The sequence below is a fragment of the Stegodyphus dumicola genome, chromosome 9 (genome assembly GCF_044657685.1).
Source record: "Stegodyphus dumicola isolate Sdum_Otavi_A_Nest chromosome 9, ASM4465768v1".
In the NCBI taxonomy this organism is placed as follows: domain Eukaryota; kingdom Metazoa; phylum Arthropoda; class Arachnida; order Araneae; family Eresidae; genus Stegodyphus; species Stegodyphus dumicola.
The window spans coordinates 108,000,127-108,072,215 of NC_140776.1; the positions used below are offsets into that span (position 1 = coordinate 108,000,127).

General features: G+C 34.7%; 1 protein-coding gene across 1 annotated transcript; it reads right to left on the bottom strand.

The window, feature by feature from the left end:
* Nucleotides 1-26,345: 26,345 nt before the first annotated feature.
* On the bottom strand, nucleotides 26,346-55,267 carry LOC118182380 (mitochondrial ribonuclease P protein 1 homolog). Its single transcript, XM_035351720.2, has 3 exons — nucleotides 54,202-55,267; nucleotides 28,593-28,692; nucleotides 26,346-26,549 (listed from the first exon to the last, which is right to left on the bottom strand). Exons 1-3 carry the CDS (start codon nucleotides 55,154-55,156, stop codon nucleotides 26,402-26,404), a joined length of 1,203 nt encoding a protein of 400 aa, XP_035207611.2. The 5' UTR covers nucleotides 55,157-55,267; the 3' UTR covers nucleotides 26,346-26,401.
* Nucleotides 55,268-72,089: the final 16,822 nt, after the last annotated feature.

Sequence of the window (72,089 nt, forward strand, 5' to 3'; positions counted from 1 at the left end):
ACCCCCAAAGTGATCTACCCAAAGTGATCCAAAGTATCTCCAAAGCTCTGAGTTGCGTCTCTAGATTATCGTATAGGTCATACTTCCTTTTTTGCCAGCTTGAGCCAAAGCCAACTTTAATAATTCGCGAACATAGATTTCTAGCAGTAAATCGTCGCACGCAAATTGAGATTTTAGCTGCTTGATAGCTTCTTTATAATTCGCACCTGAGGGAGGATAACTATCTACAGGCTTTCTCGCTGGAGGATCCAACGACAGTTGCCTGCAATAGTTACTGAAATTTATCATCGTCATCTATATTTACATTTTCCTCGATCTTCTTAAACGGTCCCCAGAATCCTAACCAATTTCTAGTCACCCCATTGATTTTTAAGCTCCAACTTTGGCAATTTAATGTTCCTCTTCGTGGAATTTTTTAATGTTCCAGGTGTAAGCACAGGAGTGAAATTCACCATTTTATTTTCTACTTTTGTTCTTAAACTGATATATTAATCACGATACGTTTCCTTCGTGTCAAAATTAGCCAAATATTCCCTTTCGTTTTCACTTTCCAACAAAAGTTCGGAAATTTGTGATCGAACTTCATGTAATCTGTTGAATTTACCTTCTAATTGCGAGCTTAATACTTGGAGTTGATTAATCTCTTATGTCAGGCTTTAAAATTTCCGCATCTAAAGCATTGGCAGTAATCGTAAACGATTGCCTTAGAGGCTTACGCTTTCGTAATAAAATGTCCATGATTTTAAATTCAATACGTAAAAGAATATAATCAAATAAATCATAAACTCGATAAATTCCAATACGAAATCGAGGTTTCGTTTTCAAACCATTGTTTCGTTTTCTTCAAATAGTCATTCCGTGCTGTCACGGACGCCAGTTGTTTGGAATTAATCAATTTAACTTATTTAATAACTTAGGACGAATGGAAATATATTTTGTAGAGAAAACCTTTTTAATTAACAACGGATCGATTTATTTAGTATTCTAAACATATATATATATATATATATATATATAAATCGCGTGCGTTATCACGCTCAAACCATATGTGAAACAAAACATCACTGTTGCCACAAAGATCTACATTATAATGAACATATTAAATCATAGTGTATGAATTGAGTTCATGCACGTTCCTTAACAATAATAAAAAGTTCCATTGATTTATTATTTACAACACCTGTTTACACGAAATTCCTCGTAGGCTTGGGCTGATGTTACTGTCAGACAAGTGAGCATAAGTAACAACAACAAAAACTATACACATATAATTAAAAAGATTATACGGAGACTTATCTATGCATCTTTCCCACGAGAAATTTACTGTCAGTTAAGAACCTAGATACGCTACGTTTACAAAAAGATATGTAATTGCTATTTGCATTCAGGGTGTGCCTTAAGTCCAGGTGCCTGATTCAAGTGTCTTTTGCACCTAAGTCTTTGGTGTGGGCAACAATTTTAAAAATCGCGCTTAATCCGTACCGTATATTTTTTACCGTACTGTATAGGATTTTACCAATAATTTTAAACAACTAAATTTTTATCGTTGCCAAAAACAGATTTAAAACATAATGCTGTCTCTCCACAAACTTCCTTTAAGAAAGATTAAATTGAAATACTTCACGTTTAACAGGTGAATGTAAATCATATTTCAATAAAAATAACAAATATTATAAAAAGTACTATATATCAAAAAACGAATATTATAAAGCGCACATCTTGTGGAAAATTGTTACCCCGTCCCTACAATACTACTAAGGTAACGTCGAATTATCAAATCACAACGTAATTCATGTTCGAAAATAATTAAGAGTATTTAACGCTCGCTCTTTTAAGACAATGATTAATAAAGCGATTTGGTACTAGATTATTTTTGGGAATTTTAGTAAGTAGCAGAATTTCGCGTTGTAGTAAGTAGCAGAATTTCGCGTTGTTGAATTTCGCGTCTATTATATCTGTGCAAGTATTTTTAATTCGTTGTATTTGATTTAATATAGTATTACTAATAACTTTCTTGGATACGTTGGAAGTCCAATGTATTAATTTGTTAGTACTGAAGTTGAAGTCTTGTCAAACAGTAGAATTTGTTTGTAGTTAATTATTTCAAGATCCAGATAGTCTCGAAGATATTTTGTGAATGATTAGTTTTATTAAGAGTAAGACATTCTAGATAATCTGAGTTTTCAATCTTATTATAACTATTAAATGTAATAAGATCGTCTAAATATCTGTAGGTGTGCGCGTAGTAATTTAAATCTTGCTGTTTCAAATTTTTTGGAAGGTAAATCTTTGATTAATAAAAATATTACAAACGGAAGTACTAGAATGTGCGCCCATTGGGATTCCTCTGAATTAAAAAGTTGATTTTGAAATTTGATGTAGTTATGAAAAATAGCGCATGTGAAGAAGGTTTTTCATTTGTTAATGTTCATAATTGTGAGCATAGCATGAGTGAGTTGAGATATCTAGTAGACTGGTGTACATTTCTTCTAATGGAAGTGAGATATATTAATTCTCAAAGTCATAGCAGTTAATGTTTTGTGTGTCGATAGAGTGAATGGTATTAATGACAGGAGTGTGATTTTGGATGTTCCAGCAATATTTATGATCAGTGTTACAAGCGTTAAATGTAATTTAACAATTTTTTAAGCTGAAGTGAAAAATAATAGTCGATATTTTTCTTGTAGTTATTGGTGCCACTTGCTATGAATCTGAATTTTAATGGCGTTTTATGGAATTTGGGGAGAGCATATAGGTTAATAAATCTGTTATACTTTGTATTTAAAGAGATATTCAGTGTTTCTTTTATGAAAAGTTTTAATTCTGTTAATTTTAGAGATTTTGTTTTCTAATTTATAAGTAGTTGCGTTGTAAGATTCCTGTGTTTTAATCTAAAGTCGAGGAACCTTATGAACTGATAAGCGAATAATCGCTTGAGTTCAGTAGACAGAGAACAAAAACTCGAGGATGGTTAATTATCCTTTATTATTCCAAATAAAGTTTAACAGTCGACTCCTGCTTGGAGTTACAATAAAGCCTCTACTCGGGCTTGAACACAGGAACTACGAAATAAAACTTAACTAATCTTAACTAAAAAGATATAGCCGAAGCTATCAAGATTCTAACAAAATTGGCCCCTTAATGCTAAATAACGGTGAAAGGCCTAAAGTACGCCGAGCGTAATAACAGCTTGAGAGAGAGAGAGTAGCCTAAAATGACGAGCTCGCGCTAGTCAGAATCTCAGGCTCTCTAACGAAGTCAATAGAACTTCAGTTAAATTCTTCTCCTCATTTGCATTCAAACGCTATTCTGAAAATACGTTCTGGCCGGAAGTTGTAAGCTGAAATTCAGGAAGATAGGAAAGTAACATTTAACTAAAAATTAACTGTTAGAAAAATTAAGATAAACCTTACAGCGTTAAAGAGTTCTTTATTAATAATTGTTGTGTAGAAATGTTTTCATATAATGCTAAAGTTATTATTTGCTTTATCAATTCTGGTAATAGTGAAAAGGTGTTTTAAGTTTTTAATATCAGACAGTAGTTGAGACCAATTTAATGTGCTTTGAAATTTTATGCTTTTAAGCGCAATTGAAATGTACCTAAGGATTTCATCTTTTCATTTTTAAAAGGTATCTATAGGTTAATTAAGTTGATAGCTTGCCTTAACTATAAATTCGTTGATGCTGTTTTCTAAATTTTTTAACAGTATTTTTTTTCACGTATCTGACTGGTCTATATTTTACTCCATAACTCATTGGTTTTTTAAGTTGATCGTTCTGAATGATATCTAAGCTACCAGTAATTATGTGCTGGTGATTAGCACCTACGTAAGGATTGAAAAGTAAGACTACGTAAGGAATTTGCAATGTCATTTAGCCGACTCCTCTATTTCATGGCCGTTAGTAAGCAAGCTGTTTAACGTTTTTTGATATTTAACCCTTTACGGCACAGTGTGTCCGGTCTGGACACATCTAAAAATTTCCTTCTGTACGCACAGAAAAATTGAATGAAAAAGGATATATAGGTTACTATAGGTTACTTTGAACCTTCTTTATTTATAGTAGATGGCAGCTCAACACAAACCAGTCCATATATTTTAGCCATGTTTAGTTTTTTAAGACCTTCATTTTTCAAAGAAATTTTCCAGATTTTTTGTAGGGTATAAAAGGAATTGTTTAAAAAAATTTCTATGTTATTTTTTTGGCTGTATACTAATCTTCTTATTCTATATTAGTTTTAAATTTTTACCTTGAAATCTTGCCTAAAATCAAACGGCGAACCCTAAATGTGCCCAGACAGGGCTCACTGATAATCTAGGACAACTGAGAGTCTGTATTCTTTGTCTCTACGCATCTCATCGGTCAGTTCATTGACAACAATGCTCGTTTCATCACTCTTTTCGAAGCTGTATTCAATCAGTGTGCCCTCTTCGGGCACACACACAGAAATAAACGATAAGTGCTGTTTTCACATTTTACTTGTGTACTCCTCTAGGCCAAATTAGACTGCCTATTTTTTTTAATAAAAATTCCGACTTTAAAAGGCAGCGTGCCGGAAAGGTTAATGCAACTACTGGTTTAACTACTGGGAAGAAAACTTTGCATTTGTTGAAGATGCGAGAGAAGCGAATATTGTAAAACTGTGGATGCAGAAAAATGACTTGATATAAATTTTGCATTTAGCTAGACAGTTAGAAAGTCTATATTTACAATAATCAAGAACTAGGTCTTTAATAATTTGTATTTCATTGTATTTTTCAAGAATAAATTTTTACAGTATTAAAAGGAATTTATTAGTACAAGAGTGCAACAGATAAGTAGTTTCTTGGAGAAGTTTGCAGAATCAAAATAATTTTTTAATTGTTTCATCAATTAAATTATATCCAAAAGTTCGTAAATATCTTATATTATTGATTTTACTTCTTCTTTTGCCTCTTTTCATTTTAGTGCTGTAAAGGTTAAATTGGCTGAATACTGATTTATTGGAATGATCTTTGTGACTTTTAATGCAAGTATTAAGTCCATAAGGATAAAGCGAACGTTGCTTTAGTATAAAAAGTGACCGTTGAATAATTCTTTCTATGTCATTGAGTATTATGTCCAATGTCTGAAGTTGAATATTGTTGAAGTCATGGTGTTTAAAATGCTCTATTTCCACTGAATTAAGTTGGCTAGTTGTATTAATTTTAGTGCTGTTCATTTGCGTTGCTTTGACTATCTTAATATGAGCTCCATGGTTATTGATTCTAAAGCTGAAATTGTTTTCAGTCTGCTCTATATATTTAACATTTCAGGTGTTGCAGGTAAGCATGTAAATACAGTTATATGTTTTCATAAAAACTGTTGTTGGAGGTCATCTATAGTAGGCATGGCGTTAAATTTATATGTTTGTCACCTAGTAGAATGACAATTAATAAATTCCATTTGAGAGATACGAGCAGTAGTTAAAAGTAAGGAGTCTGCAAACCTTCAATACAATAAAGTTTTTGTAGTAAAACTTTGTAAACTGAAGTCTAAGAAGTTGAGATAATATATTGGTGGAATGCATAAAATTAGATAAATAGCTGCTGTTAAATTAATTACATATATACAAATAAACTACGAAAAATAAATAACAGTGGCTAAATTACTACATCAAAAAAACATGGTTGATTCATAATTAGCTGTTTAAATATTTTTTAATTCTATGTGGTGATCCACGTTTTGGAAATGGATTTTGAATCAGTTGAGATTCGTGCGCTAACCTAGTGCTTGGCATTAGAGAGTAAGGAACACCCATGTTACAGAAGTATACTTTTATTTACACAGCGAAAGTGCGCAGCAACATGCCTAATGAAAGCTCCTTCTCTTATAACATACTTTTTTTACACTCAGGTAGCGAATGCGCATTGACAATTACCAAAGGAGCTTGGCAGATACTGCCATCTGTTGAATAAACTATTTGCTACATATTCCTCCCCCTCCTGAATTTACTAGGAGGTAAATTCACACATCTGTTGAACATAATATATGCATAATAATACAGTACATAATACTGAAGTATAAAATTATGCCTACCAAGATGTTCTAATTAAATTGAAATACAAATTACCTGGAGATGACATAATTTTCCATAATTTTCTAGACATGCTAAAAGATAATACTAATCCTAGAAAAATAAAAAAATAAATCAAATTATTACAAAGTATTCAAACAAATACAAAACATTTCACAGACGTATCACTGGTTTCACAGTTTTACCACTGCTGCTAGTCGTAGGAATATTTCCAGTCATATCCTTTTGGGCTGGATTATTATAGATTTATTAAGTCTGTACAGTCTTTGTACTGGTCTTAGAAACTCAGTAGTCTCTGTTTTTATGAGAGCAAGTCTTATTTGTCCATCACGACCAGGCATCAGCTTTACCATACGCGCTAGGTTCCAAAATGCACGTTTCTTGTTGCTGTCTTATAGTAGAACAATTTCACCCACCTGGAGAGGTTTTAGCTGTGATCAAACCATCATGATCAACTATAGGTCTGAGGTCTTTAATTTTATCATCGTTCACACCCTGAAACGATTCTCTTTGAATCAATAAAATAAGAGCTATCTCAGCTCTTTCAATTTCCGAAACTTACAAAATTTTGGAGGTTTCGTTTGTAATTCTTCGTAATTTAAAATAAAACCTAAGAATACAACGTAACATGTGTACAATTTTCTTTGTAGATGAAAAGTACCTGTAATACCAATTGTCAGGTTTAGAATCTTTGTTAAGAGTTCTCAATACTGATTTACGCCTTTCTTAATTTATGATCTCTTCGTCTGGCAAATCGGTGCCTTTTGACCATGACGATTCTGGTTCTAACAGCCATGATGGGCCCTCCCACCATTTCGACAGCAAAAACTGTTTAACTGAACAGCCTCTAGAAGCTACATTGGCTGCATTCAGCTCCGAAGGGATGTGAGGCCAATCTTCTATTTTTGAAAGTTTTCTGATTTCTTGGACTAAGTTTCCCATCGTACGTCTCGCTGGATCCAGCACAAAACAGATTCGAGTCAGTCTAGAAGAATGTTCTTGCGCAACTCTAGTGCGTGCTTGCACAAAATTTAGGTAAACCTTATTTTCGGTCTTCACTCTTAAGAAAATACAGGTAGCATAGGCCTGCTTGCTGCCATCGCAGAAAATATGAAGACTCACATCTTCGTTACCCGATCTGTCAATATCAAGCCATCTAGGAATTTTGACATCAGACAGCAGTTCCAGTTCTTTTACCCATTTCATGGACCTAAATCTTTTCTAAATGTTCAGGCAATTTTTGATCCCAATTTAATCGTAATTTCCAGCACTTTTGCAATATCAACTTTGGGAACAGGGTAACAGGAAAAATGAAGCCTACTGGGTCAAATAACTTATGTGCGCAAGAAAGAAGTGTTCGTTTACTCGCGATAACCTCCTCTTTCTTTAGTGACTCAATTTTACAGGAAAGAGTATCATCCTTCAAATCCCAGTTTAACCTTAAAACGCAAACGGGTGTATGTAATTTAGAGTTGGGAATTATTTCGATTTCACAATTCGACTGCCATCCTCTAAGATTAAACTTTGCCAGTGACAATAACATTCTCGATTTTAGTACAAATCTATTCAATTCTTCAACATTCTTAAAACTAGTCAGGCAATTATTAACACAGGACTCCTTCAAAATATTGGCTATAGCTGCAAACTGATCTGCAGCACGATTTAAATGATAGCTCAACGTAGCGGCTAACAAAAACGGACTACAGTTAAGCCCAAGAATCGCACGACAATGTCTATAAATTTTTGTATTCTCTCCTTCTGCACCTTTCCACAAGAAACGTAAATAATCTCTATCCTTCTCTCTTATACCAATCTGCAAGAAGGCTTTCTCAATGTCTGAAATAGGATATTTCCGAAAACGATTCAACAATGTTGGAATTATTTCTATTAGGTTGGGACCTTTCTCAAGACAGTCATTTAAGGACATTGCTCCTTTAGCGTGTGCCGAAGCATCAAAAACCGGCCTAAACTCGCGTAGTGTAGCTAGATTCTTTAAAAACAGGCCTATGAGGCAAATAGTGCTCTCTACCTACTTCGCTTTCTGTTACGTTTTCAATAATTCGTTCTTTCAACCAAGTATCAAATACTTCCTGATAAACTTTAATTTGGTTCGAATCTAATAATTTCCTTCGCGTATTACTCAGGCGTTTTTCTGCCAACTCTTTATTACTAGACAATCGAGAGGGGTCCAGTACCCGAGGTAATGCAGTTTCATATCTCCCGTCTGAATCCAAATTCAAATTTTCCTCAAAATACTGCATGGTCTCCTCATGAATTTCAGCTTTCTTTTTAGCCTCAACTGGGTCACATATACAAATAACGTTTAACTTCCACAAGTTTTCTGTTGATCTTTCGTTTAGCAATAAAGAAACGCATGCAAGAGAATCATTTATACCCGAAGATTCCTTCGCTGGAATTTTACCCATTAAAATCCATCCCAAACGTGTTTTCATTGCAACCGAACCACTTTGTAAATATGTAATAATTCCGGTGAATAATTTTCTAGCAATATCAGAACCTATAAAAAATTTAATGTCACTTTCGTTTTCGGGAGTATTACCCTATTTGTCTCGTACCTGAATATTTAATTTACGAAGTTCTTTCAACCAAGGACCTTTAGGTATTTTCTTTACATCAGAACAGATAACAGATTCACTTAAACAATGCACACTATATATATACATATTTATTATCAAGGCTACTCAAATGAACTAGATATATAGAATGCAATTTTTCTTTTGTTTCTACACCTCCGAATAATTTATGAACTAATTTCATTTCACCAACACTGTGTAAGGATCTTAAATTTTACTAACGTTTATTTTACTTTAAATCTTTACTATCATTTCTTATTTCCCACTTCCGGCCAGAGTTAAATGCGTTAACTTGTTTATGCAAATTGTACTTGCTAACGCTTAAGTATTTAAATTATGGCTTTTTGCCAAGAGTTAGAGAGAGAGAGAGGAAGTGATCCGCCTTACCACTGCATTCTTACGAGTTTTCAATCAGTTGCTGCTTCCCTTTAAGGCCAGAGGTTTAGTCCTCTTGATATTTAAAATGTATTGTAGTTTCAGCAGTTTTCGTACTACATACGTAATCTTTTAAAAGGTCAGTCTTGGTGTTAGGCATTTGTATACTAATTCAAAGTTAGCTTTTAGTTATAGTTAGAAGTTTTATATTTTTACGTTCGGACCACAAGTGGTTGGTCTCTGTATCCTGAAGTACGGGAGCACCTGTAAAGTAATAGAGAATAAAGGGTTCAGTATACCCTTCCTGCTTGTGTCGTCTATTCCACACATACATAGCTCTCTGTTCCTATTCAGGATACGGTATGTTTTCAAAGCAAGTTAAAAGACATACAAGTCCTGACAGCGGCGCCCGAAGAAGCATTACCATGGCCGAGTTTCAAGAAGAATCTGAGGTGCTTGGCTCAGAATCCAGAAATGCCAGCTGCCACCCTAAAAGGATTTGGATACATCGTCCAGACCATGCGCGCATCGATGAAACCAGCAGTAAGCTTTGACGGAAACTCACCGGTGACCAATTTTTTTGGAAAAACTGGATGACCATTTCATGCTATATCCAGTCCATGAGTTCCAGAAAGTCACCTTAGCTACCAGCGCTTTGAGGGGCCAAGCACTTAGCTGGTTCAAATGCATCGTAAAAAATCTCTTGGGTCAAGTAGGAAGTCCACCTACACTTACGAAAATTTCAAGACCGCCTTAGTAAAGGCCTTCTCTGTCGTAAGAAATCGTGCCAAATTGGAGGCAGAACTCTTCAACACATACCAGCAACGAATTGAAAATCTCCTAAGCTTTATTTTAAGAAAAATACACGTCTTTTAAACTTTTGTATGGAAGCCGGCCGGATCCTGAAATAATCCAAGTAATTTTGCCTAGGTTACTTCCCCAAGTACAGGACTTCATTAAATTAAAAGAATCAAAATACCATCGAGAGTAAAGTTATAGAAAGAAATAAAGAAGTTTATATTTATGTACAACTGCGAAAAAAAGGGGGGACAGTTTTATGTCTCCCGTTGTACTAGGCCGATTTTCAGTTTCAGCCGAGAATAATTTGCTTGGCGAACTTCTTAATTTATAGCAACCTATTTTCTATTCTTTTTTTTATTATTATTGTAGACGAGCGGGGAAAAAGCCATCGTTTCTACTTTCAATTACTTTTAACAAAGTGTGTAAAAGGGCTGGCTGCATGGGTGTTTTCGTGGTTTTCCCCATGTGTAACGTGTATACGAGCCAGTTTCCCTTAGAAAGTCCTCCACGAAGGCACCCCTCCCCTTAGGCAGATAGCCCTAGTATGCTTTGCCGTAATTAAATACACCAGACACCAGACAACAAAGTGTGTAAACCACATTTGGCGTTATTATCGCTCAAAAAAAAAAAAAAAGATTAATAGGAATGACACACCTTATGAGCTTAAAAATTTTCATTATCGGATAGTTTCCTTTTCATTAAGCACATTTATTATTCTGCTTTGATTCATTCGGATAAAAATATCCGACTCCTTAATTCCATGAATTCATTCGCATCGAAAGTGCATTCTTACTCCAGTATATGTCCTCCTTTTCTCGAAACATTACAATAATATTCTTTTGCCAACAATCCTACAAGCATTTCCCCCAATACATGTCGTTTCTCTTATTGCTCGTGAATTCAGTATACCATTGTTTTGAAATTCTGGAGAAAATCTTCAAATGAATCATTTCAAAAGATAAGAGCATCGCACATGTATCTTCCAGGATTCTTTTTAAAGAAAAGGGTGCGCGTTACTCGGCGAATATACCTAAAAATTAAAATATGCAGTTTGAAATTAAAGATGCGCGTTATACGCCGGAATATATGATATGTATTTTTATTTATACGTCAAAGGTAAATTTAATAAACAAATGAGACTAAATTGTTATTTATTCCCAAGTTTTGTCCCATTTGGGAAATTTTTGTCTGAAAAACCTAGAAGGTTTTATAATTTGTTTATTTCTAATTTATATTATAGTACGTTATTTAATGATTAATTAAACATGCTACAATTATGTGAAAAAAATTAATCTCGGAATGTAATACAAAGTAACCAAAAATTTCTTGTAAAATCGTATTGATATGACATTGGAAGAGTTAACCCCAAGTTCAAAATAGTCACCAAACCTGGCAATGAAGTGGTTAGGATGGGAGACCGGACATTGATCAAGAGTATAAAAGCGCGTTGCATCGCTATTTCAAACATAACTGTGCACCGTTTTTATAAATAATCAAGTTTAGTGTTTTTATGAAATGTGTTTTTGTGTATCTTCGAACTATGTAATTTAAATATTGCTACGAACGTTGAAATCATTTACTCTCTGAAGTTCAAACAAAAATAATAGCATCTAAATTCCCATTGGATTACGAGTCACACGTGACCGTTTAAGTGCTTATCTACAAAATATAATTATCACGTATATGTGTTAAAGTTTGTACTTCATTTTTCATTTTAAATATCTTAAAAGGGCAAAGTTAAATGTAATCCAATCGTTCTAAATTATTAGAAATTGCAAGATTATTAGAAATCATTCGTTTTCGCGTCTCATCATCATGACCGCACTGCTTAAGGCAAGGACCTATCTAAATTTGACTTTACGATGTACTTGTTTCTCCTACTCTATGAACGCTCACGTAGCTGCTAACTGTGTGCAAAGACTTCAGCCGCACCTACTCGTGTTTTAACGAAGGCATTATAGCTTAAATGGACTAAATTCAGCACGTTTGTTTAAATACTTGAACTGTTACGAAAGACTGACTTTCCTGACTTGCCACCTGTGTTTCTTAGTTTTTTCGTTTCCAGGACGCGGTACACAAGACAGTGTGCCTTTTGAAATAATTTAAAAAATAAAGTGGGAGTCCAAAGCCAAGATATCTACTGGTGGATACACTTTTGAAGTACAGGCCAGATGTGAAACTGACGATCCAGATCCAGATTTCAAACATAACTCACACAGCGACTGATTGAAATGCACTGTGACGATCCTCATTTTTGATGGAACGTCTGTTTTAAATTAGAGGACTTTCTGTTTTCAAGAGAACTAATCTCCAGGCAATTAACAAAGGAAATGCGTTAAGGAAACCCCCTTGTGCGGGTTCTTTTCGAACTATCACCCAGTGTCTGCTAAATGACCGGAAGGTCATTTAACAGAGGAAACTCGTAAGGACACCCCCCCTGTGCTGTTTCCTTGCTAAATTAAAGGAAAGGAAGAAGTTTTTTTTTAGTGGAGAATTATGCCTAGAGAGATGTTGTAGGTCAGTCGTGCCAAGCGACTGTCAGAGCCGCACAAGCAGGAGTTTTGTATGTTATGGCTGCACTGTATTGATGTTTTACTTTTATTGAATCCCGAAATCTTTGTTAAGTTTTAAAATAAATATTTAAAAGACCACTAGTCTGATTATTCATCCATCTCGGATGTTCTACGCTACAGGACGTGTCAAAAGCGCTCGCTCGGAGTTGTTTGTTCTATGATTTTAAAGTGGGCCTGTTAGCAGGAGAATCAAGTCGCCGAATTTACCAGGCCTTTGTGGATGATGCCGTTAACGAACGAACCGCTAAGCAATGGTTCCAGAAGTTCAGGTGAGGGGCAGGCCTGGATTTAAGGCGATTGGAGCTATTAGGCCCCGCATCATCAAAATTAACAAAAAGTTATTTTTCGAAATTTAAAGCAAACTGCTTTTGACGGAAAAGGATAAATTACAAATTATTAAAATAATTAAAAATATATTTAGTTTAAGTTCGCATTGATGGATGAGATTTATTATAATAAATGTAGAAAACGGATACCCATAAGTGTCGTTTTTGATAAACGTTTAATTCATCAGATAGTACTATCTTTTTTCTCAATTTCTATTTTATATGCGTCTTATTCGGCGCACTCATATTCTTTTTTTGGCATTAGTCATTGTTGCGCTGCGCTCGCTATTAAGTAGATGTAGTTACTATCAAATGTCAATTGTTTATTGTATTTGCAGTTTTCTATTCTTCTAATCGTTTTAATTATTAGTGTCGTATTTTGTGACTACAATTACTAATTGTTATTGTTAAAAAGGGTAAAAACTAGTTGTATTACATAGTATTTATTAACAAGAAATTACATTTAAAATTAAAAATGTAAGTACATTTTGTGATTAAAAATGCATTAATTTTTTTTCATTAGATGTCGAATCCACTGAAACAAGATGTGGGAAGATATTATAAAAGTGGTAGTCTAAAAAAGAAATTAAGTGCAAAAAGGAATATCGAAAGTGAAAAACTCAGAAGTGCTTTGAACAAATTTTTAAAAATAAATAATGATAATAAAGGTGAAGAAGAAAGTACTGACAAACGTGAAGAAGAAAATGACAAACATGAAGAAGAAAATGATGATAAAGATGAAGAATAGGTAAAAAAAATAAACAAGAAACACAATTACACAGACCGGAACCGGAAGAAGCAAATATTAGAATGAAAATGGAAAAAACTGAATATAACTGATGATCCCGTTTCTTGACTCGAGATTATTACTCAACAAATAAGAGATTATTTAGTTTAAAAAAGGTCCTACAGAAATTATCTTAAATAAGTTTTCGCGCCATGAGGATGGAACACACTTTTCAAAAATGCATCCGAAAAGAAAGCTTACGAATGGTAAAATAATAAGCCGTCCTTACATAATATATTCAGATGAATGAATGAATGAATCAGATAACAGAATATTTTGTTTTTATTGTCGGCTATTCAGTATGGGTGCCTCAATTGCACTAGCCACTGTAGGATTTAATTACTGGCCAAATATATATAATAGATTAGCCACACATGAAAAATAAAAAAAAAAAAAAATCGTTTGGTAGCTATGTTAAAATGTACAGAGCTTCAAAAAAAACTTTCTGCTGAGCAAACAATAGATAATGTTCAACAGAAGTTGTTGAACCAAGAAAACGTTCGTTTGTATAAAATATTTGAAAGATTATTTTCAATAGTTCAGTTTTTAGCTGAACGAAATATCGCGTTTAGAGGATCCATCGAAAACCTATCGATGCATGAAATGGAAATTTTTTAGGAATACTTGAATTACTTGGAAAATTTGACCCAGTAATGCAAGACCATATACAAAGAATCGCCACAAAACAAATACACCAAAGTTATTTAAGCAAAACAATACAAAGTGAAATAATAATCTGAATAGCCAACAAATTAAATAATAAAATTATTGATAGAATAAAATATGGAAAATATTTTGCTGTGATTCTGGATTGTACTCCAGATGTCATTCATCAAGAACAATGTCTCTAGCATTAGATATGTTTCGGATGGAACATTACCAGGCTCGAATATCGCTATATATGAACAATTTATCAAATTTATACATGTAGAGAGCAGCACAGGAGAAAATCTATTTTTTGTGTTAAAAAGTGAAATTCAAAGTTTAGGGCTTGACATCAAACAACATAAGAGGGCAAAGATATGACAATGGCATAGAATCAGGATGATATTCTTCAAACTTCACTGAATCAGGATGATTCATTCAAACTTCACAGAATCAAGATGATTCATCAACAGTATAGAATCGGGATGATTCTCTTCAAACTTCATAGAATCGGGATGATTCATCACACCACACAGAATCAGAATGATTCTCTTCATACTTCATTGAATGGGGATGATTCACTCTAAACTTTCTGAATCGGCATGATTCTTTTCAAACTTCATTGAATCGGGATGATCCACTCTAAACTTCCTGAATCGGCATGATTCTTTTCAAACTTCATTGAATCGGGATGATTCATTCAACAGCACAGAATCAGAATGATTCTATTTAAACCTTTACTGAATGGGGATGATTTATTCAACAATATAGAATCGGGATAATTCATTCAACAGTACAGAATCAGGATGATTCTCTTTAAACTTTCACTACATGGGGTTGGATCTCCCTCTTCCAAGAAGTTCTCTTGAATTTTTTGCAATAAGCGATTTAGTTGAATACGCCGTTTTGTATGTAGATGTTTACTTTCGTCACTTCGAAGATTCACTAAAGTGAATGTTTCAAAACTTTAGCGTAATTGGAAATTTATGGAATTTTTTGTCTACATGCGTAATTAGTTCTTTGAGTTGAATCACTTTCAAATTATCTGAGACGGGCAGACTCAGGTAGTCCCAAAAATGCCATAGTATACTTTAATGGCCGTTGAAAAGTTCAATATTTGTTTGAAGAAAAATTATATGTTCAGAAATGTTATAAATTTCTTAATTATCCTTAACAATTACATAATATTTGAAAAAGAACATCGAATAAGATCATTAACCTGAAATTACTTGGAAAACGAAACTAACATTTTACAAAGATTGGTACACTTGCAAATGGACAACAAAATACACAAATTTAGTAAACATAAAATCCCAAAAAAAGAATTTAACTTTGATAAACTTCTATTAGTTATGCCTGTGATGTCTACAAAATCCTAAATGCTTTAAGAAATTAATTTTCGACTATAGTTCTCTTTGAAAAACGCAATTAGATATATAAGATGTTCTCAAATTTTACAAAACAATAATTTAAAAATTTGATAAGCACGCAAATGAAAAATGCAGCAAATTTTAGAATGCCTTTTCAGAATAATTGATAACTAAAATATTAATTCAAAAGAAGTATTCTTATTGCATAAAAAAACATTAGTGGCACAGTTTAAATAATATACTAGATAAAATCCTTTTCACTTTTTAATAATTTCTATTCTCTAAGAGGAAATAATATTCGTTAATATTATTCAGAAAATAAAATAAAACAAAACACACAACTCATTCGTAGATAGCAATAGATTCGTAGATAGCAATTTTGTAGACATGCGAAAGCATAAGGTATGGCATCTTGTTCTACTTCCTAAAGACAAGACTCCTAGGTTGCAGGTGGATTTTCAACATTAAACGTGACGAATTTGGAAACATCGTTTGATTTAAAGCTCGTTTAGTGGCTCAGGGTTATCGGCAAATTAAATACAATACCCTATGATGAAACCTACTCACCTGTAGTCAACTTTTCAGTAATAAAGTCTTTTTTTTTTCTCTCTTAGTTGCACACCTTGGATGGGCAAACATACAGTGCGACGTAAAAAGTGCCTATCTCTATGCTCCTTTATCTGAGGAAATTTACATGCCCCAACCTCAGAGTTTTGTAGAGCGAGATAAAGAAACTTTTGTGTGTCGTTTAGATAAAGCCTTGTATGGTCTGCATCAGAGTGGGCGATTATGGTACTACGAGTTGGATAGAACACTATGTAACCTAGGGTTTACCAAGTTTGAGTGGTGCAATTGTGTCTATCGATTCAAAGATTTTACCATTCTATTGGTTTATGTTGATGACATTGTTGTGTTTGGAAAAAGTGAAGTTCAGGCTAAAAGGATATTAAAAGTCCTGAATTCACATTTTGATTTGAAAATTTTGGGTAAAACAAAAAAGCTTTTGGGTGTGGAATTTGAATTTGAGAACAATAGTGTCCTGATTCACCAGCAATTATATATAGAAGACATAGTTGATCAATTCAAGTTTTTTAAAATACAAATTACTTCCCTTCCAATAGTTAAAGGTGTGAAAGTCCCAGTACACAAGAAGAAACGACGATGAATTATCCTTATAGAAATGTTTTGGGATGCCTCTCGTTTCTTTGCAATCGTACTCGTCCGGATATAGCCTATGCTGTTAATATATTTTCTCTTTCAAAGCAATCCTGGTAAGTTTCACTGGGAAGGATTACTCAAACTTTTAGGATACGTTTCCAATACCAGACATCACAAACTTAAACTGGTATGCAAGGAACTGAAGCTCAATATATATTCAGATTCAGATTTTGCTTCAAGCAGGGATGATATGGTGTCTATTGGTGGACAAATAGCTTTGTTGGGAGAATCACCTGTATCTTGGCATACATTTAAAGAAAGGGGAGTGAGTTTGTCTACTATGGAGGCTGAATTTATCTCCAAGACTGAATCAGCAAAAGAATTAGTTTGGTTTAAAAACATTTTGGATGAATGCATTCAGTTTAAGATTGCAAGTAACTATGTTTCAAAACCTGTATTGTTTGCGGATAACATGGCTGCTATATGTTTTACAAAATCACCCATTGAAAACTCAAGGACAAAACATATAGATGTAAAACTATTCTTCATTCATGATCTATTGAACAGGGTTTTTGTGTGCATTTAACTTTAAATTAAGAGTTTTGCTTAGTTGAAAATAATATGTTGTAAGTCATATTACACTGGTGTGCAAAAATGAAGGACGAAGTCGAAAAATAAGCATATCAGCTGAACGAAGAGGCAGAGCGGACAGAAAGACCAATCAGGAGATTAAGTAAGGTGATGTACGGTAGCACATGCGCAGATATGCAGGTAGACGTAATGGGGAAGTGTCTGAGTAGTATAAAGCATGTTGTCGGTGTAAGATCAGTATTTCTGGTAAAGAGATTGCACGCCGTATAGCAGTTAAAATCACACCGAGTTGCTGCCTCAGTGAGAAATGGCGAATAATCAATCTGTTAGACGACATCTGGATGCTTTTACCCGAGGTTGAATCATTGGGAAGTTGGAGGAAGGCCGCAGTGTGACAAGTGTGGCTGCAGAGTTCGGAATTGCTCACAGCATCGTTTCACGACTTTGGAGACAATTTCAAACTACAGAAACAGCTATCCGGGGGTTTAGTAGTGGTCGTCCACGAGGAACCACACCCGCAGATGACCAGTATATTGCCTTACAGGCCAGAAGAAACAGGTGGCAGACAGCGGGAGAAATCGCTAGACACACGTCACAGGCGACTGGACGACCGATATCGCGTTTTACCGTGGCCAGAAGACTTCACGGTGGTGGTCTGTTTGCACGACGCCCTGTACGGTGTGTACCTCTAACGCCTGCCCATCGGAGAAGACGTTCTCTGTGGTGCCAGAAACACCGGAATTGGAGAGACAATGAATGGGGACCAGTACTCTTTACAGATGAGAGCAGATTCAGTCTGAGTAGCGATTCTCATCGCATACTCTTCTGGAGAGAGCGGGGAAGCCGCAATCATCCCTCGAACATCATTGAAAGGGACAGGTATGGAGGTGGCGGTGTTCTCGTTTGGGGAGGCATCATGCTTGGTAGTCGCACAGACCTTCTCATCTTCGACGCAAGTTCAGTCAACGGGACCCGTTATTGTAACGAGATTCTTCTTCCATATGTGCGTCTTTTTAGAGGCGCTATGGGTCCGCAGTTCCTTTTCATGGACGACAATGCACCATGTCATCGCACAGTAGCTGCCGAACAGCTCTTAGAGAGTGAGGATATTGAATGTATGGATTGGCCGGCACGATCTCCGGATCTCAATCCCATCGAGCATGTATGGGATTTTCTAGGCAGACGCTTGGCAGCTCGTACCTTACCACCAGTAACGATTCCGGAGCTTCGATTGGCGCTGCAAGACGAATGGGCAGCAATGCCTCAACAACTCATTGACACCCTCATTCTCAGCATGGGCAGACGCTGTGAACCCTGCCTAGCAGTCAGGGGAGATCATATCCCCTATTAAAGACTGGATGTTTCTTGCTGGACACCCATCACAGGGATGTTTCGGCCTTCAGTCGCATTGCGCTCCATGCTACGGTTTCAATAAAGCTTCTTTTTATCCCTCTGAGTTCTCTTTTAGTAAGTGTTGCTTACATTACTCATGTCCTTACGTATTGGGGATCTTACGGTATTAAATGTTTTGATTTGGAAAGCTTTTCTACAAAGTTATATTGAAAAAAACCATCTCGTCCTTAATTTTTGCACACAAGTGTATGATGAGTATTAGATAATGTAAAATTGTATAGTGTAGAATGTTGTGTGAATGGCCAGGGCCCTGGGTAAATGTATTGAATGTATGATCATATATATGTCTTTGTATTATTTTGTAACTTGTTAAATTTTTTTTGTATTATGGTAAAAATTTTTAAAAATGGCATAAGATGTGCACATTGTCCCCAAAGGAAAATTTTCTTAAAATTTCTGAATTGAATGGAGTTGTGATATTTATTTATTCTTGTTTTGAATTTTGTAAAAATACTGGCGTTCAATTTTATTTCACGTCGGAGATGATGATGTGGGAGGCATTTGTTGGAAAATATGAACTATTGTAACCCTTTTTCTGCATCATCTCTCCTCCTTGAAATATTTCTAACTTTTACATAAGGCTTAGTTCTTATTTTAAAGGGATATAGTAGTTATTTCTACTTTGTTTTCACTGCCACTGTTTGTATTAAGAACGGACTGTTAAAACCTAATTAAGATGCAAAAACGAAGCTTGATGTTACATCATCTGGAAAGCTGAGTCGCGCCGATAGCTGATTGATTGCCGTGAGATGACGTCATGTCTATTTCAGGTATAAGTATCTTGCATCGCTCTGGCTTATTCCTTCCGGTTCCTGTTTCTTTGCTCCTTGGTGTGCCGTTCCAGCCCCCATTGGAAGACGATATTGCGATGTACGCCAGCCAGCGACTAGTGCCATGATTCTGTTCCGAAAGATGACTTTTTCTGGATCCTGAAAAGCGGCAACAATGTGAGCGACTGCCGTGGGCGGCATCCTGTTTTCATGAAGGTGGCAACTTCAACACAAGTGTTTTTCCAGAATTAGTGCCGATGTTTTTCCAAGCTGTGATTTCTCGTGTGTAACTACAGTGAGTGGCTTTTTTTGCCGGTTTAAGTGCTCTTAAGGATTTAGTTTAATTTTTCAGGTGCCTTCTTGACCACAAAGCATAAACTTATTGATAGTGAAGCGAATTTCATTATAACCGCGTAGTTTCTGTTTAGTGATATGTTTTTCGCGTATTGAATGCCGGTGTTTAAAGATCAGGTTGTAAGGATCTTAAGTTTTACTAACGTTTATTTTATTTTAAATCTTTACTATCACTTCTTATTTTCTACTTCCGGCCAGAATTATAAGCGTGAAGGAGTTTATGCAAAGTTGTCTGGCGAACGCCAAGTATTTAAGTGTGGCCTTTTTGCCAAGCAGAAGAGAGGAAGCAGTGAGTTCGAAGCAGGCCGCTTACCTTAGAAGTTACGCAGTTGCTATTTGCCTTCCAGGCCAGAGGTTTTAATCCTCTTGATAAATTAAACGTATTGTAGTGTTCACAGTCTCTGTGCTACATACGCTTCCTGCTATTATAAGGCCAATCTTATTCTAAAGTTAAATTAGAGTTTAGTTTTATTTTGATATCTTTTACGTTAGACCCCGAGTGGAGGGTCATTGTATTCCGAAGTACGGAAGTCATTGTATATAAAGAAAAATAAAGGGTTTTGTATACCCTTCGTCTGTATCCTGTCTACTTACTACAATTAGTGAACATAGCTTTAGTAAGCTCTCTGTTCTAGTCAGGTCATTGTATGTTTCCGAAGAAGGTAAGAAGAAACATTGAACCTGACAGTGGCGCCCGACGAAGAATAACCATGGCCGAGTTTCAGGAAGAACCTGTGCTGCCTGCAGAAACGGCTCAGAATCCAGAAATGCCAGCTGCCGCCCTGGAAGGATTTGGGTACATCGTCCAGACCATGCGCGCTTCGATGAAACCAGAAGCAACGTTTAATGGAAACTCACAGGTAACCAGTTTTTTGGAAAAATTGGATGACCACTTCATGCTCTACCCCGTGCACGAGTTTCAAAAAGTTACCTTAGCTACCAGCGCTTTGAGGGGCCAAGCGCTTAACTGGTTCAAATGCATCGGCAGAAGTCTCTTGGGTCAAGCAGGAAGTCCCACCTATACTTACGAGAATTTCAAGACTGCCCTAGTAAAAGCCTTCCCTGTCGTAAGGGATCGTGCGAAACTAGAAACGGAACTTTTCAGCATATATCAGCAAAGAATGGAAAACCTCTCGAGCTTTATTTTAAGAAAAATTCACGTTTTCAAGCTCTTGTATGGAAACCGTCCGGATCCTGAAATAATTCAAGTGATTTTGCCGAGGTTACTACCCCAAGTGCAAGACTTTATTGAATTACGAAATCCGACTACACTGGAAAAGTTATTTGAGCTAGCAATGCAGTTTGAAAGTAGAAGAACGGCGGACGTCGAAAGAAGACGCCAATATCAACAGCGAAACCAATTTGGTACGCCAAGACTACAGCAAACTCAAGCACATGGCTACGGAGAAAAAGCGAATCAGTGGGCAAGGAAACCCGAGCATTCAAAAACAGCCGGCGAACGTCGACAGTTCAATAGCAACCCAGGAAAAAAGTCTCAAGGCCAGTGGAGAAAGAAGGAAAGCACCGAAAGGAAAAATAATTTAAACTAAAACGGATTTCTGCTGACGAGAGGGTGCGGAAATCCGAAGGCCACGAAAACCCCTCTTCCTACAAGTTAAATACAGTAATGGTGAAAAATTTAACTCTTCCGAAGATTGAAGTCTTGGTAAATAATATTCCGGCCACCGCACTCCTGGATACCGGCGCGCAGTGTTCCTGTGTGGCAGAAGTCTTTTTTAGAAAGTATTTTCGCAAATACCGCATATATAATGCGGATAATACAACAGTATTAGCGGCGCAAGGAGAACAATGTAAGTGCGTAGGTAAAGTACCTTTGTACATCCGTATCAAGGACGAACAAGTAAAGGTGATGTTTTTTATAGTAAAGAATTTGCAAGCAAATTTAATCCTAGGAATAGACTTTCTTTCAGACGCACAAGCTACACTGGATTTTAATGCAGCGTCCCTTAAGCTGACGATGAAACCAGTGCGTGTAGAAAAGGTTGAACCGCCAAGGTTAAATCTTGACCACCTGCCTAATGACGAGCAAGATAGAATCCGACAAGTGGTAAGTGAATTTGCTTCCTTATTTAGTGATATTCCAGGATTTACTCAGGTTACTAACCATAGTATTGACACCGGAGATGCATTGCCGGTTCGTCAAAAACCATACCGGTATGATAAGAATAAGGAAAAAATTATAGAATGGCATATTACTGATATGCTACGTAAAAAGATCATAACGCCTATCTCAAGTAGTTATGCTAGTCCGGTGGTTTTATGTAAGAAAAATAATGATTATCCTTTGGAGCATCCAAAAAGGTGGAGATTCGCTATTGATTACCGTAAATTAAATTCCATAACGAAATATCCGGTATATCCGTTACCGATCATAGAAGAAATTTTAAGGAACATAAAATCAACCAAATTTATGACGACTTTAGACTTAACGAATGGTTATTTTCAAATAGGGGTCAGGCCTGAGGACGTGCCTAAGACTGCTTTTATAACCAAGTCTGGCACTTATGCATTTTGCGAATGCCGTTTGGCCTTTCAGGCGCCCCAGCAACATTTCAGCGATGCATGGACATTGTGTTAAGACCTGTTCTTGGAAAATCCACATTTATCTATTTAGATGATATCATTATTACTAGTGGTAATCTCGACCAACATATACAGGATTTAAGACAGGTGTTTTCTTTATTAAATGAGGCCGGTCTAAAAGTTAATGTCGAAAAGTGCAAATTTGCAGCCCCTGAATTAAAATATTTAGGTTACAAAATATCGCAAAAAGGGATCGAGACAGATGAATCAAAAATAATCGCTGTACAAAAGTATCCGACTCCAAACACGGCAAAGAAGCTCTCTTCTTTTCTAGGACTTTGTTCATATTATAGGTCCTTTATAAAAGATTTTGCGGCTATCGCTGAGCCATTGTTAAAATTAAAAAGGAAAAAAGCAAGATTCTCGTGGACTGCCGAAGCCAATAGTGCTTTCGAAAAATTAAAACAAGCATTAACGCAAGCCCCTGTGTTGAAATTTCCTGAAAAGGATGAAAATTTAGAAATTTCAGCGGATGCTTCGGATTATGCGGTAGGAGCGGTACTTTCGCAAAATCAGCAGCCCGTGGCATTTTTTAGCCGAACTTTAAATCAAACACAAAGAAACTATTCCGCGACCGAGAGAGAGGCACTTGCAGTTCTGTTAGCAGTGCAAAAGTTCCGAGTCTATTTTGGAAAGGCGCCGATAACAGTATATTCTGATCATGCGGCGGTAACTAGATTGTACTCAGGGAAAAATTTATCCCCAAGGTTAATAAGATGGGCACTCAAGCTGCAAGAATATAATCTGGTAATCAAGCATACCCCCGGAAAGGAAAATATCGTAGCAGATGCCCTATCACGAATTAAATTAGACGAACAGGGTAATACCGTAAAAGTTGCAATGCTGACAGCGTGTACAATAAATTCCCGAGAAACTGTAATAACCGAACTGGGTAAGGATCCTGAGTTTGGAAGTATTTATGAGTATTTGAAGGATCCTGAAAATTTTAGCCACCAAGATATTGTGGCGATAAGAAATAGGGCGGCCCATTACGAACTAATAGATGGTCTATTATTCTACACAAAAACTACGAATTCCAACAACGAATTTCGACCTGTTATCCCAGCTAGTCTTAGATTAAATATCCTGCAAGAGCTCCATGACAGCCCTTTAGCTTCTCATGCTGGTATTCGAAAAACTATCCAACGCGTACGCGAGGCAGTCTACTTTCCTGAACTGCAAAAGTTAACAAGGGCGTATGTCCAGTCCTGCCCAACATGTCAAGCCGTTAATTATATTAATTTCCGCCCGGCCGGGTTTCTAAATAGTATTAAATCCGAATTTCCAAATGAAATAATCGGCATCGATTTATTGGGCCCTTTCCCAAAAAGTCAGTTAAATAAAAATCGCTATCTCCTTGTTATGGTTGATCATTTTAGTAAATGGACCGAAATTGTTCCCTTAAAACGAGCCTCCGCGAAATTAGTTACTGATTCTATTTTAAATAAATATATTTTAAAATACGGGGCACCCCTAAAAGTTATATCGGATAATGGTCCTCAATTTGTAAGTAATATATTTGAAGACATGTGTCAAAAACTGGGCATACGTCATTTAAAAATGGTCCCGTATCGGCCGCAATCAAATATAGCGGAACGGGTCAACAGAAATATAGTGAAAATTATCCGTAGTTATGTTAAAAATTTTCATAAAAGCTGGGATAACTATGTCAATGAATTTGCTTTCGCCCTTAGGACCGCAAAACATGATACAACGGGCAAAACTCCTGCTGAGTTATTTCTAGGCAGAAAGGTTATAACACCGTTAGATAAACTATTTTATGTGCAACAAAGAGCCCCAGAATTTAAAATGGGTGATATAGAAAAACTAATAAAAGAAGCAAAAAAGAATACGGAAGTAGCACAAAGAAAACAGAAGTTATACTATGATCTGAAACGACGGGGAGTAACTTATAAAGTAGGGGATGAAGTTTTAAAAATTAAGCATTCACTTTCTTCAGCACCAGAAGATAAAACTGCCAAATTTTTTCCACGCTTTGAAGGACCATATGTTATAGAAAAAATAACTCACGCTGTTGTAGTGTTAAAGGCAAGAAATGGTGAAACCTGTTCCGCAAATATGGATCAAATTAAACCCTACTTCGATCGTAATAAAATGAAAATCTTTTCAGATCTTTTGCAGGATCCGGTACGGCAGACACCGCAGGTATAAAGTTCCAGAGGTGGGAAAACGACAAGTACAAGGGCAAGCCAATGAGAGACAGAAGCAAGTGAAAAGAAAATTGCCCCGCGGAAAAACTGAAGGTAAAAAGAAAAAGAAGCCGTTCCACCGTCCAGAAAACAGAGTTCACGAACATCCCCAGAATGAAGAAGGGAGAAGGACGACGTATGTGGAAAGGACCGGGAGAAAGGACGGCAACTATAACCCGGCTGTGAAACGGAAGATTGACTCATCCGACAGAACTCTCCGCAGCAAAAGTCGCCGAACTGCGGAAGGGCCATCAGCGGCGGAGGAAAAAGTACAAGAAAAATTTGAACGGCCAACAACGAGGTCCAAGCAGGATCACGACAGAAGTTTCCCGGTTCCACCAAGACCAGCTGCCTTCAAACGGCCAAGACCACAAGCAGAGGACAGAAGGAAGATGTTCAAGGGTGGCCGTAGTGGTGAAAAACGGAAGCTTCCAGAGGAAAGCACTGAAGGGCGAGCCCGTACAAGAAGGAGGATCAACCAAGCTACTATCAGCTATACCTTTAAAGACTGGGCCCAGAAAAGGATGTCTGAATATTACAAAGATCTCTGGAAGGAACCAGAATTGAATAAAGCTCCTGTTTAGATGCAGTACAGATGAAAAAGAAAAAAAAAGATTGTTGTATATCCCGGGAGCTACTATTGTAACAAATTTCTTTCTTTTAAATTTTCTAGTTTCTAGCTAAGTTATGATTGTAAAAGGTTGGCCTCGCGTTAGTTTTTAGAGTTAAAAGTTTTCAACAAGGTCGTTTTAGACCTCAGTTTCAAACAAATTAACTCTGGCGGGAAGTATGTAAGGATCTTAAGTTTTACTAACGTTTATTTTATTTTAAATCTTTACTATCACTTCTTATTTTCTACTTCCGGCCAGAATTATAAGCGTGAAGGAGTTTATGCAAAGTTGTCTGGCGAACGCCAAGTATTTAAGTGTGGCCTTTTTGCCAAGCAGAAGAGAGGAAGCAGTGAGTTCGAAGCAGGCCGCTTACCTTAGAAGTTACGCAGTTGCTATTTGCCTTCCAGGCCAGAGGTTTTAATCCTCTTGATAAATAAAACGTATTGTAGTGTTCACAGTCTCTGTGCTACATACGCTTCCTGTTATTATAAGGCCAATCTTATTCTAAAGTTAAATTAGAGTTTAGTTTTATTTTGATATCTTTTACGTTAGACCCCGAGTGGAGGGTCATTGTATTCCGAAGTACGGAAGTCATTGTATATAAAGAAAAATAAAGGGTTTTGTATACCCTTCGTCTGTATCCTGTCTACTTACTACAATTAGTGAACATAGCTTTAGTAAGCTCTCTGTTCTAGTCAGGTCATTGTATGTTTCCAAAGAAGGTAAGAAGAAACATTGAACCTGATAAGGTAAAATATTTATTGTGTCTTTAATAGTGTAATTCTTTAAAGGAAAAACCCTTGGGGTTAATGGATGATCAATTAAGTGTAATTTTTCTGATAATGATTATGTTATACTCTTTAAGTTTCTGATATTGATTAAATTTATTCATTGTGTTTTTATTTTTATATATTGTTAATAAATTGGTTAAGTTTAAAATTTTTTGTCTTCAATGTCTGCACAGTATATAACCTTAGGGAGTTTATATTGCTTCTTCTGCTAAATTTTTTTTTTTTTTTCTTTTCAACTTTAAACTTTGCTTTTGCATCAAATTACATGGCATGGAAAAAATTCAGGATTTCCATGACAAGAAAAATTTTAATTTAAATACTAGTTTCTTTTTATTTATTTATGAATAAAAGTATTTTACAAGATTCTGTACACTTAGAATTCTGAGTACAGATCTAAAGTTCGCACAAGTTTTCTCTGAGGCACATAGCGGAAAGCTTTATGCCAGTCATTGGTGTTTTTCATCTCCAACAATATTTCCAAAATTTGGTTTAAAGGCAGACTCCTGTTGCCTCTCCCCCACCTGTAAAACAAGATATAAAAATTATTTATTATTATAACAAATAAATAATCTGTTAAATAAGATATGGATAAGAAAATACACTCAAAAGTCTTTAATCCGGAATAATCTATAATCCAGACCTCAAAGCTACAAACTTTCTGTGCATGCATAAACGCGCACATGAGCATATGCGTTTACGCATGCACGTAAAGGTTCGTTCACACGGGGGCATAAAGGGCATAAGTGGTTAAAGCCAAGCTCCATTGCCAAGGCAACCAGTCTGTGCTACGTCACAAAATCTGGTTTAAGGCTCGTGGCATAGGGTTCAAAGTTTTCAACTTTACGCCGAGTTTGGGATAAGCGTCGACCAATCAGCGCGAAGCTAAAACGAAGCGGCATTTTCCATACAGAAAATTTCGCCATCACAAAACAAGCAGAGCGAACACGGGAAATTAATCGAGCAGGAGAACAGTGCGGGTAAGTTGTAGACACATCCACGCATGCGCAAATTTAGCTTCTCTCATTGGCCACGGCTTAAACGCCGTTCTCGCAAGTGTGAACGGAATTCTTGTATTTTATGCCCTTATGACTATGCCTCTACGCCCTTAACGCCGCCGTCTGAAGGCAGCCCGATACGTTTATGCATGCACGTTTAATGTATAACGGATGGTATAAGTTAAGCTAAAATTATTTAATTATCTATTTCAGTTAATGTTGCAGATTGCATTGTTCCTTAATTTTCTAATTGGATCCGGCTTATTATTTTTTTCAGACTGTTAGAGCAATTTTATGAAAGTGAGCTTGAACTTTTGATTAGGTCAAAAAGAATTTCCGATTCTGGAGCTGCCAAAGGATCTACAAAGCGAAAGCATATTTCGATGTCCATCAAACAAAAAGTGGAATTGCTGTAAAAACGGATAAAGGCATATCTTTTGTTTCTCTAACCATTCCGAAATCTGTTTATCAATTTCCTGCTGCTCTGCCGGGGGGGGGGGGGGGGGGAGGAACACTATCCTTATGTTCAGAGCAGATGTTTTTATTTTATTCGGCTTATAATTCTTTACTAAAGTAGTATTTCATCTCGATGTACTCTGATATGATTTAAATCAAATTCCTCGTCATTGTAAATATCACGAATACACATGAAACGGTTTTCTGGTTGCAATTTTCTAATTTCGATTATGCGTAATGTATGCTTTAAGCATGCACATGTTGAAAGAAATGTTTAATAAAGTAAACAAATAAATATTAAGCTTTTTTTTTTTTTTTTTTTTGTAAATTTTGATACTTTTTAGATCATAAATGCTCTTTATTTCATAAATTACGGTTTCATATTTTTAATTTTTTAAATTTTATAATTTCTGCATGCCATTTTGCCAGATTTAAACTGATGATCTATAATCCAGAAAAATCGATAATCCGGAATCGCCGAAGTTCCGACGAGTCCGGATTAAAGACTTTTCACTGTACATAACATGTAAAAAGAGTACCCATTAAAAATGTATAATATGTCATGTAATTAATATCTATTAATTACTGTGTATTAAAAAACTCTTTGCTATTAATCTAAAATATGTAACTGTTTTATTTTGAAAAAAAGCCTCAAAAATATTTCTGCAATAGAATGTATTCAAATAACACATTGCAACCCATTCTTACAAATAACATTTCTTACCAAAATTATACTTGCGCTAAATATTAAATACTTTTTTAAACCAGACATTTCCAAACTTTTTCTTGCATCGACCCTTTTAAAAGATTTCTTTATCGTCTCCTCTTACACTTTTTTTAGTATATACAGTATAGAAAAAAATCATAATACAAATAACTTAAAGATAAAAATTACACTAAGAATATGAAGAAAAGTATTGAACAAAAAATGATTAGATTTATATTTATTTAATTTTTGTATTATTTTTAATCTTAAAAATATAAACAGATTTTCAGAAAAAGGGAAACTGGGAGAATCGATAGATATAACATACACAACATCAGTAAGAATTTTATAAGTTCTTACAGATAAAATATTGTTACCAATAAGAAAAAAAATTAATTAAATCTTACATTAAGTATTCGTCAAATGGAAGATGGACGGCACGTATACCCTCACGTTTAGCTTTTGCAAGAACCACGGGTTCTTTAATGCACTTATCCACCAATCCTCCTGTCAGAATATAATAAAATTTAATACAAAATATGGTAGAAATACACACATACAACAGAATTTGCACTTTTTAAAATATAAATGAACACTAAAAAATAATCTGTCAGGTCATTCAATTAATAATGCCATTTTGTGAAGTAGGTTTTGAAAGTAATATAATTTTTTTAAATAGGTTTAGTTAAATAAGTAAGTAATGAAATGAAAGATAAGTACTGTGGTAAAATAAGTAAGCAATGTCATTTTTTGAAGAAAGTTTTGAATGCACTTTGAAACTACAATTAAAGCGATTTTTTTGTTACTTATGCATTAACACTTGGCACAATTTCGTAATCTTTTACAAATGAAAAGGTAAAAGTTACTTATTGGCTGCAAGTTGGTGGTTTCTGCAACTTTTTTAGAAAAGATTCTCAAACTATTCATATTTATAATATGTCGGCAAACAATATTAACAAATGAAAAATCAACATACTTAAGCAATTTAAAATAAAGATTATCTGATATGTTCAAAAAATAAAACACATTTGTCTCAAAATCATTCTGTAATTTTTTTGTGCTTTTCTTCTCCCAAAGACAGCAATTTGTTTTCACTTAAAAAAAGCAGAGAACTGCAGAGACTTAGCACTGCACAAACCTCAACAATACTGCCTATTTAGCAAATGCATCTCCTTATTGTTTGTTTAGGAATAGTTCATGATGTTTTTAATGCAAAGCTTATTTATGAACTGTTTGTTTTCTTTCTGGAAATTCTTTAACCAGTAGTGTATCTATAATCTCAACGTTCGTATGAACATGCTGAAGTAAAATTTTAAATTAAGCTATAAAGCAACCTTAGTTTTTCACAGATGTTTTCATGGATTTCCCCCCCCCCCCCAAGGAAAATGTTCTGCAGATATCCTGAAGAAAAATGATATGTCTGATTGCCCTCAAAATTTATATTCAAAATCTATACAAAACTAGTTTGTTTTACTGTCTAATTTTATGATAGACTGAAATTGAGATCAAGATGTTTGACAATCTTGTCCTCATCAGGTGACGCTTTCCAGCCACTTGGATATTTTTATAGTCTATTCTGATCGTATCTGGTGAATTTATCTTTTATTTGATGCCTTTGGTTTGAAAACTTTATTATATAATATTTTGATCATATTAACCAAATTGTTGATCACAATAAATGGTGTAACTTCAGTGTTTTTTTTTTTGTATACAAAAGGTCGGGGACTTTGGCAAGTCAATAATAATATCTGAATGACATTAACTGTGATCCCTTTAAGTGACGTCTACCATAATGTCATTTCTTGAAGAGGTTTGAAAGAAATGTCATGTTTTGAAGTAACAAAGGTAAGGTAAGTGATGTAAGTATGCAAATTAAGTAATGTAAGTTAATACATTACTTACTTAATGTAACAATATAAGAAAGTATGTAATGTATAATGTCACTTTTTAAAGTAAAAATGAATTTTAATCAATTACATATTTTTCATTTAAATCACTAACATTCTTCCAATACTGTGATAGGTTTTTTCATGCTTAACAATTAATAAATGATTACATGATTCTAGAAGAGAATAGATGAATAGTCTAGAAATTTCTCAATTCTGGACATTTTTCCATATATTGTATTCCACTGTCTGGAAAGCTCGGGAAATGCCAAATCTGGATAGTTAAGCACATAAAAAACAGAATTCATGTTAGAAAAGTTAAATTAGTGGGAAAAAGTTTCTCCCTAAAATTCTAAAAGCAATCACCTTATTTGTTACCAACTTGAATATCAAAAACCTACAGCTGACATTCAGATTTCCATGGCGGAGTGCATATCAATAACTTTGACAAACATGACAGTTGGCAAAGATGTCGTCAATCATTCTGACAGAAGTTTAATTCATTCTTAATTTTAATACGATAATAAAGGGATAAAAATTATGAACACAGCATATAAAAATCATTTATCATAATTTTTTACCTTACATTGTCATTGTTTACCTGTTTTCAAAGCTGCATATGGTGGCTTTTTTGATGCCCCTGTAACTTTGAAAATATTTTATTTCATGCAGTTCCAAATATTAATATTTTTTTCAAAATGTGAGAAAAAATATTATTTATATCCTTCTTTGCAAAAATTAACTGGCTTCTCAAGAATTAATTGAATTTACATTGAACCAAAATGATCTTATGATTGTGCTGTGATATATGCTATTACTAGTGCAGAATAACAGTTTGGCCACAATGTATACATATTAACAGTAACACGAGCAGGAAATCTCTCATTTATTAAACTTTTCCGGAGAAAAAAAGTTACTAAAATTCTAAAATATTCTCATTATTTGAGCCTTCCAGTTAGTTGAATGCCGGATAACTGGGCTTTTACTGTAGGGCATAATTAACACTTAGGCCTTTAGGCCCAAACTTAGGTAAGGCCCCCAAATTTTAGGCAGTTATCATAACATGTATACTATTAAGACATGTCCTTACAATTAACAGGTTTCTTTTGCCATGATAAAGAAATCACCTGTTTGATCAACTCATTCGGAGGTTTTCCTGACGAGAAGCGAAAGTTCCCAAAATGGGAGTTTAGATATCTTCTCCCCCCCTTTTTTAATGAGTAGATATCTCTACTCATTAAAAAATGGGAAAGATAAACAGAAGCGAACAGTTTGAGATATGATTATGAATGGATGCATCCCACATCTCTGAAGTTTTACTGTTAAAAACTGTTTTCCCTGAGATGTTTCAGTCAAATGTTAAGTTTGAGGACCCCCTTCCAAAAAAAAAAATTCTGATCTTTCCATCCAGGAGATTTCAGCAGCAGTAATCACAGAATGAACCTAAAAAGATGGAACTGCTGATGCAACATTACACATCTTATAAGTCCTCATGACCAGAGCAGTGGAATCGGTAGGGAAAATTACCGACTCCGACTCCTGTAATTTTAAAGACTCCGACTCCCTCATATATATACATGTAAACATATACACATGGATTACAGCTTATTTTTTTAAAAATAAATGAAGTAATAGATGCTAAAGAAAAGAAAATTTATGGCATAGCAAATTATTTATATTAATTAGCATTTATTATGAAATGGAAAAACAGGCAGTTATTTCTAAGAAACAGTATAGCTTCGGCAAGATCTTCTTTATTGGAGGACCATAGATCCGATTTGAGAAGAGCTAAGAAGAGTCTTTCTACATTAACCTGAATGGGAGGAAAAGCTGTAACTGTTAGGAGTACTTCTTTTAACTTTTCAGGATAAATTTTTTCTAAGTTCTAAAAGAGATGTCTTGCAAGCGCAATCATATTTCTCTACTTCTTCAAAGGCCGTGTAGAAATCTTGTTTGTATTTTTTCATTTTTATATCTAAAGGCTCTTGGTTCTTTATTTTCATTTGCTTTGCCTTGGCCTTTTCAATATTATCCAAAAATATTTCTCAAAATCTAATTCATCACTGGAAGAGGATGATAGAGACTCAGTTGCAATGTCTGCAGTTTGACTGTGCTGATTCGAATTCTCTAATTGTTCTCAGAATAATTTCCTTTTTAATGAAAGTTCATAGATGGCTTTCTTTGCACTTTTAATTTGTTCGTCATCCAAGAAAATTCAGTGTTTCGGATCTACATGTACTGAACCAGCAAGACCTCATTGTCTAGAAAGCTAGTTTCTCTTTTCTTCATTGAAGAAATGAATCCTTCTGCAATAAACCCTCCATTTCAGAAAGAACATATATCCCATTCTTCCATTCTTGCCTCTTGTCAATTCTTCTGATTGCAGCTTTTTTGTGGCTATATACAGTGTAGAAAGAAGAGTTTCCAGTTCTGCAAGATCATTCCAAATCTTTGTGTTAGTGAAACATTAGAGTTAGCTACATCTTCTAAAAAAGTTCCTAATTCTAAAAACTTCTTTATCATCAAATACGTACTTCCTTATTGCGTTGTTTGATCAATAATACTCCTTTTCCTACTTGCTTCCTAAGAATGGCATCAATTTTGGGAGTTCTTGCTGCTATTGCTGCTTACCTAAATTTACCAGTGAGATCTGTAACTAAATGAATCAGTTTAATCCTTAATGGCAAATATCACATCCATCCTCCTACCTTATATTTATTTATTAATATGTCAATAAAATTGAAAATAACTATTTATTAATGTATATAAACCATAAATAAAAGTAACTCAACTTGTCATTAATTTTTTCAATTTATTTTAATTTCATTTCAAATTCAAACTGTCCCACAAAAACTGAAATCGGAGACGACCTGATTTTAGCGACTCCAGCTTCGACTCCTTTTACCCTAAAATCTGCCCGACTCCGATTCTGACTTCACAGCCCTGCTTATGACTACTGTTTTCTCTCTTGAAAGCATGCAAAGTGTAGAATAGGGGACTTGCCAGACATCTGCACCTAGGTGCTATGCGGTTTGCATTGGGTGATTTGTATGCAATATCATAAAAAATATTAGTCCATAAATTAACTGACTGATATTCCTTATATCAAACTGTTGATTAAGTGGAAAATAAGGAAATGATTATAAGTAATAAATAATACTGAAAAATAAATGTGAAATGTAATTTATTAGTTATATATAATCACAAAAATATATTTGATTAATGTCAAGTTTAGAATATAAGATATTATAATATTAAATCTTTAGATTTTCAGTATTCTGTTTATTATATTGGAAATGGTCTCGGATTTTAGTTATTAAAAAATTTTAAATAGATATGAAATGCAAATTTAATTCATATATTACATGCAATGACAAGTGGTAGTTAGAAACATTCTCGTTCCATTGAATACCCTCTTCCCACACAGTTTGCATTAAGAGTTTAATTCGAATAGTAAATGAATTCATAATTCCTAAGGGATCAAACAGTATACCATATGCTGCTAAAATGATGCATTTAGTTATTTTAAAATTTTGTAACTTCTGAAATTGAGATACATCTAATTTCAAATTATCATTGACATTGTCCCAAATAAGACCTAAAACCTTCAATGGTATCAAAGAGTCTTCAGATGTCTCACGACAGTTAACTTCATTAAGTTTCCATAGTTCATTCAACTCAGATGAGTTTGAAACCCATCTACATAAATTCATGCTGGCCTCGCTAAGAATGAAAATCATGTCCTTGCTTAAATGTTGCTTGCTACATTATCTGTCCCAGAAATTAAATCATCTACGTAAAGTTCTTTTAACACACTGCATGCCTCTTCGTAGGCATCTTCATACTTTTTTAAATGCAGTTTTATTGTAGCTGTTAATAAATAAGGCGAGCACTTGACCCCGAAAGGGACTCGATTGTGTTGGAGAACCTGTAAGTTGGGATTACTGTGATTGAGATTTGACCCTTCTTCATTTAACCACAAAAACTTTAAAAAATCCCTATCTTCTTTAGCTAAGCCTACCCCTAAAAATGCACGCTGAAAGTCGGCACAAAATGCAATTGAATGTACCCTGAACTTAATGATAATCTTTAGCAAGTCGGTATTTAAATTAGGTCTGCTTTCCAAACAATCATTAAGTGATAAATTTTCTTTACGTTTAGAAGAAGCGTCAAAAACTATTCGAATCTTCGTAGAATCCTTCTGCTTATGCACTACTGCGTGATGAGGCATGTAATACCCCGTTTTCAAATTACCATTTAAATATGTATCTACCCGTTCTACTATATCATCTCTCAAGTGTTCATTAAATATCTCATTATATTTTAAATATAGCTCTATTTTTCTGAAACTTATTATTTAAAAATAGCAAACACTGTTTTGCAATTTCATAATTATTGTTTAAACCTTCAACATCCTCTTTCCACAATAATCGAGTCTCACACCTTTCATTCTCATAAGTTGTACTTCATTCAAATGACTCTAAAATTTCTTTATCAGATCGAGATATTTCTTTATCCAAACTTATAACAATTGCTTCTAAGTTCCATCATTTTTAACTCTTTCGTAATCTAAGTTCCTAATCTACAACAGTTATATGATTAATTCTTGCCTCCTTACAATTTGATCCCTAGTCCTTGCCTTGAATAATGAAACCGAAAGTGCTTTCTGTTGCGATTAATTTTTCACAAATCTTCACTTTTCGTTCCCCTAAAATTTAAAAAATATGATCCGAACCTATTAATACTTGAATTTCATTACTCGTACCAGTATCTGCTTTCCATTTAAACATTCAGTATTCCCTTCTCAAACGCCATCTTTCGTATCCACCGAGAAGGAACTTTTATTTCCTCTAGTGTTATAGAATCAATGACTATTACGTTAATTTTTATCCTTTTATTGGGGCAGGTTACATTCTGCAATACTATTTCTACGATATTATTATTATAGAATCAATGACTATTATGTTAATTTTTATCCTTTTATTAGGGCAGGTTATATTCTGCAATACTATTTCTACGATATTATTATTATACAAGCGCTCTTTTGCATCTTGGCATTCAAATGTGAAAATAATAAGCGCTTCTTTATTAATAATTTTCAACCCCAGCGAATCAACCATTTCTCGTAAGATGAATGACTTTGTTGACCCAGAATCTAGCATACAGCGTAGTACCTTTTCGCTCCCCCCTCTACATCTCTCTGTCACCGAAAACATCTGTTAAAGAATGGAAGTCGGAGGTTTAATTTTGTTGTTATTTTTATTACATAAGAGCGAAAGAGAAGTTTCAGAGAGTGGTGTTTGTTTTGTTCGATTGGAGATATCTGTCTCTAAATCTTTCGATGCGCTGTCACATATTAATGAATTATGTAAATCGTGGACATTGCACAGTCTGCACTGTTCACCTTTATGAGCACAGAAACGCCTTGGATGCCCTTTCCAAAAGCAAATAAAACATACACCTCGATCCATTAATGCCTTTCGGGGAGCCTTTAAATCAAGTGGGCAATCCTGATTTACGTGACAAGCAGATAAACAAACTATGCAGATATTTTGATTCTCTTTCTTAGGTGGGGTATAGAACTTTCGATTTTGATTAAAATGCGATTTTTGAAAGTATTTAGAGGGAGTTTCGCTTTGACTAGTTAAAACTGAAGCACTTTGCTTATTTGTACTGTAATCATTTCTTTTAGAATGTATGTAAGATTTATTTTGATAACTTAGATGGGAACTTTTGTTTCATACTAATGATTCATTTACATCAAAATTCTTAGAACACGCTAACATCATTGATGTTTCCCTACATTCCATTTCCGTTTTCAAGAACAACGTTAGTAGTTCATTAACACTGAAATTTTGTTCATAACTTCTTTTCCAACCTTAACCACTAGTAACAGCAATAACCACTAGTACCATTTAAAGAATTTAAATTTCTTATTTGTATTTCTATATCGTCAAAAAGCTTCTTCAAAGCAGCCGTACTTCCGGAATATTTTACAAGTTCTAAACTCAACAATTTATTCATGTGCGCATTAATTAGCAGGTCATCTCTGCCGAAACAGTTTTTTAGTATACCAACAGCCACCATATAGTTTTCCCTAGTAAAGGACAATCCACTGATAGCATTTAATGCTAAACCTCCCAAAAGTAATTTTAAATAACAAAACTTGTCAACCGAACTGAGACTTTCGTTTTGGTGAATGGAATTACAAAACTGATTCCAGAATTTAAGGCAAGAACAAGGATAATTGTAAAGGCCCGTCTACATGAAGCGATTTTCTTGGCCGCCTTTCTCGTAGAGCAACAATTTTAAGGATCTGCGCATGCGCCAAAAATCGGTCATGTTCTGATTTCAGAACTGGTGTTCACTGCTCACTAGCGTACGATAAAATCGGAGTCTCTAGCCAATAAGATTGCTTTGAGTGACCACGTGCTTTTCTCCTCATTTGGAATAATAAACATGGCTGCATTTCGTTGGAGTGAAACTCAATTAATAGATTTCTATAGAGAAAATGTTGTGTTGTGGGACACGAGTAATGTAAATTTTAAAAATAAAAAATTAAGGGATTCTCCTATTTTGATAAGATTTGTCTTCCCCCATTACTTTATATATTCAAATATTTTCTAATTCCGGGTGAAAATGATTTTAACTCCCCCAAGAAAAGTTCCAAAAACTATTAATGATGCCATGTCATGGGTACTAGATGAAAATATTCAGAAACTACTTGAAACTGTGGTCGCACTTATTGAAAAAATTCAAAAAGCAAAATCTCCAGTCGAGAATAAAGTAGCGCAGAGACTCAATTAACTTCGCCGAAAATGGGAGTTAATCAGGTGATGAAGTACATAGCTTTTCTGACAGCTCCTACACGAGTGATCATAGCCTAGTTATAAAGAGGAGACTAGGTTTTCTCCGTACGTCGAGATCGTGGGTTCGATCCCCCACCTTAATTTTGGACTTTCTGCACCTGGAAGAACTTTTTAATTTAGTTTCTCCATCACTAAATTTGAACTGCATAACTTAAAAGACACGTTTTATTTTTCACCTACGGGTGCAGAGTTTATTGAATTTTAACGTCTTTCTTTATGATATTTCTTATTTAAAATTTTTGCACTGAAATTACACTGATGCTTTGTAATGTATAATCTTTATTTTTTATTAGTACTTTTTACTCATATTGGTTTGATATTCATGATATTATTGTCTATTTATTCATTAATAAAGGTTTTGATTTAAACCACAGTAGTTACTTATTTTTTCTGAAACATGGTTATTTTATTATTTCAAGATTTAAATGCACAAATAAGAGTGCCAGAAAGTGAAATTTAAAAATAAATAAATAAACTAACAAAGGAGTAATCTGTGTACTCAGTACACAAAAGAAAAGCATTTTAAAAAAAAAAAAATTTTATTTTATTTATTTATTTTTTTTTTTATTTTATTTTATTTTCCTGAAAACTAAATTTAGCAAAAAATCAAAATCACACGGCATCATCCGTAAATACTTTCTGAACTGTACTGTGTCTTCAATACGCAACTCCCGGAGCAAGGAATTACGAAGGCACTATGAATTTCTCGTCGTTTGACCCAATTTCTGGTCCAAACGCATTTTCCCCCTTCTCTATCAGGAGCTAAGTTCAAAATTGTAGCTGTATCTATAGTAGGAATTTAAAATAGTCATCCATTATTTTGACTATTTGACAACACCGTAAGCTTTGTTTACAAATCGTAGACAGTGTGACGCTGTAGAGGGCACGAACACTTCCTTTCATAGTGATTGGCTGAGTGAATTCCCGTACTAATGAGAAAATCATTCCGTGTGGACAGATGAGCTATCTCAGATATTGTCGGCCGAGAAAATCGCTATGTGTAGACGGGCCTTAATATTTTATAATCGTTAATTTTGGCTATTTTAAAGTATTAACATCACAAGTTCTCAACTTCGGAAATACAGTTTTCCCACTAGAATTTTTACATTCAACTTTACACGCATTTTTTCTTAATTTTTCCTGAATTTTACATATAAAACTTAGAGATTCTTTCCTGATACAGTCAAATACTGAAAATCCCCCGACCTGAAATTCGCTTTGCCTCTCAAAATATAAACATTTAGTTTATAGGTTCCGGAAACAGAAACATGGAGTACGAAACATCGAAGAAAAATTACTGGATAATAAAGTCATATTTACCGAATAATAATGAGTCATAACAGAAATATCAAATATTGACACTGTACTATGATTCTAAACTAATGAGTGAATTGTATAGTAAAAGGCAGTTTATTGACATAAAGCTAATTTATTGACAGTAATTACCTACATTCAGTTCTAATACATGCTCTGGCATGTTGCTTAGCCGAACTCAGATGGCCAAGTGAGTGTTTATCTCCATATCCAATAGGTAGCACTGTATTCTAACTTAACAGACATCATGATAAGAGTTCTCCCCCTTTCAATCTGCATCAAGGTAAAAAAGCAGATGATTAACTCAGCTCTTCTTTCAAGTTTACGCTTCACGTTGTTGTACATTCTGGGCTTTGTCATCTCACGAGATTGTTTAGTGAGGTCGCTTTATTTTATTCGGATATTTTATGGATAAATTAAGAATATTTAAAATTTTAACCCTTTTTAATACAATGACAGATAAGAAGCGCACTCGTGATTTTACTGCTTGCAACGTTGAAAAACGTAAACACATTGCATTGACGGTAATGAAAAAACGAAAATTCTGCTAAAGATGGAGGCAGGTGCTACTGTTCGGTTTATAGCAGAATCGTACGGAATTGCTACACGGACTGTGTATGATATACGGAACAATAAAGAAAAGCTGTTGAAATTTTATAGCAACAGTGATTCTAACACCGGAATCCGAAAGTGGAAATCTTTACATGAGGCAAAATCGGCAAACCTCGATGCTGTACGAGTGGTTCCGGCAGCGGCGGAGTGATGGAGTACCTATTTCAGGACTGCTCCTGAGAGAAAAGTGGAAGCAGATTCATGCTGATTTAAAAATAGAGGAGCCTAATGTAAATAATCAATATAATAAGTTTATATACGAGGGCCATCCAGGAAGTAGATTACGTTTCCGTCTGTGTCCGCTAGGGGCGGGGCTAGCGCGGCCATCTTGGGGTCAGAGCGTTGCGCAGCTCAGTCTGCATCTAGCCATGCTAGTGAGTGGTTCGTGCTATGCTCCGTTCAGATACTGTGACGGTTTGAAATGTCTGCGTTAATTGAAAATCCCGCGAGCTGCGCTCAGTAATAAGGTTTCTGACTGCAAAAAACTGTAAACCGATAGAAATCTATCGGCAGCTTCGTGAAGTGTATGGGGACAACATTATCACTGAAGGTGGAGTGCGTCAGTGGGTCATAAGATTTCAAAATGGCCGAACCAATGTTCACGACGAAGATCGAAGTGGGAGACCCAGCATAGTGACCGCCGAACTTCTCGAAAAAGTCGATGCTAAAGTCCGTGAAAATCGAAATTTCACAATAACGGAACTTTCTTTGAGTTTTCCACAAATTTCGCGAAGTTTGTTGCACGAAATCATCAGCGAAAAGCTTGGTTACCACAAGTTTTGTGCAAGATGAAAGGCAAGAAGAGGTAACGAAGTGGTTGAAGGCGCAGGCGGCCGAATTTTTCGACGAAGGAATTTCCAAGCTCGTACATCGCTACGATAAATGCCTTAATTTGTATGGTGACTATGTAGAAAAGTAGTATTTGAGTGTGGCTTTCATCTGTATATAATAAAATTTGTTTCCTATACTTTGTTTATTTTTTTATTCCAAAACGTAATCTACTTTCTGGATAGCCCTCGTATGTAATAATAATTTAATGCATATAATAATTAATTATTGTATTAATGCATATATTAATTTAACTAAATGTATCTAATATGCCTTATTTATTTTGTGCTTTTAGTCTGAATATTATCTTTTCTGTCCTGAAATCCGCATAACCTCTGGTCCCAAGCGTTGCGGATTTCTGGACTTCTACTGTATTCCTGTGCGGAAACTAGTTCTGATTCTAACTCCTCTTTTGTAAGTATAAGTTTTTCAATCTCAAAATTGCATTGTTTTGTTCCGTAAGTATAAGTTTTTCAATCTCAAAATCGCATTGTTTTAACAACTGTGGTTTTTCAAGTAACATTTCAAGTAATTCTTTTAGTTTCTCATACGAGTATTCACCCTCTTCTAACAATGCAGATTCTATTTTACTGATCAACTTAGTAGATAAGCTATGTGTCACTGTATGCAACTTCTTTGCCTTATTCTTAGCCTCCATTTTACTATTAAATTCTATCAACTATAGTAATCAACAATTTTTTTATTCAACAATTCTATTCAAAACTGGAAAAATGAAAAAGGGCCTACCTCGAATTTCTTCGCATTAAATTCCTGCCTTTTGTTATGAACTCACTAATTTTCTTCGTCTTCATTCTTCATCTCCACAGAAAAAACGTACGTATCCAAATAATCGACTGTTGTTGTGTGTTCCTTGATCTATTACACCAAGATATTTTACTGTACATTTATTTACAAGCCGTATGCCACCTGGCATATTTACAAGTGTTATGCCTCCTGGCATGTACAAGATACACATATTTTGCCACTTGGCATGTAAATTGATACATCATACTAGTTTTCTGCCACCTGGTAGATACGATGCAAGTATATTAATTAGCAGTAATACTCCTGACATTTTGCCGTGTCTGCTCCCATTACACCACACAAAGAGTTAGTTACGTTATATGTTTGACCTCCTCGGAGTTAGTTGCATTATAGAACACAACTAACTCCGAGGAGGTCAAAACACGGTGGTTATAATTAAACTTACCCTATAAATGACATTCTACAGAGCAAACGGGAGAATGGAATGCAACAAAATTTTGCATATAGGCTATACACAAGATACGCTCATGCAATTTCAAAAAATAAATTTTAGTTCCAAAATGTCCACCAGAGGGTGCCTTTTTGAATAAAAAAACATGAAATTTAACACAATAAACGAATAAAACGAAGTACAGAAACAATATTAACAATCCAGAACAAGAATTATGAGTAAAAAAATGCAAAACCGGGAAAAGCTGTCAGTTGTAGGAGAAAAATGTCGTGATTTGGATGCTTGGGAAAAAGAGGAAGCTGATGTTTAAGTCAATGTTTCCAGCTGTATTAATGACGGTCTCTTTAGTTGAATGTGCGTTACTGGTGAGGCTGTTTTATGGAAACAAAGGGAATGCCTTTGCTGCAGTTCATGAATTTCATCGTAGAAAGAACCTACGGTGTGGACCAATGTCTAATAAAGGTGTCCCGGCCATGATTAAGAGATTTGAAGGGATGGGGAAATTGAATTCAACCTGGAAGAGGCCATAAATGTGTTACACCAGTATTTCTTGATGCCGTCAACACAGCTGTTGACGCACAGTCACAGACATCAGAGTTGGGGGGGGGGCAGTAGCGCATGTGCAGTTTCTCGACAGACAGGCTATTCTTACAATACTGTCCGAAAAGTATTAAGAAACATAATGCACTACTTCACATGCAAGATCTGCCATACCCAGGAGCTGCTTCATTGGGACAAGGCAAGTCTCTCATTCACAGTCAGTTTTCTCAACAGAATGACTGTTGATCTGTCATGGCCTTGGAATATTCTGTGGAGTGACGAGGCTCATTTCTACCTCAGTGGGACAGTCAACACACAGAATTGCCACATTTGGGCTACAGAACATCTGCAGATCCACACTGAAATTCCCCTACAGTCTCCAAAGGTCACTGTCTGGGGTGGATTCATGGCGACATTCATGCTTACATTGACCATTTTCATGCAAATGGTGCGCCCCCACATATCCATGGGTCCATGAAGGCGCTATTGCTGCAACACTTCACAGAGGAATGTGTTATTAGTTGATCCTTTCCTAATCTATGGCCACCACGTTCGCCAGATCTAACTCCGTGCAAGACGTTGAATTACTTAAAGAACTCCATAGCACTTCATGTGCGAAGACTCACAACTGATCAGTTATGATGTGCTATTGAACACAATGTCCACAGACTTTCCCTACATTGTCCTGGGCATGATTAACAACTGCTCCTCTTGTGCAATTTCGTCCTAATCTCTTCTTGTTTCTGCAAACTGAACTGTTTTTGTATCTTCCTTACTTTTACTTAATGTGGTTCGATGACAAGGTGATCAGAAACTAGTCAGTAAATGTTAATATTGTTTCTGTATTCCGCTTTGGTCTTTTTTTTGTGTGTGTTAAATTTCCTGATTTTTCTGAAAAGGTGCCCTCTGGTGGACATTTTGGAACTAAAATTTTTTTTCAAAATTCTGTGAGCACATGTCGTGTATAGCCCATATACAAAATTTCATCGCATTCCGCTCACCCATTTGTGCTGTAGGATGCCATTTATAGGAAAAGTTTAATTATAACCACCTGGCACATACATAAAAATGCAGGTTTATGAAAAGAAAAAAAATTTAAACATTTCTAATTCTTTTTTTTAAATGTTTTGATTTGCAGTTTTCCACAAAATTTTAATTTGGTAACATAATTCCTAACTAAAGCGAACATTACTGTTACAAGTTGAATCACTTTTCAAAACGTTAACATATACCTTCTAGAAAACTCCCAAATGGCAAAATTTTGACAGTGATTGGTAAATTTTACAATCAACACTAATCAGTTCATGTGATGATTCTCTGCTGGTGTGAAGGTTAAAAAAAAAAAAAAAATACCTAATGCTTTATGTGCATTCAGTGAAAGAAACTTTCCACATTTTGCAAAAGCTTTATTAACAAAGTTGCTGATGCTTTGGAAACAATACAATCTTTTTCTGAAACCGCTGAGAGGGTTAAAGCTTAAGTTTTGCTATCCTAAGTAATGTTTGACTTTTTTAATGAATACATTTTCAAGCCAGTCACGAAGATAATATCACAGTGCAGAATTGAAGTTCTCATGTTGGACATATTACATGGAGACAATCAAGATAACACATATATGCAAAATCATATTCCGGAAGCCCGCATTTGGCAAGGATTCATTGTATTCTGTAAAAATATACGTTATCGAACTTTAATGACAGTAAATTTTTTAATTTTTTACGCATAATATCAAATACAACACAGTAGAAATAAACATGTTTTATTCACGAGTGTTGAATCATCTCTGGATGAAAATCTTTACCTTTTCCCCTTTAGCTTAATGCTTTAGACCTTGTAAATATTAGATTGGGGAAAAAAGAATCAATATTTTTTATGCTTATTTTGAAGCTTCATTCAATATAGTACAGTCAAATACCAAAAATCCGCCAACCTGAAATCTGCGTTCCCTCTCAAAATATAAACATTCAGTTTATAGGTTCCAGAAATCGCAACATGGAGTACGAAATATTGAAGAAAAAATACTTACCGAATAATGATGTCATAATTACCAAATAATAATGAGTCATAATGGAAATAATTATTGACATCATGATAAAAGTTTTTTCCTTTCCAATCTGCATCAAGGTAAAAAAGTTGATTCATTCAACTCTTCTTTCAAGTTCACGATTCACGTTCTTGTATTTTCTGAGCTTCGTTATTTCACGAGATTGCTTAGTACTGCCTTTTTTTTTTTAAATCCGGATATTTTGTGGATAAATTATGAATATTTTAAATTTCAGTGCTTTTTAATGCATTGACAGATAAGAGATGCACTCAGTTTTACTGCTTGCGACATTGAAAAATGTAAACACGTTGCATTGACGGTACTGCAAAAAGTGGAAATTCTGCAAAAGATGGAGGCAGGTGCTACTCCTCGGTTTATAGCAGAATCGTATGGAATTGCGACACGGAGTGTGTATGATGTACGGAAAAATTTATAGCAACTCTGACTGCAAAAGCTGTTTAAATTTTATAGCAACAGTGATTCTAATACCGGAAATCTTTGCAAGGTGCGAAATTGGCAAACCTTGATTGCTGTCTTGTACGAGTGATTATGGCAGCAGTGGAGTGATGGGGAACCAATTTCAGGACCGCTCCTGAGAGAAAAGGGGAAGCAGATTCATGCTGATTTAACTAAGAGGAGCCGTGCTGATTTGAAAATAGAGGAGCCTAATGTAAATGAATAATATAATATAATCAATTTATATAAGTAATAATTTTATGCATATTATAAATTATTGTAATAATGTATATAATAATTTAATTAAATGCATCTAATACACGTTATTTATTTTGCACTTTTAGTCTGAATATTATGATTTATCTTTTCCATCCTGAAATCTGCAAAATCCTAAAATCCGCACAATCTCTGGTCCCAAGCTTTGTGGATTTCTGGACTCCTACTGTAACAATTATTTGCTTTGACTTAAACATGCCCTCACAATTTTTTTATGACTCATTGCCATTTAGAAGGTAATTTCATTATGCCACTTTCTCAAAACAGCTTGTCCCTAGTGGCAAGAAATTGAGATAATTAGTTTTCACAAGCCTTTTTTGAGGCCAAATTTACAACACTAAGAGCACTTGTCATAGACAAAAACAGATAATAGTTGCTTGATGTCAGGTTCGGATAATGTTCCAGAAGCATAAGAACCTCCCATCCATGCTTCCTGAGCTTCTGGGGTGTCATCATAGATGTATGAGGGCTGGCATTGTTCTGGTGGAATACAACCCCTCTACTACTGGCTATTTCTGGCCTCTTCTGGTTGATTACTGCTTTCAACCAATCCAATTGTTGACAAGAGAGGTTCAAATTGAGTGTTTGTCCATTGAGAAGCAGCTCATAGTAAATGATTCCCTTCCAATCCCACCAAATACAGAGTAAGAATTTCGGCCGTCAATCCTTGTTTGGCCACCGTTTGGGCTGCCTCCTCGGCCTTCAACCATGAATGTTGTCGCTTGACATTTTTGTATGTGACTCATTTCTCGTTGCCAGTCACCAACCTCTTCAGAAATGGCTTAATTTTATTCTGTGTGGCCAAGTGTTCCCAGATGAAAACATAGTTCAAGTTTTCCTCTGTCAACTCATATGGTACCCAAACATCAAGCTTCTTTTTGAACCCGGCTTTATACAAATGATTTAAAATTGTTTTGCAGTCGTTCTTTCCTGGCTGATGATATGGTAGCTCTCATGCTGGTCTACTTCAACCATTTCTAAAGTTTTATCGATACTTTCAATGATAGGCCTTCCAGTGTAGCGCATCTTTCACATCAAAATTACTGAAATGGAATAAATGAAACCAAAATTGCACTTGACTGGCTATTACAGTATAGGGACCATAAACATTATTTACAATTTCAGCCACTTGTATTTTCACCTTTATCGAAGTAAAATCATAAAACATACCAAATGTTTTCTTTGCCCATCTCCATCTTTAACACTCTAACTCACAACTAAATATATCAATCACAATAATGGCAAACTGTGTTTGTTTTGTAGGGAAATCCCCATCTTCAACAAGTAGCATCCATAAATCAACAAGTAACGGTATAAATACAAAACGAAATAACCATAATATACTCTGTAAGGTTTTAGCTATTTACTAACTAATAGTTAATTTTAAGTTCAGTTACTTTTATGTCACTCTCTTTTCACCCATGCTTTTCATGGCAGAATGTAAATGAGATAACGAGCATTTTTTCAGATTGAGGGAGAAAGAAGTGATATTTAAGACAAGAATTCAGAAGTTATTTTTAGAGCATGTTCTTCCTATTTCAGGCCATGTTACCATGACTTATTAGCGATTTCATGCCGTGGTATTGAGCCATTTGGCTTGTCCCACCATTTTTCTAAAAACCAGAAGCTTTCCAGTGTGTTTCCTTTGAGCTGTTAGGCTAATCTATTACATTTGAATTAAGTTCAACATTATGTATTTAAGTTAAGCCAGAAGTGTTGGCTTATGTAAACCCAAGTTTGGTCATTGTTATTTCTTCGTGTTCAAATAAAAGGACTATATACACCCTTCTTTTGACTTTGTAAGTCTACAATTTAAGATAAGAGGATTATTGCTCTGTAGCCCTTCTAGAGCTCTCTAGTTTATGCTTTCAAAGAAAGTGAGACTCTACCGTGACACCCAAACTTAAAAAGGTGGTGGCTGATGATTCTTCATCACCAGGATTTGGTGATTGGGCCCCTTATCCCCAGTCGCCATTAACTCTCTGACTGCTCAATTTGTGGACCAAAATCACTTCCGATTCCCCCCCCCCCCATATTTTAAATCTTTATATATTGGAGAATTGAAAAATGCACATTTTCTCTCTAGAAAACATAGATTTTTATCATGAGAAACTAAGTTGCCAGAAAAACCAATTTCAAGATGTTTTCAACAAAAAAAATCTTTTTTTTAAAATAAATTTCAGTCGAATTACAGATAATTTCTATTTATTGCATATTATAAAAAAGTAAAATGTATTTACGAAAATATAAAGCGCTGAGGGAAAAATATCTTAGAAATGCAGTTTAGCATGACAGAGTTCAAAACAGGGTTCAAGGCAAAGTCCAACTTCACAATCTTTGCACCAGATTCAATAAATCTAATTAATAATGAATCTAATTGTAAATCTAATTAATAATTCAATAATTTAACTAAATAATCAATACAATCACTGAACGTTTTCTAGCAGCCATTTCTGTAAGAAAAAAGCAACAAAAAGTGAAGTGTGAGTGCTAATACCATGTGCCTTCAAATGCCACAATTTAGTGGACAACTAACGATATCTTTTGGCCAAAACGTAAACTAAACGCCTAATACTGTATATAATTTATTTCAATGGCTAAACGAGGAAAAAACGGGATCCGCTCCTCAATAAAGGAAGAAAAACATATGCCCACAGAAATCGCGGGATGAGCAAATTTTGCTACATTTGAATTGTCCGTGGAAATTGTGGGATGATCAGCCAGAGGGTTAAAAGAGAAGTACACTACAAAGTCTGTAATTCAGACGTCAATAATCTGGAATGATCTATAATCCGAACCTCAATGCTACAAACTTTATGCGCATGCGTTTAATGTATAATGGACGGTATAAGCTAGGCTAAAATTATCTAAGGCATTTCAATTAATGTTGCAGATTGTGCTGTTCCCTAATCTTCTAATCGGATCCGGCTTATTATTTTTTGCAGACTGTTAGAACAATTTTACAAAAATTAAGCTTGAACTTTCGATTATGTCAAAAAGAGTTTCCGGTTGATCTTTACATTATGGTAACTTGGCGATTTTTTGGCGAAAATTTGGCAACCAACTCTCCTACAGCAACCCTCTATTTTTTTTCCCCCGCCGCCATTTTGTCTTCACGAAGTAAAGACATGTTTCTTTTCTTCTTATCTACTGAACACTTCTTCCAACAATCTACTAGCCGAATTACACTTATGCTAGAAATTTTATCTAACAAAACTGCTTAATCATGACAAATATTCACTGCAAAATTGGGGAAAAGTGCACAATACCATACTCCTTACGCGTTTTTCAAAATAACACATACACATAAACCATGTACACGCCGACTTATTTTTACTTAAAAAAACATCCCAGAATTGCACAAAAATGGCATTGCGCACACTCTTCACTATATCCATGTACACTGCTTTTTTCTCATAAATTAGAAAAATTTCACGAAAATACATGACAATTTTCTCAATCTTTAAACCCGGTAAAAAGAACATATATGAAATTACCTGATCGCGAAAAAGTATTTACCCTTTACAAATATGAACATTTCCACATATAAAATAAATAAAATATCCAAAAACTTTTACCTCTAAATCATCTATTACATTATACACGTCACCAACGAATTCATACCGCAAGTATTACAAATACTTAGTATCAAATATTTAAATTATTTCCATGCACGTTTATTTCAACTTAAACGTATACCAAATTCCTACAAACATAAAATTCACAAAATAACTATCATTTCATTAAAATATAATTAAATTCAAAAACACTACTTAAAATATAAATGAGCACATACATTAAATTAATAAAAATTACCTTACAATCCTAATTACTTTAAACTAAATCATTGCTAATAACAATTTCCCAATAATACCAAATTCCTTTCCAACTTACATTTAGAACAATGCATAAAAATAATATCCTCAAATAATTAAAAATACTAACTTACCTAATCTTCTTCAGAATCTTGATTACGTGGCGGATACACTTTTCTAATTCATTCAATAAAATTATTGAAAGATTTTTTCTGCGAATTTTTCCTCCATACTTCCTCTGCTAAATAAAAAGCAAACTTCTCTTTATCACAATGCCTAAATACCCATTTCAAATTCACTTTAGTTAGGGCCATGGGATCCAAAAATTACACAACACTGTTTCCCACAACACAAAATAAAGCTAAATACAAAATTTCCACATTTTTTCCCGATTTCCCCCCTTTTCCGATTAAAGAACCGTAATTCGTCCATTAATATCACATGACATATCCCATGATCTCTCATTTCCCTCACGCAAAATAATGCGTAATCGGAACTGAGTACTGCTCACATTATTACCAAAGTCCCAGGTAGTAACCTTTATCGCCTCCAAAATGTCGCCAAACTACCAGTTACCATATTGTAAAGATCAACCGAGTTTCCAATTCTGGAGCTGCCAAAGGATCTAAAAAGCGAAAGCATGTTTCGATGTCCATTAAACAAAAAGTGGAATTACTGCAAAAATGGATAAAGGTCTATCCGTCTCAAAATTATGCAAGAAGTATGGTATTTGAAAGTCCACTATATATGACACAAAAAAAAAAAGGAACTTTTTGAATTTTTTGTGGAAGCATCTTAAACAACTTACATTGAAAGAAATGTTTAATAAAGTAAACAAATAAATATTAAGCTTTTTTTGTAAATTTTGATATCCTTTAGATCATAATTGTTCTTTATTTCATAAATTACGATTTCATATATTTAATTGTATCATTTCTGCATGCCATCTTACCAGATTTAAATTGATGATCTAAAATCAAGAAAAAACCCTAATCCGAAATCGCAGAAGTCCTGATGAGTCCGAATTACGGAATTTGTACTGTATATAAGATACTTTCTTCCTCCTTTCTGCATGCCTTCGTGATATAATGGTTATTGGCATGTATTCGAGCGACCCAGGTGCGAGTCCTGGCGAAGGTAGTGCACATTTTTCACATTTTCTGTTTAAAAAGACCTAATGTCTCTACAGGGGCGCCCGAACAGGGAGCGATCAAATAATGGGTTACTCTTTAATATTTTTTAGGTACAACTCTGATATATGCCCTAATTTCACCAAATGTGGCGATATGTGTTCTGCACTGGTTTTTGGAACGATTGCGTGTTCTATGGCAACCCTGTTGACGTTGAAGAATCTTTCTCTGGAGCTCGTTGATTCTGAGAAGTGTCTGAGAAGATAGGAGGGAAAGATAAAAAGATAGAAGTTGTTGAATTGAAGTTCAGCAAAAGGAAATATCATTGTAGCCATCCTGTTGAGGGGTAGTGGGTATTTGGAGGTGTGGAAAGAGGGTCTGGGAGATTATTTTTAATGGCTGTGCATGATAGTAGTAGGGATTTGTGATTTTATTTATTTGTGAACCATAGTATGAATTTTCTGGAGTGTGTCTGGCTGTCATGTAAATACGATAGTGATTACGTGGCGGCATGTTAAGGCGGTATAACACTGGTATTTCTGCTGCTCGAAAAAGCATTAATTCATGGTAAGTGCATTTTATTTTATTCTTGTTCTTATTTTGTAGAATGTTATGTTCATTGGTTATTTAGTATGAATTTCTGTTGTTCTTGTTGTTTTTGAAACAGAATGCTGTGTACATGGTATTATTTGAAATTTATTGTTATTATATTATTTTACTAAAGCGAGGTGTGCGTAGATCGTAGATTCGTTCCTTGCCTGAATTGTGCAATTCATAGATGTTTTTTTAAGTTTAAACAGGATGCTGTGTACATGGTATTCTTTGAAATTTATTGTTGTTATGTTAATTTATTAAAGCGAGGTGTGCGTAGTTTGTAAATTCGTTCGCTGCCTACATAGTGCCATTCGTAGATTTTTAGACTTTTTTTAAAGTTAAAACATGTCGCTGTGTACATGGATTCCTGTAAAATATTTTTGGTTAGAAACTTTGTTTTTGCTATCTAAATTTTTTGTTTTTGTTTCGGATCTTTAGCTTAAATCGTGTGTTCAAAACGTAGTTTTTGCATGAGCGAAAATCGCGTTTTTGGAGATATTTTAGGCTTAAAGTGCGAAATATAGACAAAAAATTTAGATAGTAATAGAGCAGCGTGAAGTTTCTCGCCAAGGGCATAGCAGAGTAGTTCCATTTTTTACACTGTGTTGTTTATATACAGTCAAAACTCGTTAATTCGGACACCCATAATCCGGAACTCAAAGCTAAAAACTTTCTGCGCATACGCCGCGTTGACACATGCGCATAGGCGTTTACGCATGCGCGTAAGACCTTTACGACTGCGCATATGCATGTGCGCAAGCGCAGAATACGTTTTCGCGTGCGCGTTTTATGTATATCGGACGGCATAAGCTAAAATTATCTAATTATCTATTTCAGTTAATGTTGATGATTGCGTTGTTCCTTAATCTTCGAGTTAGATCCAGCTTATTATTTTTTGCAGACTGTAAGAGCAATTTTATAAAAGTAAACTTGAACTTTCGATTATGTCAAATAGAATTTCCGATGCTGGAACTTCCGAAGGATCTACAAAACAAAAGTATGTTTCGATGTCCAACAAACAAAAAGTGGAATTGCTGCAAAAAAATGGATAAAGACATGAAGAAGGTGACAGAGAGGTTAGCGAAAATGAAAAAATTTCGATTGACAAGTTAGTCGGTATTCTCGGCACAGCAATTATGGGACTTGAACAGCGGAACTTCGTAACTGAACAAGAAATTATGTCTGTTTATAGAATTAAAGAGAAAGTATTATCACATAAAACGAAGCAACTTAAACAACTTACATTGAAGGAAATGTTTAATAAAGTAAACAAATAAATATTAAGCTTTTTTTTTTTTTTTTTTTGTAAATTTTGATACCCTTTAGATCATAATTGTTCTTTATTTCACAAATTAAGATTTCATATTTTTAATTTTAGAATTTCTGCATGCCATCGTATGAGATTTAAACTGATGATCTATAATCCGAAAAAATCGATAATCCGAAATCTCCGAAGTCCCGACGAGTCCGGATTAACGACTTTTGACTGTAATACAAAAATTAAATGGTTCTGTTCCGTTATCGGGACCAGATTCAGAAATGTATGTATGTGCATCCCAGAATTGCACAAAAATGGCATTGCGCACACTCTTCACTATATCCATGTACACTGCTTTTTTCTCATAAATTAGAAAAATTTAACGAAAATGCATGAAAATACTCAATGTATACTACTCAAACGTATTCCAAAATACTACAAACATATAACTCACAAAATCACGATCATTAAATTAAAATATAATTAAATAAAGAAACACTACTTAAAATATAAATAAGCATATACATTAAATTAATAAAAATTAGATTACAATCCTAATTACTTTAAACTAAATCATTGCTAATAACAGTTTTCCAATAATACCATATTAATTTATTTACTCCTTACATTTAGAACAATGCATAAAAATAATATCCTCAAATTATTAAAAATACTAATTTACCTAATCTTCTTCAGAATCTTCATTACGTGGCACGCACACTTCCCTACAGAAAGAGTTCCAATCGGCTGCAGTGCTACTGCTAATTTCTAAATCCGAAATCCAGTAGTCAACTGGCAGTCTATTCACCCAGTAATAAGAAATTAATAAAATTTCACCCATACTCAAACTACTTTCAGCAAACCACGTATCCTTCCTTACACTTTGTTTCACAAAATGTCCATTTTCACCATATTTCTTGCACGGCCATTTAATCTTCAAATATCCTTCCTTTCACACAATCTCAACTTATTATTATTATCAGATAAACGCATTAAAAATTTAGAATTCACTTTATATAGCGCCATGCAATCCGAAAATTAATCAACACTATTTCTCACAACACACAATGAAGCTTAATACAAAATAATTTTTCCAAATTTACCCCTTTTCCCGATTAAAGAACTAATTTGTCCATTAATGTCACATGACATATCTCATGATCTCTCATTTCCCTCACACAAAATAATGCGTAATTGGAACTGATTACTTCTCACATTATTACCAAAGTCCTAGGTAGTAACCTTTATCGCCTCCAAAATGTCACCAAACTACCTGTTACCATATTCCAAAGATCAGCGAAAGCATTAATTGACTGATGTATATATGAAGGTTTACTTAGTAGCCATTACAAGGGTCCTGTTTGTACGAAGGAAATGTGTATATCGAATGTCTGAAGGTACTGGCACTATGGAGGATATTTTTTACTCTTATTTTTTATGAATTTATGTGGCGACACCAGTATACAGATTTCAGTTCAGATAATTTTAGGAAGCTTTTGGATGCTGAGGAATTTTTTTGTGTGCCACAGACAGAAGACACGGAAATTTCTAAATAAAGTAAGTGGATATTTTCTTTGTGTAGTGCTTAGATGCTCTAAGATGGAATTTCATTTTTTTATGTTATTTCATTGCTTGATTTAAAATGTAGTTTACTGAGAGATATATTTTCTGTTTGGCTCTAGTGTAGAATTGGCTGCTCCTTTGACATTTTAAGCGAAAATAGATCAATGTGGACATGAACAAAGTCAAGGCAGTGCGCAATGCAGAGTTTCTGCAATTCTTTAATGTTTCTTTATGTGAAAATAGGTTGATGTGTACATGGATACTGAGTTTGTGCAATTCTTTGACTCATTATTTTGGCTTTGTGTAACAGCAATTTTTTCCACAAAAATCGCCACTACACAAAGCCAAAATAACAAGTCAAAGAATTGCACAAACTAGTTGTCTATGTACCACCAAAAATTGCCTATTTTCACCAAGGGGATTTGTAAACATATTTTTACCATATTTATTTGTATTTAAATATACTTTGATATACTTATATGAAACAGCAACTTGTCAATAATCCAAGGGGCATCCTTAAGTACAGGCTAACCATATATTTTAAATAATAGTCAAGTTTAATTAAATTCAAAAAACTATTTCTCTTATCATGGGTGCATATACAAGAACTAAAAAAATTCATTTTAGGAATAAATATTTTATGATCAGTTGTATAATCTTTTTACTAATTGTATGATTTAATTCAATTTTGTAGTTTTATAAGATTTATTTGGTATACTTTTTTATAGAATCTATACTGAATGCACACAGCTTTTTAGAAAATCTACACATATCTCTTTAGAACCTCTTGTTGTTGTTGACTAATGCTCACTTGTCAGACTTATAGTCAGGGCAAGCCTACATAATTCTTCATGGTAAGGAGCACAAGTTATGTCTCAAAGTGGCAACAGCTTTGAGCACCTTACAGGTGAAAGTGCGATTCAGCTCAGTCCCCCCCCCCCATTTTGTTGGAGGGGACCTTCAGATCCGTCTCCGTGGTCAACCTCTCAAGAAGACTTTCGACTCGCCACATATTTAGTGCCCTCATACTGCACGGACACTACACATTTACAAGCATCCATGCCTTCTCCGGGATTTGATTACAGGCCATTTGGAATGGCAGTCAGTGACGATAACCATTATACTTTAGAACCTCTAAACTACATAAGTAACATCTAAAATTTCATAGAATACTACACATCCCTATTCTAATTTAAACTGAATCATAATTTTAAGGGATTGTAGAAAAATTGGATTTGTTTTGAATGTAAGTACAAAATTTTGGCAGAAAGGTGGATTGGATTGTACACTGGATTTTTTTTTTCAAAATTGTATAAAACTTTTGAGTGAAGTGCAGAATCGCCTATTTATTTGGCACTTTTATGAGTGTATATAAGAGTATGAAGAATTGGATTTTTGTCAATTTCCTTTGACTTTTTAAGTGAAAATACATCGATGCGCACATAGACAGAGTCAAGGGAGTACACAATGCTGAATTTGTGCAATTCTCTGATTTTTTTTAAAGTGAAAATAGGTCAATGTGTACATGGATACCGAATGTGTGCTATTCTTAAAAACGCACCAAGCAGTGCGCGATTCTGCACTTTCCCCATACTTTTTAGTAAAAGTCACTTACCAATTATGTATACAGCATTATGGTCATATGTTTTCATAGGCTCTTTTGCAAAAGGAGTGACATAAACTAGTTTTTCTTTCGGAAATATGTCTAAATAACTTAAATCTGTCAATGTGATGAAATTGTCTGGTGCATACAAGTTAGGCATGTATCTTCGAAAGGAAGTCATTGTTTGGCTTTGGTTGTCCACATTACAAAAGAAAAGGTCGTAAGGATTACAATTCCTTCTGTTAACGCTGTAGAGTTCCAGTAACTGTTCTCCACAATTATTACAATCCTGTTTTCGCATAAAACAATCATAGTCCATGTCCACAATAAATTTCTGGCCATAGAGCACTGCATTTGCCAGCCGCTGGTTGTAGAATCGCATCACAGTTTTTCGACGAATTCTTAATATCATTGTGTTGTGCCCAATACCATACTGTATGTGTTCAGGTGGTTTTATGTTTTCTTTTTCAATCAACCAAGCTTGTCTATCTTTTTGCTTAATTTCTTTTTTTCTGCGGTCTGCAGCTTTCCGTAGTTCTTTTTCAAATAAAAATCCCATATATTTGATACGGGATGAATAACTATACATAGATAAGAGTTCCCTCATATCCATCACGGAAATTTTTGATGGCACTTTTTTGCCTTCCAGTTTTGCAACTTCGTGTTCCATCAAAAGCATAAGAATTTTTTTCTTTTTCTCAAGATCGGTGACAAGTTCCGAATATTTCGCAACTGCGAATTCTTTATCATGCTGTTGAAGATCGGATGTCTCCTCTTTTGCTCCCGTACTTAATTTCGACGCATTTATGCATGAATTATTAGTTAAAAGTCGTATGTTTGAAGAATTCCATTGCAATCTATTAAAATTTGATTTATTTCTAATAGCAATGCCAGTGAAACATCTTAATTTTATGCAATATGAATAATATACTTTAACAGCTGTTATGCTTTTATATACTGTATTCATTTTAAAATTCACAAAAGCCAAGGAAAAAAGATACAGTAACACATAAACAGATCCTCCTATTTACTTGGACGACATGCGTGTTTTAGGCTGGGGACACTATTACCAAAATTACAGACAGACAGACAAAATAGACAGATGTCTTGTTTTGCACCCGCTAAGTCTTTTTGCACAGATGGGTGAAAAATGAAGCTAAGGAGCGAATTCAAGTGCAACGCTTGTCATGGTAATCACACTTGCATTGCAAAACCGAATTCAAGTGCAACGCTTTTCGGACACGCCTACTGAAAATACGTCACTACCATAGAGGAATTTTGCGGCTACTCCTGACCTGCCGCAAACTCTTAACAGTGACTGTAAACAAGATGGCTGAAGTGATTTTGCTCAGACGTTTAAGAAATCGGAGAAATGCTGATCGAATTCCTTGGCATTTAAGAGACAGTCGTAATGCTTTTAAAATGTCGGAGCGTGAATTCATCAGTTGATTCAGATTAAATCGGTTTGCTTCAATGAATTGAAACCTTTTCTGAAGGCAACTGCCAATGGATATTCTCTTCAAAAGCAGGTTGTTTTTACTTCAGATTATGAAAACTGAAATACTTCTGGAAATGTTTCCGAATCAGAGACTATGCTTAAATGACCTATTCGAGAATATTATATATTTTTATACGTAAACACACAAATTTTTAATGTTATTGTATCAGGATTCTTTCTTTTTCATCCCGTTTTTTTTTTTCGTAGTAATGATCGAAATCTTTAATTACTGCGAATTTTGGAATGCAGTAATAATATCACCATTAATTTATTGTTTTAATTACTCTAAAACGTAATCTCGGAGAAATTGTTTTTCTAACAGAAATTATGCATATGCCTGTGTTTGAGATATATATATATATATATGTATATATTTGGGATTAGTTTTTTAGAATATTATGTATTTTTTCATGGTTTTAGATACGTGCATTTAATTTACATATGCTATCAGAATTTCAGTGATATAGTAAATTAGTTTGCAGCAATAATTAATCTTTGATATGTATGCAATTAAAATTTCATAATTTAAATTAACTTTATATGAATAGAGAATATTTGTTAAAATCAAATTTCATTCTTTGCAGCAATGGCGCATGAGAATTATTTAAATTTAACTTTACTTTTTATTCTTATGAAACAATATATATATATTCTGTAACTGTAGGGGGAAAAACATGAATTTTTCTCAGCTGTTTAAACAGTTCCCATGTGTAAAATAGTATTTCATCCCCCAAAATATTAGTTAATTTTCTCCTAATGTATAATGTCTTGACTGTTCGTACAGTGTGATTAATGTCATGGTAATTTTGGATACTTTCTATAGATCTTGCATAATAACTACACATGTAAGTTATATACACATTCGTAAATCTCTTATGATATGAAAAGTTATTGCAGACTTTCACATAACTATTAATAACTTGATATTCTCGATAACAGATGACTTACCTTACTTCCGTAGACCATGATCAGAATTAAATAAACTTATAAGGTTATCATACTAAATTACACGAAAAGCAGCATGACATAAATAAATACAAAGAAATTAAATGTATTTACTGTACTAATAGATTATTATATTACATGACATTGGTTTTGCCCATGTATAATGCCCTGTGAAAGTATTGGACCAACTTCGTGAAAAAACATTCGTTCATTACTACTGTTTTATTTGCAGTCAAATTTTACCAAAAGCTCATTTTAGAATGCTATGAATACAAGTTGTCCACAGGTAATTGTTCCAATTTCTTACTGTTTTGTTCGCTATTTCCACACACAGTAGATGTTAATTCTTTCGACCAGCTGTAAAATAACTGGAAAGCAATCACAAATGTGATTCTACCTAGCTTACCAAGAATTATTTTGGGTTACATACAAATGAAACCGCAGATGTTGCGAGTGTGGTGATATTAATTTTTGTTTTGTCTTCATTAACCGGAAAAATAAATTTTCCATTAATGGTGAAAAGGTAAGAAATATATGATAATAAGTATAATATTATAGTCATTTCAAATTACTGCATAAAAGTTTCATTATTATTCAAATAATAATAACAAAAAGCTATCTATACTATAATTATAGTGAAGTATAGATATTAAATAATACAAAATATTAAATAAATTTTAGAATCACCTATTTACTATAATTTAATGAAAAAAGGCTAGCTATAATTTGTGTGTGTGTGTGTGTGTGTATGTGTTTGTTTTAACGTTTTATTGCATATTTTTTAATAATGAAAAAACAGTGACATATTTTTGTTAAAAATGGAAAGTAAACTCCTTAAAAAGACTGATTTATTAATATATCAACTATATTTAATGTTAAAAATCTGTGTATTAAAATTTCAGATGAAACTTTCTTTTGACTGAGGATTTATGTTTTTCTAGGTATGGAATGCTGGTCTGAGGGTTCTCTATGCTATAGGGCAATGGCCAGGCAATACTCATGATGCATTTATATGGAGTGGACGGAAACAAAATCTAGATAGTATTTTGTCGCATCGTGCATATCTTTGGGAGATAGTGGATTATATTCCCATTTTATCACGGGAATATCTCTATAATGAGAAGCACAGAAATGTTCGTGCAGCTATAGAGATCAGGTATTTAGGGTACAGTCGGTCACAAAAGTATTCGAACACCGGCACCCATTCAGAAAATTTACTTTTCCGTTGAGAAACAAAATTGTCTCCAGAGTCCATCTTGGTTCGATAGAAAAAAAAAACAAAAGGATGGCTCATGTCCAAAATTGGCTAGGTGCATGAAACAAAATACAACGTGACCTATCTGGGTGAGATGGGAAACAAAATGGCTGCACACGTGATCCATTATTGCGCTCATAGAAAACGCAAAGTGTCGCTGCGGCTCGTCTCGGTTCGCGAAGAGTGAAAACCCAAAACGGTCTGCAGTGTCTATCTTTGTTGGATGAGAAAACAAAAGGATGGCTCATGTCCAATTTATTTAGGTGTGGGAAAAAATATAGCGTGACCTATCTGGGTGAGATGTCTCCAGCGATCCAGTATAGACTTTTTCCCCATCTGCAATAGGTGACATCTATAAACAATTTCATTGAAATCTCCTCGAAATATAAGAAACAGCTAGCTCGTGAAATTGTAAGGTATTCCCAAAGAATTCCACTTCTTGAAGAAGGAAAAACATCCTAGCTGCAGATGAGGTAGAGAGAGAAAAAGCATGTTGCACCATGGAGAGCCCGCACGGTTCTGAACAGAAAACGTGGAATACTTTTATAGAAAAGAGTTGAAAGTGAAAGTAAAAGCTTATTGGAAATTTTTCACTTGGTTGCCGACTGGGAAAAAACTTTCAGAGCTCAGAAAAAAAATTCTGAGATGTAAAAAAAAAAAAAAAAAAACTCTTTGTTAATTTTTATCATGTCTTCTAGACATGATAAAAATTAACCCTACCCCCCTTTTGTGTGGGAATGTTGTCTCACTGTTTCTAAAAATAGACCATGACTCATTCTAGGAATTATATGTTTTAGAAAGGATGAGTCATGGTCTTTGGGTTTCTCCATTCCAAATTAAACAAAGTGAAGACATCAAATTAATAGAAAAAAGGAAAAGGTTTTTTTTTTTTTTTTTTTTTTTTTTTTTTTTTTTTTTTTTCAGCTTTGGAAATATTTTTCCCATTCAACAGCCAAGAAATATTTCCAGCCAATACAATTTCATTTTTACTTTCACTTTCAATTCATTTCTTATATCTATAAGAACATTTCATGTTTCTGTTCAGATCAGTGTGGGTTGTTCAAGATGCAGCAACTGTACTCCATCCCACAACCAGGAAAAAAAGATGGTCTTTCATGAGGAATTCTTTTGGCTTTCGAAAACAATGATGACATGATGATTGTAATACAATTCTGTTCTCATGTCCCATGCTTGAACTCAGAATTATTTCCAGAACTCTGAAAATTTTTCCTAGTCAGCTCGATAACCCAACTTTCGTATATTTATTTTCTAAGCCACTCGAGTTTCGACTTCCCATCCGTGTGTGCTGTGCATTCAACCTGGAGACACATTACCTGAGCTCTAAGAAAATGTTTCCCAGCCCACTCAATCCCTGAAATGGATTAAAAATAAATTCGTTCCTATATTTTTAAAGCTCAAGAGTGTTAGCTCTCATGAAAAGGGCCTTTTTTTTCCCTAGCGCACTCAATAGCTGAAATGAATTAAAAATAAATTCTTTCATACATTTTTAAATCTCAAGAGTGTTAGCTGTCATGGAAAGAGCCTTTTTTCCCCTGAGCTCTAAGAAAATGTTTCCCAGCCCACTCAGTCGCTGAAATGGATTAAAAACAAATTCTTTCATACATTTTTAAAGCTCAAGCGTGTTAGCTGTCATGGAAAGGGCCTTTTTTTTCCAGCCCACTCAATCGCTGAAATGGATTAAAAATAACTTCTTTCATACATTTTTAAAGCTCAAGAGTGTTAGCTGTCATGGAAACTGAAATTTATGTCATGGTTTGTGTCTCACACGTCGTCAACGGTATGGTTTGAGGTGAAAATTGAAAACCCGGTATGAAAAATCTCTTTAAGTTCACTTTAGAAGAAGCTGTGGGATAGAGAGATTTCGTCATGGAAAAATGTCTTTCAATGTCTTTCAATGTCCGTCATGGAAAAATGTCTTTCAATATCGACATCTTCTTTCAATTAGGATTGAAGGATTTTTCTTAAACTATGTTGAAATCTTGATCCATCCAAATTACAGATGGGAAATTCTGATCCATGGATGGATCGTCCAATTTCGCTAGAACGTGATAAACGGTTGCTGATGAAATCCAAACGAGGGGCCCTAGCTTTTCAAACGGGAAACATTTTCCCCTAAACGTATTAATGATTTCTATTCTGTGAGACATTAAAAAGTGGAAAGAAACTTGTGTTCACAGAAGCTCTTTCTAGAAGAATGTTCCTGGGTCCAGATGAGATAGAGAAAGAGAAAAAGCATGTTGGACCTTGGATAGCCCGCGCAGTTCTGAACAGAAAACGTGGAATGGTTTTGGAGAAAAGCGTTGAAAGTGAAAGTAAAAGGCAAATCGTCTTGGCTGGAAAATTTTCACTTGGTTGCCGGCTGGGAAAAAATTTTCAGAGCTCAGAAAAAAAATTCTGAGATGTAAAAAAAAAAAAAAAAAAAAACTCTTTGTTAATTTTTATCATGTCTTCTAGACATGATAAAAATTAACCCTACCCCCCTTTTGTGTGGGAATGTTGTCTCACTGTTTCTAAAAATAGACCATGACTCATTCTAGGAATTATATGTTTTAGAAAGGATGAGTCATGGTCTTTGGGTTTCTCCATTCCAAATTAAACAAAGTGAAGACATCAAATTAATAGAAAAAAGGAAAAGGTTTTTTTTTTTTTTTTTTTTTTTTTTTTTTTTTTTTTTTTTCAGCTTTGGAAATATTTTTCCCATTCAACAGCCAAGAAATATTTCCAGCCAATACAATTTCATTTTTACTTTCACTTTCAATTCATTTCTTATATCTATAAGAACATTTCATGTTTCTGTTCAGATCAGTGTGGGTTGTTCAAGATGCAGCAACTGTACTCCATCCCACAACCAGGAAAAAAAGATGGTCTTTCATGAGGAATTCTTTTGGCTTTCGAAAACAATGATGACATGATGATTGTAATACAATTCTGTTCTCATGTCCCATGCTTGAACTCAGAATTATTTCCAGAACTCTGAAAATTTTTCCTAGTCAGCTCGATAACCCAACTTTCGTATATTTATTTTCTAAGCCACTCGAGTTTCGACTTCCCATCCGTGTGTGCTGTGCATTCAACCTGGAGACACATTACCTGAGCTCTAAGAAAATGTTTCCCAGCCCACTCAATCCCTGAAATGGATTAAAAATAAATTCGTTCCTATATTTTTAAAGCTCAAGAGTGTTAGCTCTCATGAAAAGGGCCTTTTTTTTCCCTAGCGCACTCAATAGCTGAAATGAATTAAAAATAAATTCTTTCATACATTTTTAAATCTCAAGAGTGTTAGCTGTCATGGAAAGAGCCTTTTTTCCCCTGAGCTCTAAGAAAATGTTTCCCAGCCCACTCAGTCGCTGAAATGGATTAAAAACAAATTCTTTCATACATTTTTAAAGCTCAAGCGTGTTAGCTGTCATGGAAAGGGCCTTTTTTTTCCAGCCCACTCAATCGCTGAAATGGATTAAAAATAACTTCTTTCATACATTTTTAAAGCTCAAGAGTGTTAGCTGTCATGGAAACTGAAATTTATGTCATGGTTTGTGTCTCACACGTCGTCAACGGTATGGTTTGAGGTGAAAATTGAAAACCCGGTATGAAAAATCTCTTTAAGTTCACTTTAGAAGAAGCTGTGGGATAGAGAGATTTCGTCATGGAAAAATGTCTTTCAATGTCTTTCAATGTCCGTCATGGAAAAATGTCTTTCAATATCGACATCTTCTTTCAATTAGGATTGAAGGATTTTTCTTAAACTATGTTGAAATCTTGATCCATCCAAATTACAGATGGGAAATTCTGATCCATGGATGGATCGTCCAATTTCGCTAGAACGTGATAAACGGTTGCTGATGAAATCCAAACGAGGGGCCCTAGCTTTTCAAACGGGAAACATTTTCCCCTAAACGTATTAATGATTTCTATTCTGTGAGACATTAAAAAGTGGAAAGAAACTTGTGTTCACAGAAGCTCTTTCTAGAAGAATGTTCCTGGGTCCAGATGAGATAGAGAAAGAGAAAAAGCATGTTGGACCTTGGATAGCCCGCGCAGTTCTGAACAGAAAACGTGGAATGGTTTTGGAGAAAAGCGTTGAAAGTGAAAGTAAAAGGCAAATCGTCTTGGCTGGAAAATTTTCACTTGGTTGCCGGCTGGGAAAAAATTTTCAGAGCTCAGAAAAAAAATTCTGAGATGTAAAAAAAAAAAAAAAAAAAAACTCTTTGTTAATTTTTATCATGTCTTCTAGACATGATAAAAATTAACCCTACCCCCCTTTTGTGTGGGAATGTTGTCTCACTGTTTCTAAAAATAGACCATGACTCATTCTAGGAATTATATGTTTTAGAAAGGATGAGTCATGGTCTTTGGGTTTCTCCATTCCAAATTAAACAAAGTGAAGACATCAAATTAATAGAAAAAAGGAAGAGTTTTTTTTTTTTTTTTTTTTTTTTTTTTTTTCAGCTTTGGAAATATTTTTCCCATTCAACAGCCAAGAAATATTTCCAGCCAATACAATTTCATTTTTACTTTCACTTTCAATTCATTTCTTATATCTATAAGAACATTTCATGTTTCTGTTCAGATCAGTGTGGGTTGTTCAAGATGCAGCAACTGTACTCCATCCCACAACCAGGGAAAAAAGATGGTCTTTCATGAGGAATTCTTTTGGCTTTCGAAAACAATGATGACATGATGATTGTAATACAATTCTGTTCTCATGTCCCATGCTTGAACTCAGAATTATTTCCAGAACTCTGAAAATTTTTCCTAGTCAGCTCGATAACCCAACTTTCGTATATTTATTTTCTAAGCCACTCGAGTTTCGACTTCCCATCCGTGTGTGCTGTGCATTCAACCTGGAGACACATTACCTGAGCTCTAAGAAAATGTTTCCCAGCCCACTCAATCCCTGAAATGGATTAAAAATAAATTCGTTCCTATATTTTTAAAGCTCAAGAGTGTTAGCTCTCATGAAAAGGGCCTTTTTTTTCCCTAGCGCACTCAATAGCTGAAATGAATTAAAAATAAATTCTTTCATACATTTTTAAATCTCAAGAGTGTTAGCTGTCATGGAAAGAGCCTTTTTTCCCCTGAGCTCTAAGAAAATGTTTCCCAGCCCACTCAGTCGCTGAAATGGATTAAAAACAAATTCTTTCATACATTTTTAAAGCTCAAGAGTGTTAGCTGTCATGGAAACTGAAATTTATGTCATGGTTTGTGTCTCACACGTCGTCAACGGTATGGTTTGAGGTGAAAATTGAAAACCCGGTATGAAAAATCTCTTTAAGTTCACTTTAGAAGAAGCTGTGGGATAGAGAGATTTCGTCATGGAAAAATGTCTTTCAATGTCTTTCAATGTCCGTCATGGAAAAATGTCTTTCAATATCGACATCTTCTTTCAATTAGGATTGAAGGATTTTTCTTAAACTATGTTGAAATCTTGATCCATCCAAATTACAGATGGGAAATTCTGATCCATGGATGGATCATCCAATTTCGCTAGAACCTGATAAACGGTTGCTGATGAAATCCAAACGAGGGGCCCTAGCTTTTCAAACGGGAAACATTTTCCCCTAAACGTATTAATGATTTCTATTCTGTGAGACATTAAAAAGTGGAAAGAAACTTGTGTTCACAGAAGCTCTTTCTAGAAGAATGTTCCTGGGTCCAGATGAGATAGAGAAAGAGAAAAAGCATGTTGGACCTTGGATAGCCCGCGCAGTTCCGAACAGAAAACGTGGAATGGTTTTGGAGAAAAGCGTTGAAAGTGAAAGTAAAAGCCAAATCGTCTTGGCTGGAAAATTTTCACTTGGTTGCCGGCTGGGAAAAAATTTTCAGAGCTCAGAAAAAAATTCTGAGATTAAAAAAAAAAAAAAAAAAAAAAGAACTTTTTGTTAATTTTTATTATGTCTTCTAGACATGACAAAAATTAACCCTACCCCCCTTTTGTGTGGGAATGTTGTCTCACTGTTTCTAAAAATAGACCATAACTCATTCTAGGAATTATATGTTTTAGAAAGGATGAGTCATAGTCTTTGGGTTTCTCCATTCCAAAGTAAACAAAGTGAAGACATCAAATTAATAGAAAAAAAGGAAGAGTTTTTTTTTCAGCTCTGGTAATATTTTTCCCATTCAACAGCCAAGAAATATTTCCAGCCAATACAATTTCATTTTTACTTTCACTTTCAGTTCATTTCTTATATCTATAAAAACATTTCATATTCCTGTTCAGATCAGTGTGGGTTGTTCAAGATGCAGGAACTCTACTCCATCCCACAACCAGGAAAAAAAGATGTTCTTTCATGAGGAATTCTTTTGACTTTCGAAAACAACGATGACATGATGATTGTAATATATTTCTGTTCTCATGTCCGATGCTTGAACTCAGAATTATTTCCAGAGATCTGAGAATTTTTCCTAGTCACTCGATGACCCAAATTTCGTATATTTATTTAAGCTACTCGAGTTTCGACTTCCCATCTGTGTGTGCTGTGCATTCAACCTGGAGACACATTCCCTGAGCTCTAAGAAAATTTTCCGAGCCCACTCAATCGCTGAAATGGATTAAAAATAAATTGTTTCATACATTTTTAAAGCTCAAGCGTGTTAGGTGTCATGGAAACAGCCTTTTTTTCCCATGAGCTCTAAGAAAATGTTTCCCAACCCACTCAATCGCTGAAATGGATTAAAAATAAATTCTTTCATACATTTTTAAAGCTCAAGCGTGTTAGGTGTCATCGAAAGAGCCTTTTTTTCCCCTGAGCTCTAAGAAAATATTTCCCAGCCCCCTCAATCGCTGAAATGGATTAAAAATAAATTCTTTCATACATTTTTAAAGCTCAAGCGTGTTAGGTGTCATGGAAACAGCCTTTTTTCCCCCTGAGCTCTAAGAAAATGTTTTTCAGCCGACTCAATCGCTTAAATGGATTAAAAATAAATTCTTTCATACATTTTTAAAGCTCAAGTGTGTTAGGTATCATGGCAAGAGCTTTTTCTTTTCACAGCCCACTCAATCACTGAAATCGATTAAAAACAAATTCTCTTATACATTTTTAAAGCTCAAGTGTGTTAGGTGTCATGGAAAGAGCTTTTTCTTTTCACTGCCCACTCAATCGCTGAAATCGATTAAAAACAAATTCTTTCATACATTTTTAAAGCTCAAGTGTGTTAGGTGTCATGGAAAGAGCTTTTTCTTTTCACTGCCCACTCAATCGCTGAAATCGATTAAAAACAAATTCTTTCATACATTTTTAAATCTCAAGCGTGTTGGCTGTTATGGAAAGGGCCTTTTTCCCCCAGCCCACTCAATCGCTGAAATGGATTAAAAATAAATTCTTTCATACATGTTTAAAGCTCAAGCGTGTTAGCTGTCATGGAAAGAGCCTTTTTTTCCCAGCCCACTCAATCGCTGAAACGGATCAAAAATAAATTCTTTCATACATTTGTTTAAATCTCAAGACTGTTAGCTGTCATGAAAACTGAAATTTATGTCACGGTTTGTGTGTCACACGTCGTCAACGGTATGATTTGAGGTGAAAATTGAAAACCCGTTATGAAAAATCTCTTTAACTTCACTTTAGAAGAAGATGTGGGATAGAGAGATTTCGTCATGGGAAAATGTCTTTCAATGTCTTTCAATGTCCGTCATGGGAAAATGTCATCTCCTTTCAAATAGGATTGAAGGATTTTTCTTAAACTATGTTGAAATCTTGATGCATAAAAACCACGGATGGGAAATTGGATGATCCATGGATGGATCATCCAATTTCGCTAGACCTAGATAAACGGTTGCTGATGAAATCCAAACGAGGGGCCCTAGCTTTTCAAATGGGAAACATTTTCCCCTAAACGGAGGAATGATTTCTATTCTGTGAGACGTCAAATATTTGAAAAAAGCTTTTGTTCACAGAAGCTCTTTCTAGAAGAGTGGTCCTGGGTGCAGATGAGGTAGAGTGAGAAAAAGCATGCTGCACCTTGGACAGCCCGCGCAGTTCTGAACAGAAAACGTAGAATACTTTTATAGAAACGAGTTGAAAGTGAAAGTAAAAGGCCAATCGTCTTGGTTGGAGAATTTTCATTTGGTTGCCGACTGGGAAAAAATTTTCGGAGTTCAGGAAAAAATTCTGAGATGTAAAAAAAAAAAAAATCTTTTTGTTAATGTCTGTTTGTTAATGTGTAATCATGTCTTTTAGACATGATAAAGATTAACCCTACCCCCTTTTGTCTGGGAATGTTGTCTCACTGTTTCTAAAAATTGACCATGACTCATTCTAGGAATTATATGTTTTAGAAAGGATGAGTCATGGTCTTTGGGTTTCTCCATTCCAAAGTAAACAAAGTGAAGACATCAAATTAATAGAAAAAAAAGGAAGAGTTTTTTTTTTTTTTTTTTTTTTTTTTAAAGCTTTGGAAAATTTTTTCCCATTCGACAGCCAAGAAATATTTCCAGCCAATATGATTTCATTTTTACTTTCACTTTCAGTTAATTTCTTATATCTATAAAAACATTCCACATTTCTGTTCAGATCAGTGTGGGTTGTTGACGATGCAACATCTCTACTTCATCTCACAACCAGGAAGAAAAGATGTTGTTTCATGAGGAATTGTTTTGTCTTTCGAAAACCACGATGGCGTGATGATTGTAATATATTTCTGTTCTAATCCGTGGGGTTTGTGGAAAATACATTCTCGGTACGCAATCCCCCACCCAGGAAGAACAGAAAATGTTTTAAAAGGAATACTTTGGCCTGACTTTTGAAAAAAACAATGATCACAGGGCTGTTGGGATAAGATTGAGAACCCATGATGATGTTGTGCGATGGGGCTAATCTTTTTTACTTAAACGGATCTTCTTCTAAACATCCAAGGTATGATTGTTTCCCTAGATGAAAGAAAACAATACTTTTTTTCTTTTTTACAAGAAAAGGATCCTCAATAATGTTACTGAAAAGATTAAAGCGATATTTTGTCATAGAACTATTGGACCGCTCGTCTATGGTGTTGTCGGAAGGGATATCGCATTCAATCCCTTTTTACCGACTCACAAATCACGAAAGGAGTGGCTTTCCAGCATCCAGTGCACCCAGCTTCCCTTACAGAGTTCCGTGAAGGAGGCTCGTGGGTATTGAATTCTCTTTCTGTATGTTATTTCTCAAAGACCCACAGGATGAAATCCATCTTCCTCCCTCGCGATTGACTAAAAGAATTCCTCTTCTTGAGAAAGAACATCCTAGGTCTAGAGGAGGTAGAGAGAGAGAGAGAGAGAGAGAGAAAGAGCATGTTGCACCTTCGACAGCCCGCACGGTTCTGAACAGAAAACGTGGAATACTTATATAGAAAAGAGTTGAAAGTGAAAGTAAATCGCGTTGGCTGGAAACATTTCTGTTGGCTGTCGACTGGGAAAAAAATTCTCAGAGCTCAGAAAAAATTTCTGAGATGAAAAAAAAAATCTTTTTGTTAATTTTTATCTCATCTTCTAGACATGATAAAAATTAACTCTACCCCCTTTTGTCTGGGAATGTTGTCTCACTCTTTCTAAAAATAGACCATGTATACCAATATACTACAAACGGACTTGAACGCCTGTTCTCAGTATGTAGCTATACAAATTTGAAGGTAAAATTAAAAAAAAAGACATCTTTTTGGGGAAAAGGGAGTAAATTTGTATAGGAATATACTACAAACTGACTTTAATGCCTGTTTTCAGTATATAGCTATACAAATTGGAAGGTAAAAAAAAATAAAAAAAAAAAGATATCTTTTTTGGGGAAAAGGAGTGAATTTGTATAGAAATATACTACAAGAACATCAAGAAAAGAACATCATGGGTCCAAGAATTGAAACTGAAAGTCCAAAAACGAAACGTTAACGACTGGGAAGAAAATTTTCAAAGCTCAAAAAAGATTTAAAAAAAAAAAAACTTCCTTTTTCTTTCTTAATTTGATGTCTTCATTCTTTTGACCTTGTAGAAATTAAAAAAGTGAAGACATCAAATTAAGATAGAAAAAAGGAAGTGTTTTTTTTTTTTTTTTTTTTTTTTTTTTTTAATGTGTGAAAATTTTTCCAGAGCTCTGAGAATTTTTCCCACTCGGTTTCTAGAAGCAACTCGTTAATGTATTTAAACCACTCGCGTTTCGGCTTCAGATCAGTCTGTGCTGTGCACTCAACGTGGATACACGCTTCTCACTCTCCTGGGAAGAGCTTCTGTGAAGGTATGTGAACATTTTTTCTTACTCTTTTGTATTTCATAGACTACAAATATTTATTGAGTCACCCATTTTATAGAAATGTATTCTTATTTCCTTTCAATACTTTGAGGTAGGGTAATATTTTTCCCCCCTGCTACTGTTTTTGTTTTTCAAGGCTAGAAATGTTTTACTCAATAGCTGTTTTATAGAAAACATGCTATTATTTCGTATACTGATATATTTTGTGAAACTTTAACAAATCCTTTTCAACAAGGCAAGATCATGTGATCCACAGCTGGCTAGACACGTCAGTGTAATCGGATCATGATTGTTCCATCATATACTGATATATTTTGTGAAACTTTAACAAATTCCTTTCAAGAAGCCAAGATCTCGTGATCCACAGCTGACTCCATTAGTCAGGAAAAACGGATCACGATTTTATCAATCGTATACTGATATATTTTGTGAAACTTTAACAAATTCCTTTCAAGACGCCAAGATCTCGTGATCCACAGCTGGCTAGACACGTCAGTGTAATCGGATCACGATTGTTCCATCCTATACTGATATATTTTGTGAAACTTTAACAAATTCCTTTCAAGAAGCCAAGATCTCGTGATCCACAGCTGGCTAGACCCGTCAGTGTAATCGGATCACGATTGTTCCATCATATACTGATATATTTTGTGAAACTTTAACAAATTCCTTTCAAGAAGCCAAGATCTCGTGATCCACAGCTGGCTAGACACGTCAGTGTAATCGGATCACGATTGTTCCATCCTATACTGATATATTTTGTGAAACTTCCACGGTGTCCTCTCTCCAACTTCCACGGTGTCATTTGAACTATCGAGTCGGCTGTTGGAAAAAAATGTCTGACAGCTGAAAACAATATCTCCACACACCTTCACAAAACCTCTTTCCAGGAGAAAGAAGCGTGTATTCAGCTCCAGTGCACAGCACAGACTGATTTAAAGCTGAAACGCGAGTGGTTTAAATAGATGAGAACCCTCTATAGAAATAATTTGAATATATCTGGTCCATCAGTCAGGAAAAACGGATCACGATTTTATCAATCGTATACTGATATATTTTGTGAAACTTTAACAAATCCCTTTCAACAGGGCAAGATCTCGTGATCCATACCTGGCTAGAGCAGTCAGGATCAACGGATCACGATGATTCCATCGTATAGAATATATTTTGTGAAACTTTAACAAGGCAAGATCTCGTGATCCACAGCTGGCTAGACTAGTCAGGATTAACGGATCACGATTTTATCAATCGTATACTGATATATTTTGTGAAACTTCTTTAACAAATCCTTTTCAAGAAGGCAAGATCTCGTGATCCACAGCTGGCTAGAGCAGTCAGTATAATCGGATCACGACTGTTCCCTCGTATACTGATATATTTTGTGAAATTTTAACAAATGACTTTCAAGAAGGCAAGATCTCGTGATCCAGAACTGACCCAATTAGTCAGGATTAACGGATCACGATTGTTCCATTGTTTACTGATATATTTTGTGAAACTTCTTTAGCAAATGACTTTTAAGAAGGCAAGATCTCGTGATCCAGAGCTGACTCAATCAGTCAGGATTAACGTATCACGATTATTCCATTGTATACTGATATATTTTGTGAAACTTCTTTAACAAATGACTTTCAAGAAGGCAAGATCTCGTGATCCACAGCTGACTAGACTTGTCAGAATTAACGGATCACGATAGTTCCATTGTATACTGATATATTTTGTGGAACTTTAACAAATTGTTTTCAACAAGGCAAGATCCTGTGATCCACAGCTGACTCCATCAGTCAGGATAACGGATCATGAATTTTTTCAATCGTATACTGATATATATTTTGTATATTTTGTGAAACTTTAACAAATCCTTTTCAAAAAAGGCAAGGTCTTGTGATCCACAGCTGACTCCATCAGTCAGGATAACGGATCATGATGGTTCCATCATATACTGATATATATTTTGTGAAACGTTAACAAATGACTTTCAAGAAGGCAAAATCATGTGATTCAATAGAATTGTTCAATCGTATACTGGTATATTCTGATAAAACAACAGAATGATCCAATTTTGAATACGATCCCAATATGTTTTTATAAAATCCATTTCATATTTTGTAAAACGTGAACGACTGACTTTCAAGCTGGCTGCATGGGTGTTTTTTTTCGTGGTTTTTCCCCATGTGTAACGTGAATACGAGCCAGTTTCCCTTCCAAAGTCCTCCACGAAGGCATTTCTTAAGGCAAATAGCCCTCAAATGCTTTACCGTCATCCGAATCGACTTGACCTCTCTTCAACTTCCACGGTGTCATTTGAACTATCGAGTCGGCTGTTGGAAAAAAATGTCTGACAGCTGAAAACAATATCTCCAGACACCTTCACAAAACCTCTTTCCAGGCGAAAGAAGCGTGTATTCAGCTCCAGTGCACAGCACAGACTGATTTAAAGCTGAAACGCGAGTGGTTTTAATAGATGAGAACCCTCTATAGAAATAATTTGAATATATCTGGTTTTGTGATCCAAGCCGACTGGGAAAAAATTCTCAGAGCTCAGAAAAAAATTCTGAGATGTAAAAAAAAAAAAAAAAAAAAAAAAAGAAATCTTTTTGTTAATTTTTATCATGTCTTCTAGACATGATAAAAATTAACTCCCTTCTCTTTTTGTCTGGGAATGTTGTCTCACTCTTTCTAAAAATAGACTATGACTCATTCTTGTGGAATTCTGTTGGGATTTTACTTTCGATTGGGTTTTGACTTTGTTTCAATTACTCAGTTATCTATAAAAGCATTCCGCGTTTCACTTCAGATCCGTGTGGGCTGTGGAAGAGGCAACACGTCTCTCTCTTTACCCAATCTCATGATATTCTTTAAGAATTTCTTAGCCATTTGTCAAAGAAGGGGACTATAATTGAAGAATTTATGAATTTGGGAACATGTCACCATGGCAAATCTAAAACCTTGGCACTGGATACTGGAAAGCCCCGCTCTGATTATAATTCTGAGTTCTAGCATGGGACATTTTTTAAATCAATAAGCTAAACTATTTTTCTAGTCTCATATTCTCTCGTGACTAGGGTTCCAGATTTGGGTAGAGAGAGACATGTTGCCTCATCAACAGCCCGCACTGTTCTGAACAGAAACGTGGAATGCTTTTATAGAAAAGTGAAGAGTTGAAAGTGAAAGTCGAAAAAACGAAATGGGATCGGCTAGGAAAAATTTCTCAGAGCTCAGAAAAAAAATTTTAAGATGTAAAAAAAAAAAAAAAAAAAAAAAAAAAAAAAACACTTTTTGTTAATTTTTATCATGTCTTTTAGACATGATAAAAATTAACTCCCTTCTCTTTTTGTCTGGGAATGTTGTCTCCCACTTTCTAAAAATAGACCATGACTCATCCTTTCTAAAGTATAGAATTCCAAGAAAAGATTGGGTTCTGGTCTGTTTTTAGAAACGGTAAGACAACATTCCCAGATAAAAGGGGGGATGAGTTAATTTTTATCATGTCTAGAAGACATGATAAAAATTAACTTTTTTTTTTTTTTTTATCTCAGAATTTTTTTCTGAGCTCTGAAAATATTTTCCCAACCGATCTCATTTCGTTTTTCGACTTTCACTTTCAACTCTTCTCTTTTCTATAAAAGTATTTCGAGTTTCTGTTCAAAACACTGTGGGCTGTTGAAAAGGTAACACGTCTCCCTCTCTACATTAATTGGGAATCCAAGATGTTCTAAAGAAGAATTCTTTGAGAATCTCTTAACCTTTCTGAACTTTAGACGAGCTAGCTGGATATTTCTTCATTTCTTTTTCAAGTATGGGTTCAAAGGATTCTTTTAAATAGTTGCAAGTAAGATGTTGTATCATTTTCTGTTGATCATGAATCTATTAAAAATTTCAATGCCTAGTTTTAGGGCTACCTATACCCAACATGATTCATATGTTTTACTCTACGTTTTAGATGAGACCCTCTCTTAAAAACATGATT

Bases quoted from the DNA above. Each gene is read 5' to 3' on its own strand.
- LOC118182380 (XM_035351720.2), bottom strand. From the start codon at position 55,156: ATGAATACAGTATATAAAAGCATAACAGCTGTTAAAGTATATTATTCA. The intron at 28,693-54,201 runs GTAAGTGACTTT...ATATTCTGACAG, and splicing joins TAATGCTGTATACATAATTG to GAGGATTGGTGGATAAGTGC. The intron at 26,550-28,592 runs GTAAGATTTAAT...CTTGTTTTACAG, and splicing joins CCATTTGACGAATACTTAAT to GTGGGGGAGAGGCAACAGGA.